This window comes from Zingiber officinale, chromosome 2B (assembly GCF_018446385.1).
Source record: "Zingiber officinale cultivar Zhangliang chromosome 2B, Zo_v1.1, whole genome shotgun sequence".
In the NCBI taxonomy this organism is placed as follows: domain Eukaryota; kingdom Viridiplantae; phylum Streptophyta; class Magnoliopsida; order Zingiberales; family Zingiberaceae; genus Zingiber; species Zingiber officinale.
The window spans coordinates 149,717,271-149,771,972 of record NC_055989.1 but is presented as its reverse complement, the minus strand read 5'-3'; the positions used below and the strand labels follow the sequence as shown (position 1 = coordinate 149,771,972).

At 38.5% G+C, this 54,702-nt stretch overlaps 4 protein-coding genes and 1 long non-coding RNA gene across 7 annotated transcripts; 3 read left to right on the top strand and 2 right to left on the bottom strand.

Annotated features, from left to right (window-relative positions):
• Positions 1–20,721: 20,721 nt before the first annotated feature.
• LOC122049662 lies at positions 20,722–22,692 on the bottom strand. Of its 2 annotated transcripts, none has more exons than XM_042611020.1 (2): positions 22,020–22,692; positions 20,722–21,554 (listed from the first exon to the last, which is right to left on the bottom strand). In XM_042611020.1, the coding sequence occupies exons 1-2, from the start codon at positions 22,682–22,684 to the stop codon at positions 20,882–20,884; spliced, it is 1,338 nt and encodes a 445-aa protein (XP_042466954.1). In that variant the 5' UTR covers positions 22,685–22,692; the 3' UTR covers positions 20,722–20,881. The 2 variants fall into 2 exon arrangements, with proteins under 2 accessions (XP_042466954.1, XP_042466955.1); XM_042611021.1 differs by having other exon boundaries at positions 20,722–21,551.
• A 4,421-nt stretch (positions 22,693–27,113) lies between these two features.
• On the top strand, positions 27,114–33,485 carry LOC122047799 (probable histone acetyltransferase type B catalytic subunit). The gene is made up of 10 exons (XM_042609275.1): positions 27,114–27,339; positions 27,925–27,966; positions 29,989–30,098; positions 30,770–30,838; positions 31,433–31,471; positions 31,559–31,632; positions 31,732–31,804; positions 32,126–32,207; positions 32,302–32,465; positions 32,541–33,485. The coding sequence occupies exons 1-10, from the start codon at positions 27,264–27,266 to the stop codon at positions 33,192–33,194; spliced, it is 1,383 nt and encodes a 460-aa protein (XP_042465209.1). The 5' UTR covers positions 27,114–27,263; the 3' UTR covers positions 33,195–33,485.
• A 611-nt stretch (positions 33,486–34,096) lies between these two features.
• On the bottom strand, positions 34,097–36,232 carry LOC122047798. 2 transcript variants are annotated; one of them, XR_006130662.1, is made up of 3 exons: positions 36,092–36,232; positions 35,834–36,019; positions 34,097–35,748 (listed from the first exon to the last, which is right to left on the bottom strand). It is a non-coding gene; the product is annotated as an uncharacterized LOC122047798 (long non-coding RNA). The 2 variants fall into 2 exon arrangements; XR_006130663.1 differs by having other exon boundaries at positions 35,857–36,019.
• On the top strand, positions 35,579–42,856 carry LOC122047797 (putative leucine-rich repeat receptor-like protein kinase At2g19210). The gene is made up of 13 exons (XM_042609274.1): positions 35,579–35,710; positions 35,790–36,339; positions 36,552–37,036; positions 37,776–37,914; positions 38,023–38,094; positions 38,576–38,647; positions 38,731–38,811; positions 39,198–39,364; positions 40,397–40,668; positions 40,907–41,033; positions 41,784–41,852; positions 41,955–42,141; positions 42,270–42,856. Exons 1-13 carry the CDS (start codon positions 35,626–35,628, stop codon positions 42,646–42,648), a joined length of 2,685 nt encoding a protein of 894 aa, XP_042465208.1. The 5' UTR covers positions 35,579–35,625; the 3' UTR covers positions 42,649–42,856.
• Positions 42,857–44,888: 2,032 nt separating this feature from the next.
• Positions 44,889–50,869, top strand: LOC122047796 (probable LRR receptor-like serine/threonine-protein kinase At1g05700). The gene is made up of 13 exons (XM_042609273.1): positions 44,889–45,407; positions 45,481–45,642; positions 45,743–46,230; positions 46,762–46,900; positions 47,005–47,076; positions 47,263–47,334; positions 47,412–47,492; positions 47,747–47,913; positions 48,019–48,266; positions 48,600–48,726; positions 49,171–49,239; positions 49,338–49,527; positions 50,196–50,869. The coding sequence occupies exons 1-13, from the start codon at positions 44,890–44,892 to the stop codon at positions 50,644–50,646; spliced, it is 2,784 nt and encodes a 927-aa protein (XP_042465207.1). The 5' UTR covers position 44,889; the 3' UTR covers positions 50,647–50,869.
• Positions 50,870–54,702: the final 3,833 nt, after the last annotated feature.

The window sequence follows — 54,702 nt, the reverse complement described above, 5'->3', positions numbered from 1 at the left end:
AATACCAATTACAAAATTTTACAAGTAAAAATAAAATTTGTACAAGTACAAAATAATTTTGTTGTACTATCCTCCCGCTAGACTTAATATCTACTACTCCCCCTTTTGATCACATTGGAAATGGGGTACCTTAAAAATAATTTTGAAAAAAATCTAAATTTAAAGTCTAAGGAAACATTTAAAAATATGAAAGTTTAAAATTCTGAATTTAAAAAAAATTGAAAAATTTTCTTATTGTAAAATACCGAAAAAAATGGCGAATATTGATAAGGGAATTTTTCGAAATTTTTAGAAATTTTTCTGGAATTTTTCGGAGCTCGAATGGACAAGTTTACGAGGATAAAAACGGGGCTCCAGGAAAGCCTATTTTGGATACCCGTTTAAGTGAGGAAATGTTTTATTTATAAATACATTTTTCTTTTCTTTTTCTTTTATTTTCCCCCTCGTCGTTTCTTTCTTCTCCGTGCCCTCACTCGAGCCTCGCCCACGCCCCCTTCTTCCCTCGCCGAACTCGTCTGCCCTAACCGCCTTTTCCCAACCGCGCCGCAAAACCATCTTCTTCCTCCTCCCTCACTTGATCTCTGCCCTAGCCTCTTCACCGCTGCACACCGCCGCCTTCTACTCGAGACAAGTTGCAGCGACGAGATGAGGCTCAGAGCCGGCCACCAGGTCCGGCACCAGTCGCTGACATTAATGGCGGCTAGCATCGTGCCCTAGCGCTGACCCCCTTCCCTGTGCCCTAGCCGCGAGCCACCCGAGCACCGCCGCACCTCTGCCCTAGGTGACGGCCAAAGGAGGAAAGGACCGTGCCCTAGATCTATTCCTCACTGCCGCACCTCTGTGTTGGTGCAACCTTAGGTCAAGGTTGACCTGGTTGACCCGACAAGCTTTTGTGATTCATTGAAGAATTTGCTTAGTTGATGTTGATGCTTGACATCACCAATTTTATATTTCGCAAGTATGGAGATTTGTTCCTATCTCAGATCAAAGCCATGAGCTAGCTAAGTACCTCATGAGTACGGTCATGTCACGAAAGTCCAGCACGGAGACTTGGCACCGGAAAAGTCAGTATGGAGAGTCACACCAGGAAAGTCTCAATCGATGAGTCCAGTGAAAGGAGTCTAATCGATGTTAGGCGGTGAGCTGTGAAAGTCTGGTGAAGTGAAAATCCATGTCCGATCATCCTGATCTATCCGGATTTTTCCCTGCCCGCTTCACTCACTGTGACTTTTCACCGGCTTCACTCACCAGATTTTCACACCGCCTAACATCCCGCTTAGACTTTCTCACCGTCTGCTTCACTCACTGTGACTTTCCAATTGCCAACATCCCGCCAGGACTTTCCCACCGCCGGCTTCACTCACCAGTGACTTTTCCACACCGCCTAACATCCCGCTTAGGACTTTCCTCGTGCCAAACTTCCGCTTGACTTCTCCGCCAAGTCTCCATACTTGAATTTTCCAGCCAAGTCTCCATACTTGGACTTTTCCTGCCAAGTCTCCACACTTGATTCTCGCCAAGCTCCCTCGCTTGACTTTTCCAAAGGCCAAGTCTCCATACTTGATTTTCGCCAAGCTCCCCGCTGACTTTTCCCGAATCAGTCAACCAGTCAACCTTGACCTAAGGTTGCACCTACAATCTCCCAAACACCTATTCTTGTCAAACATCAAGAATAGAACTCTCTCACGAGTGTCAAACATCAACATGCAACTCAACTAGGTCAACCTTGACCTAAGGTTGCACCGACAATCTTCCCAAGTCAAACATCAAAATACAACTCGAGTCAAGTCACCTCGAGTCGGGTCAACCAGGTCAACCTTGACCTAAGGTTGCACCAACAATCTCCCCCTTTTTGATGTTTGACAAAACCCATAATCAAGTTAGGTTAACCCGATAACCTAACTTAGGTTTTCCAACCATCTTCCAATGTCCAATGTTCTTTCCTTGAACATTCTCTGGACATTCTCCCCTTAAGTTAACCCGATAACCTAACTTGGGTTCTCCAATAATTCTCCCCCTTTTTGACACACATCAAAAAGAATTCTAATGTTCTTCCTCAAGCATTCCTTGACATTCTTTCCCTAGCTTGGGTTCTCCAATTATTCTCCAATGAACACTCTCCCCTTTTTGACACACATCAAAAAGAAAAAGGAGGGTATCAAGGTCAAGAGTTTCTTCCTAATGAAAGTCTCATACCTTTCATTGAAACTCTTAATTTCCCCCTTGACACTCAACAATCAACTTAGTGATAGTCCCATATCACTAATCCTCAAAAGTCTTAAGGAGTAAAAACTCCCCCTAAAAGTCAACTCCCCCTTGACTAATAGGTAAAACTCCCCCTAAAGGTTAACTCCCCCTTGACCATTGCACCAACAATGTCTTGGTGAGTTTCAACCCTTTAGAAATCCAAAACACCAACTCCCAGCTGAAATTTCAGACAAAACAGTCGAAAAATCAGCATTTGGCACGCCCTGATCGGTCACAGTGACCGATCCAACATCCCCTGGACCGATCAGGCAACCTCCTGATCGGTCCACAAGTCTGATATCAGATTTCTGATTTCTTCTCCCGAAATTCAGAAACCTCTAGAAAATCACAGAAAATTTCAAAAATTGTAAAATTTTGAGGATACATTCCTCATAACATACACTATCAAGGAAAAAATAGTTTTCTATGAAAATATTTTCCATTTTTCAATCTTGATACAAAGTTCAAAAACTTTGAAATAGTTCAAGTTTAACTCAACTTTGTATCACAATGTTCAATGATGAATGCTATCACTAGGAAAGCTTCATCAAGGTTTTTCAAATCAATTTTAAAATGCTTTTAAAACCATTTGAATTTAGGACCATAATCTTAGGGCTAGATGTACATGACTTGTACACAAGCTTTCCCTATGATCCTTAATTTCTTGAATTAGGGTCATCTAGGTACAAGGACTATGCACCTTGATCCTAACTCATGATCCTAATATCTCACACACATCTAAGGTGTATCAAACCACATTCAAGTCAATTTGATGTGAGATATGGATTAAGGTCAACTTAGGCTAAGTTCTCATGCATTTTCTAAACACCAATTTGATCTCAATATCAAATTATATGTTTGTCCTTAAATCAATTTCATTGATTATAATGCAAGAGATGATGACATGGCATATAATGATATCATAAGTAAAAACATGTGCCAATGTCATGATGCCATGGGCATAAAGTTTGAAAACTTAAATAAAGCATGACATATAAACTAGCCTAAGCATTATCATGACATTTCAAATGATAATAAAACTAAACATGATGTCATGACATGTCAGGGCAAACAATCATGGCAAGTTAGCACAAATAAAATACCTAAATTCCCTATCTAAGTATCCTTAGCCTTAGCTAACTTAAAATCTAACCCTAGATTGCCCATATATCCCTAAGAGAAAACCAAAATCCCAATTATGGTATTTCTCTAGGTTTTCTTAAATTGTGCCAAATAAGATTAAAATCAATATTTTTCAAATATGGCACAATTTACTCTTCAAGGAGTAAATAATAATTCTTTTTCATTTTCGAAGGTTACAAAACCTTGAAAATGCTCCTTGAGTGTCAATTTCCTCAAAGTTGGGTTAACTACCCTTCTAATTGGAGTTGACACTCTCTAACCCATCTATGGGATAGAGAAGATGCTCCTAGGAACCCAATATCTATGTGAGCTCATTGGGTTCACTAAATATTCACTAGGGATGACTTCCCTAGCAACCCTCCTAATGACCCTCCTAGGCTTTGAAGCCTTGGTCATTTGGGACTCATCAAGATCAACTCTAGGGATGACTCCCCTTGTAACCTTGGTAATGGTCTTCCTAGCCCTAGGTTTTGTTCCATAATCGAATGGAACATTGTGGTAAGTGGGCTTGACCACTTGGGACTTAGATTTGTGACCCAAACCTTTCTTGTCCTGGGACTTTTGACCCTTAGGCCCTAGAGTTGACTTCTCTAAATTTTTAAGGGCCTTTTCTAGGGTATCAAGCCTTGATCTCAAGACTTGATTCTCCTTTTCTAATACCTCAAGTTTTGATTTGTCATTCTTTCTTGAGGTGTTCCTAGGCATGTGTCTAGTTGATTTAGGGTTTCTACCTAGGTTTTCCTTAACCTTAGAAGTGTTAATCCTAGGGTTAGCATTCCTAGTAGTATCCCTATCTAGGTTGACATGTTTAGCACCTAAGCACATGTATTGATTTCTAGTGTTAACATGCTTATCATTATTGACTAATGCAATAAAATTACTAGCATGTATCCTACTAGAATTACACGAATGAGCCTTAAAAGATACCTTAGGGTTTGCCTTAGCTCCCCCTATCGATGTGCATCCCTTGTCCTTGTGAGGTTTCCTCCCCTTCGGACATTGGCTCCTATAGTGTCCCCGTTGCTTGCATTGAAAGCACACCACGTGCTTCTTGCCTTTGCGTGTTGGGACGCCGGCTTCCTTGACCTTTGGTGTCGGTGGAGTCTTTCTAACCCTCTTTGGACACTTGCTCTTGTAGTGCCCAAACTCCCTACACTCGAAGCACATTATGTGTAATTTGCTAGAAATTAAAGTGTTTGAGTTACCTAGGTTTGTGGATGGAGATGAGCTTTCTTCTTCATCCCTTCCGGAGGTAGAATCTTCTTCTTGCTCCGATCTTGAACAAGAGGAACTCTCCTCCTCTTCTTCCTTGGATGTTGAGTAGCCCTCAACTCCCAATTCGCTCCTTCCATGATGTGAGCTACTTGGCTCACTAGGCTCCTCTTCATGGCTTGAAGTGGAGCTCTCCTCATGGTACTTGGCCAAGTTATCCCATAATTCCTTGGCATTGTTGTAACCTATCTTACACAAGATGTTAGTAAGCAATGAAAATTCAATTATTCTCGTTACCTCTTCGTTGATTTCGGATTTGTGAATTTGTTCTCTTGTCCACTCCTTCTTCTCAAGTGGTTTTCCTTCCTTATCCACCGGAGGAATAAAACCTTCTTGTACACAAAACCAATTCATTATGTTAGTCATAAGAAAGTACTTCATCCTTACCTTCCAATACGCGAAGTCACCGCATTCGTAGAAGGGTGGAATGGTGACATCTTCTCCGAGTAGATCCATCCTCTAGCTCGTGCTCCCCGGGTGTTAATCCGATGAAGAGCAAACCTGGCTCTGATACCAATTGTAGGATCGAAAAGAATTTTAGATATCTCCACAATGACATGATATTGTCCACTTTGGGCCTAGACCCTCATGGTTTTGCTCTTGGGCTCTCCCCAAAAGGCCTCATGCTAATGGAGATATCTTTCTCTTATAAACCCATGTCTTTTCCATGTGTTTTCAATATGGGACTATGTTTGCAACCTTGCAACCCCAAAAATCCCCCCCTCAAACAAAGGACCATGGGCTTCCCACGTCTGATCCTCGACCCACCAGGTCTTCCTGCCCCTCGGTCTACCAGACCTACTAGGACTTCCTTGCCTAGCCGCAACTAGGACTTCCTGCCCCTCGGTCCACTCGACCTACTAGGACTTCCTTGCCTAGCCGCAACTAGGACTTCCTGCCTGGTGTCTGGTCCTCTTGATCCGAACATAGGAGCCCCCACTTTCTTTGTTCGAGATCAATATTGTACTTACATGGTTCAATCAAACCATAGCTCTTGTGCACAGTCGGCGGTTAAACCTTCTGGCAGTCCGGGCTCTGATACCACTTGTTGGTACCGATGGTCGCGGCTAGAGAGGGGGGGTGTGAATAGCCGACCCCAATTCGTCGTTTCTTTCTACAAAACGTGTTAGCGCAGCGGAAAATACAAAGAAACGAAAGAGAAGAAAACAAACCTCTACGCAAGGATGTAACGAGGTTCGGAGATGAAACTCCTACTCCTCGGCGTGTCCGTAAGGTGGACGAAGCCTATCAATCCGTCGGTGGATGAGTCCCCGGAAAACCGGCTAAATCAAACTCCTTGTGGGTGGAGAAACCTCGCCACAATCACTTGCAACAGCAAGCTAAGAGCACAAGAGAATAGCAAGGACAAAATACAACAGGAATGTAAACACAGTAGCTTGCCTTCTCGTCGACTGGGGTCCCGGATGAAGTAGCAACTTCACGGACAGATGCAACAAGCAACTCAGCAGCAGCTGATCCAGTCGTGGAATGAAGCTCACGCGAAGCTTCGACAAGGAGGAGCTCAACAAAGCTCAAGCACTTCGCAACAGGAAGGAAGAAGAAGAAGATTAATCGCAGCAGCAGCCCTCGACCCCTTTATACCTGCGAAGAAGACACAGCAGAAACTAGCCGTTGCTACGCAACGGCTAGAACCTGGACCGATCAGGCTTCAGCCTGATCGGTCTGGGGCTTGCCTGATCGGTCGCGGGGACCGATCAGGCCCTGTGCTGATCGGTCCCCAGACCGATCAGAAGGCTTCACAGAGAGTTGCCCAACTCTCTGTGTGGAATCTGATCGGTCCCCGGACCGATCCCAGCGTCCCTGATCGGTCCCGGGGACCGATCAGGCTCCATGCTGATCGGTCCCCAGACCGATCAGTAAGCCCACAGCCTTCTGTTTGTTATCTGATAGGTCACCAGACCGATCAGATACACAAACGTATCACTGGATCGGTCTGCAGACCGATCCAGAGCTTGGTTTTTGCCCAAACCAAGTCCCAAACCTTCCAAACCAATATCCGGTCAACCTTGACCTATTGGTACTTCATCCCTAGCATCTGGTCACTCCCTTGACCTGCTAGAATTCCTCGTGGTTGATCATGGTGGGGAATTTCAAAATCATAGGTTTTTAGAGTTTTGTCAAGAAAAGGGATATAGGCATGAGTTCTCTACTCCAAGGACCCCACAGCAAAATGGGGTTGTGGAGAGAAAGAACCGAGTCCTACAAGAGGCTGCACGAAGCATGCTCAATGAGTACTCACTACCGAGCTACTTATGGGCTGAAGCTGTGAATACAGCTTGCTATGTGCAAAATCGAGTTTTAATACATAGGTTTTTAGGAAAGACTCCCCATGAACTTTGGTTTGGGAAACCACCTATAATTAAACATCTTAGGGTGTTTGGTTGTAAGGTGTTTATTTTGAACACCAAGGACCATCTTGGGAAGTTCTCGGCGAAGGCTGATCAAGGGATACTGGTCGGGTACTCTCTTACCAGCAAAGTCTATCGAGTCTACAACAATAGGACTAAATTGATTGAAGAGTCCTCTGATGTAGCCTTTGAAGAAATCCCTAACTTAAATGATCAACCAAGGGATGTAGGAGAAATTCAATTTGAACTTAGAAATCTAAGTTTGAATGATCAAAATGAAGAACGAGTCAAAGTTGACTCTGATGTTGATGAGCAAAGGCAACAAAGAACTCAATCTGATCCTTTGCCTGATATTGAGTCCTTGCCTGTGCCGAGTGAGACCACTCATGAGGCACCGCCAACACCAAGGCAGTCTAGGTTAGCCACTAGTCATCCCCAAGACCAAATTGTGGGAGACATCCAACAAGGGGTTAGGACTAGGTCATTCTTTAGAAATGAGTCTAATGAAGTCGCATTGATTTCAGAGATTGAACCAAAAATAGTTGATGAGGCATTGCACGATCCTGATTGGATCTTAGCTATGCAAGATGAGTTAGGTCAATTTGAAAGGAGCCAAGTGTGGGACTTAGTTCCTAGACCTAAGAAGACCACCATTATTGGAACTAAATGGGTCTTCAAAAATAAGTTAAATCAAAAGGGAGAAGTTGTAAGAAACAAGGCAAGACTTGTAGCCAAGGGCTATAGTCAAGTCGAAGGTCTCGATTATGATGAGACTTATGCTCCCGTGGCCCGATTAGAGTCCATTCGTTTGATGCTAGCTTTTGCTGCACATAGAGGTTTCAAGCTCTATCAAATGGACGTTAAATCGGCTTTCTTAAACGGTCTCATCAAAGAAGAGGTCTATGTTGAGCAACCACCGGGGTTCGTGAGTACCGAAGCTCCAAACCACGTATACAAGCTCAAGAAAACTCTTTATGGGCTTAAACAAGCACCTCGAGCATGGTACGAAAGGTTGTCAACTTACCTATTAGAAAAGGGTTTTGTAAGAGGCCAAATAGACCCAACACTATTTCTATGAAGAGATGGTGAAAACATTTTTGTAGCCCAAGTATATGTCGATGACATAATTTGTGGCTCAAATAACAAGGGCTATTTGAATGAATTCATTTCTCACATGGAAAGTGAGTTTGAGATGAGTCTAGTAGGAGAATTGACATTCTTCCTTGGACTTGAAATCAAACAAACTCGAGATGGAATTTATATCCATCAGACAAAATACACTCAAGAGATGCTTAGAAAATTCAATATGAGTGACTCTAAGGAAGTGTCCACTCCAATGGCGACAAACACTCGCCTTGACAATGATGAGAGTGGAAAACCAATTGATCTAACGCAATATAGAAGCATGATTGGCAGTCTTCTATATCTCACAGCTAGTCGACTGGACATACTCTTTGCTGTGGGCATGTGCGCTAGGTATCAAGTCTGTGCCAAGGAATCTCACTTAATTGCAGTTAAGAGAATTCTAAGATACCTTAAAGGCACAATTAGAGTAGGTCTTTGGTACCCACGTACTGAGTCTTTTGACTTGATAGGTTATACCGACTCCGATTATGCTGGGTGCAAATTGGATCGGAAAAGTACTAGTGGGGGCTGCCAATTTTTAGGTTCATCTTTAGTTAGTTGGTCAAGTCGGAAGCAACATTGTGTTGCTCTCTCCACGACCGAGGCCGAATATATTGCCATGGGAGAGAGTGTATCACAGTTGTTGTGGATGATACACACCCTAGAGGATTATGGACTTTCTTATAAGGGTGTACAAGTGCTATGTGACAACATTAGCACGATCAACCTAACTAAAAATCCAGTCCATCATTCGAGGACCAAACACATTGAAGTGTGTCATCACTTCATAAGAGATCACGTAGCTAGGGGAGACATTGCACTCACATATGTTGAGTCAAAGTCAAACCTAGCTGATATTTTCACCAAACCCCTTCCGGAGAATGAATTTAGTCATTTAAGGAGGGAGTTGGGAATGTGTTTGACTCCTTAGGTCCTTAGGACTTCATCATGATCAATAAGGACAAATTAAAATGACAAGAGAAATTGGGAATGATTTTGGGCAACTTGGGAACATCTCACACAAACTATAAGGTTTAACAAAATATTTTTGTTTGCTAGAAATAGGGTGAGATGCTAGGTACAACCAAATTATTCAAAATGTATCATGCATCCCTTGAATAATTAGGTTGAAGAGACATTAATTGAGTATGGGGAACACCATTACATAATTCATGTGTAATTGGTTCCTTGATCTTACTCATATATTCCAATCAAGGAATCTTGATTGGGCCTTTGTCTAAAAAGTGTCTAACTATGGGTGATTTGTTGATTGATATTTTTGATTGATACTTAACATGCCTTGATTGAAAATTAGGACAAGTTGTTTATATTTTGACAAACTTGAAACTGATCATAGCAATCCTAAGTGTTAATTAATACCTTGTTTCACTATATGGTTTTATAAGGTTTTCTGAGATTGGAATTCTAAGATTCCAAATGTCTGAGTTTTTGGATTTAAAGGCTGAAACTTTCAGACTAAGACCATAAGAGCTCATTTTTTTTATATACTTGTGGGTGTTGATTCTAGGTTATGAATTTGGGAGATTCTGAATTCTTGAATTCTGAACTTTTCAAAATTTCCGATAGATAACGGCTCATATTTTCAGTTACTGAATAATATATCAGACACTGATCGGTCCAGGGACCGATCAGGATGATGCCTGATCGGTCTCCACGACCGATCAGGACATTCCTGATACACTGATTGGTCCAGGGACCGATCAGGATGATGCCTGATCGGTCTCCACGACCGATCAGGACATTCCTGATTCACTGATCGATCCAGGGATCGATCAGGAGTCACCGGCACAGATCGCACCCCACTGATGCACATCTGATCGGTCCAGGGACCGATCAGGAAGATCCCTGATCGGTCCCCACGACCGATCAGGACGATCGCTGACCGATCAGGACGTTCCCTGATCGGTCAGGATTTCTCTGTTCGGACAGCCGTCCGATCAGATCACACTGTGCACTATCCCTCATTAAATCCTCCCGACCTCCTCTCTTCCCGATCTTATTCCTTCTCAAAACCCTAGCCGACCGACTCATAACCTAGCCGACGCCCCTCTTTTCCTCCCGTCTTCTCGACCCATCATCTTCTAAAAGCCGAAGCTCACAATGGCGCCCAGGTAACTCTTCTTCCTCCCGAGATTTGTTCATTCTTAGCATTTTTAGCTTCTTTTCACAGGTTCTCTATGTGTGTTGTCTCGGTTCTCTCTATGTGGCTCCCGTGGACTCCCATTTGCCCCGACCGTGTCCAAATCTTTATCTATTTAGGAAGAAAGCAGCCGGTGAGGGTTCTTCTAAGTCCCCAGCTGAGAAATCCAAATCCAAAGCTCCTGCTCCCTCTCGACCCCAACCAGCTAGTTCCAGTAGATTCCCAAACCGCCAGTTTGAGCTAGCATTTCAACAGAGGACATTCAAGCTGCTTCCATGTCGATCTGTGGATCGAAAGTGGATGGATGAATTTTGTCCCTCTGTCTCCGAAACCCTAGCCTATTATAAACTTGATTCGGTAGTCTACCTAGAAAGGGATATCAATCTTGACCTCATATCTGAATTCTATAACAACCTTCATCAAAACCATGATGGTGTTTATAACACTCGAGTCGCTAAAAGAAGTATCGATTTCTCCATCAGAGAATTCTTTGGGTATCTAGGTTGCCGTATGTGTTCAGGAAATCCTTTTTCCTTGTATCCTGATTTACCAGAGTCACTACCTGCTCCACTTGATGTATCACCTGACGATATTTATGAGTACTTCTTCAGGCAACCTAGACCGGATGGACTAGATGAGCTAGATGTTGACTTCCCTACTTTTGCAGCCTTGAGATTATCTCCTCAAGACTACATTCTTTTTAAGATTGTCACGAACTGCCTTCTACCTATCACATCTAAACCATTATCTGAGATCCGATCATTTCATTGTCTTATGCTTTATGGTTTGCGTCGACATCTCGATTTTGAAATCATGTCGAGCATCTACTCCTCGATCATATCATATTCTAGGCCTAGCGGCTCCACTATTTATATGCCTTATGGGCATATAATTACTGATTGGCTTGAGACCCTTCAGGTTGATGTCTCTAAGGGTAGAATAGTCAAAATGGTCAGGCAGGATTGCCAACTTGGGAAACGGGCATTTTCCAAGTCTGGCATCATAGGGCAAAATGGGGATGTTCGGTGGAAGGATGGGCGAGCACTGGGTGAGTTACCACGGGGACCTCCACGACAGGCTGCTCCTGTTGCTGCTCCTCCTGCTGCTGACGATGGAGAGGCCGATCCTGATCTGCGCTGGCAGATCGCCGAGCTGGAGAGCCGCTTTGATCAGCACGATGAGATGATATCTGCTGAGCTGGATGGCCTGCGTATTCGGATAGACCAGCGCTACGATGACCTGCGCGGGCATATTGACCAGCGTTTCGATCATCAGGTGGTGACACAGCAGTTGCTACTCGGATGGATGGCACGCTACCCGCCTCCGCAGTCCTACCCAGGCTATCCTTCCTCCAGCATGCCGCCTCAGGATTTCACCCCTCCTGCCGATGATGGTGATGTTCCTCAGTGTGAGGATGTTGATTGATACAGTTTGTTTGTTGACTGTCTGTATTTTGGATGTTATTTGTTAGTCTTTATGACTGACCTGGATGTTTGCACTTCTGATGCTAGTCATGTATTTATGGTACTCAGTTTTATATTTGCTTGCTCTTTATTATATTTCATTTTCTATCCGTTATTAATATGCTGTTCACTTGCATGTCTTGTTTGTCCTTTATTTCCTTATTACTGTCTTATATTACACTTAGAGGGAATTCTCAGTGCTTTAAGAACCAGACAGTACGGGTTAAGGGGGAGTTCTTTAAGTTATCTTACCTTATTCGCACCTTTTCGGTGTTTGACAAAGGGGGAGAAGATAACTAAGTTTAGATGAATGCAAATTTGATTTTAGAAATTTGATTTTAGAAGATCCTCACATAGTGTTGTATCCGTCTTAGGGGGAGGATCTTGATTCCCCTAAAATTATGAAAATTTGAACAATTCTGATCTAAACTTAAATCGTGTTGTCAAACAACAAAAAGGGAGAGATTGTTGATACAGTCTGACCTGGCTGTTGTTTTGATGTTGACACTGATTTAAGTTTGTATCAGATATTGATTAAACTAAGAATGACTACTGATCGAGGTTGATCAGTTGGGAGGGAAAGTCCTGGTGAGTAAAGCCAGGCAAGGGAAATCCAGATGGGTCAAGACATCTGGTGAAGAGTCCAAGCAGGGAGCTTGGCACGGGAAAAAGTCCAAGTATGGTGACTTGGCACGGAATGGTCAGAGAGGGCTCGGTAGCTCGTTCTCTGGACCGGACGAAGTCGGAGAGGGCTCGGTAGCTCGTTCTCCGGACTAGGTCAGAGAGGGCTCGGTAGCTCGTTCTCTGGACCGGACGAAGTCGGAGAGGGCTCGGTAGCTCGTTCTCCGGACTAGGTCAGAGAGGGCTCGGTAGCTCGTTCTCTAGACCGGATGAAGTCGGAGAGGGCTCGGTAGCTCGTTCTCCGGATTAAGTCAGAGAGAGACTTAAGTGGACATTCAATGGCACATTGGATCGGTCGGTAGACCGATCCAGTGACACATGAATCAGTGGATCGGTCGGCAGACCGATCCAGTGAAACTGAGTTCCATGGATCGGTCTGATGACCGATCAGATGACACTCAGTAGCACACTGAGTGTAATCTGATCGGTCAGGGAGACCGATCAGGAGAAGAGCCTGCAGAAGAAAGAAAGAGGTGGATCGGTCTGTTGACCGATCCACACTCAATCTGATCGGTCTGCAGACCGATCAGAGAACACTCAGTAGCACACTGAGTGCAATCTGATCGGTCAGGGAGACCGATCAGGAGAAGAGACTGCAGAAGAAAGAAAGAGGTGGATCGGTCTGTAGACCGATCCACACTCAATCTGATCGGTCACTACGACCGATCAGAATGGCCTCAGACCGATCAGACCTTTGCCTGATCGGTCCAAGGCACTGTGATCGGTCTGGTGACCGATCCACACACTCTGATTTGTTCGCTGTATCAGCGATTCCTTCACTACTTTTAATATATCTCATTCATTTATGTGATGTAATCCTCTGTGCTGTTAGCTTTTGAGTTTGCAGGTTAACAGGTATCATTCCAAGCCTAATTTCAAGGGGCTCTTTGATTCGGATTGGGATGCCAGGCAGTGGGAAAGTCCTAACTGGGATGTTAGGCAGTTGGAAAGTCCTGGTGAGTGAAGCCAGGCAGTGAGAAAGTCCTAACTGGGATGTTAGGCAGTGTGGAAATCCTGGTGAGTGAAGCCAAGTGAAAAGTCCTGGTGAGTGAAGCCGGGCAAGGGAAAAATCCAGATAGATCAAGGATGATCGGACATCTGGTGTTGAGGAAAGTCCAAGTAGGTCAAAGGGATTGACCGGACAATTGGCGAGGAATTCTAGCAGGTCAAGGGAGTGACCAGATGCTAGGGATGAAGTACCAATAGGTCAAGGTTGACCGGATATTGGTTTGGAAGGTTTGGGACTTGGTTTGGGCATAAACCAAGCTCTGGATCGGTCTGCAGACCGATCCAGTGATACGTTTGTGTATCTGATCGGTCTGGTGACCTATCAGATAACAAACAGAAGGCTGTGGGCTTACTGATCGGTCTGGGGACCGATCAGCATGGAGCCTGATCGGTCCCCGGGACCGATCAGGGAAGCTGGGATCGGTCCGGGGACCGATCAGATTCCACACAGAGAGTTGGGAAACTCTCCTGATCGGTCCCCGAGACCGATCAGGCTGAAGCCTGATCGGTCCAGGTTCTAGCCGTTGCGTAGCAACGGCTAGTTTCTGCTGTGTCTTCTTCGCAGGTATAAAGGGGTCGAGGGCTGCTGCTGCGATTAATCTTCTTCTTCTTCCTTCCTGTTGCGAAGTGCTTGAGCTTTGTTGAGCTCCTCCTTGTCGAAGCTTCGCGTGAGCTTCATTCCACGACTGGATCAGCTGTTGCTGAGTTGCTTGTTGCATCTGTCCGTGAAGTTGCTACTTCATCCGGGACCCCAGTCGACGAGAAGGCAAGCTACTGTGTTTACATTCCTGTTGTATTTTGTTCTTGCTATTCTCTTGTGCTCTTAGCTTGCTGTTGCAAGTGATTGTGGCGAGGTTTCTCCACTCACAAGGAGTTTGATTTAGCCGGTTTTCCGGGGACTCATCCACCGACGGATTGATAGGCTTCGTCCACCTTACGGACACGCCGAGGAGTAGGAGTTTCATCTCCGAACCTCGTTACATCCTTGCGTAGAGGTTTGTTTTCTTCTCTTTCGTTTCTTTGTATTTTCCGCTGCGCTAACACGTTTTGTAGAAAAAAACGACGAATTGGGGTCGGCTATTCACACCCCCCCTCTCTAGCCGCGACCATCGGTCCCAACACTCTGCACAGCGCTACTGCCGCATAAAACAGCGCCACCAGCCGGTCTCACCGTGCCCTAGCATTGTCGCCGGAATCCAGAAGCTTGCGTTGGTCTTCGATTTGGAGCAGCAACCCAAGCATTGGTGTTCCCTTCCGTGCCCTAATTTCATTGTTGGATCTACTGCAGCCATGTTGTGCTCTAGTTTCTCTCTGCCGGTGCCACTCTCTTCTTTACAGCAGGTTCGTGATCTTAGAGGTAAGGGAGTTGCCCTAATTAGTGAATTAGGTACTTGATCCTTGTGTTGTGACCGCTTGATCCTCTTTTTGTTTCGAGTAGTGAAGTGTCCAGCAAGTATAGTGTGCTGTGGTTTGTTGATTTCTGGCAGCAACCCCCTCCAGCAGCCCTTGCTCCAGCAGCGACGACTGTGAATTGAGGTAAGATGAGTAGATTTTGTTCTTGAATCCGGTTATTGTTGGTTTTGGATATTCTGTTCTTGATCTGAACAGTGTAGTTTATTTCTAGCTATGAGTTGGATTCTGGGTTAAGTTTATGTGATTGTTGATTAGGGTTTTGCCCTAATTTAGGGTTAGAGATTTTTATTTAGCTATTTATAGGAGTGTAGCTAAATAAAATATTTATTTATTGGTGACTGAGGGTTTTGACGCGAGACGAGCATCTCGACGTCCGAGTTGGACTGAATTGATCTTTTCGATTTGGAGGCGGATACTTTGACTTATGTCTTTTGATATGCATAATAATGTGTATTTCTTCCATTTATTTTGGTTGGTCACTACATGATCTATTACATGTTTGTTTGTTTACTTATTATGCACTGCATGTTATTATTTACCTGATCATACATGCTTTAGGTAGTGACCCAACCGTATGATACATTATGTTCAGGACCTAGGGTTTATTTGATACCCTATCTGTTTGTGTACCTTCCATTTGATTCATTGTCTTGTGGTACACATTTTATATTTATGTATGGAGCTTGCTATGTTATTCGTGATATTGTCATGTTTAGTGTCATGCATCATCTTGCATGATTGCATGCTGTGCGATTGTCTGCTCCATTATTGTTGAGCACATCGCCAGTTACATGTATCTGTACACACCACCACTCGTGTGTTAGTGGTATATCAAACAGGTGTGTAGCAGTTCTGCTGTTTGACTCCGTTGGTCTGGTGACTCAGCGTGGTAGCCGACAGACAGTTCCGCTTTGTTTGGCTCCGTTGGTTTAGTGTAGCAGCGTTGTAGCCGGCAGGCAGTTGGACTTTGTTCGGCTCTGTTGGTCCGCTCATAGGTAGTGTGACTCAGCGTGGTAGCCGGCAGAGAGTCCTCCCCATCATCGTGTACCGGGAGATGAGAGCATTGCGCTCCCCCGTTTATTATTTCGGGGTAAGAGTATGTGTGTACTCCGACAGCATCCCGTCCACTCGGTCACTCATCAGAGGCAGTGATGTCAGAGTGCACGGTTGTCACAGCTCTACCCACTCGGACTCACCATTGTGTGTGAGATTGCTGACTGGCGTCAGGGGTGACCATGTCATTGGCATCATATGCATGATGCATTATTATTTGTGTTTGCTGCATTTACTTGCTGCATTTATATGGATGCATATGATTGACATGCATACAAGATTATGACACCCTCGGTTTGACGACCCTGTTACCTTTATACCTTGGTCCTGGTTAGTACAGTTTTCTCCCATTTTTGTTTCAGTTGCATTTATTCTTCTCGTATTCAGGAGACTGTACGCATGATTAGTGTTATCTGTTATTTACTTTATTATGCATATCAGTTGTACCTGCTGAGTGTTGGATTCACCCCGCCTCCATTGTTGTTATTTTTCAGGTTGATGCTGTCAGGAGAGAGTTCCAGTTGCTAGTCCTCTGCTGATCACGAGTTGTTATTTTAGTTTTCTCTATCAGACTATGTCTTGGTCTTGTAATGTTTTATTTATGGATCTTGTATGGATTCTTATCGTTGATGGATTTTGGTATGATTTAGATATGTTTTACTCCATGTCTGCCTGGACGGCCGAAGATGTGAGTTTGTCGGATTTGTGTTTTATGAGTGTAGTGGAGTAGGAAAAATCGGATTTGAGCTTTACGAGTATAGTTGAGTAGGGTTGTTTTCGAGTCATCGTATTACTATTCTATTTATTTACTATTAAACTGCATGGTTGTGTCAGCCAGAGGCTGAAATTGATATTAACTGCGTGGTGATTGTTTTATTATTGTTATTATTCCAGCCGCATGTGGCTGAGATATATGGTGATTGTAGAAAGTTTCAGATTATCCGCCGTACAGGGGAAATGCTGCCGAAATTTCTTCGGACAGGGACTCCTCCGGGGCGTGACACTTATAGAAATTAAAAAAAAAATCTAACTGTTCAAGCAAAATTCGTTAAGATAAATTTTTTTTCCTTTAAAATTAATATCTAATTAGTTTCTAACAGAATTTTTGACAAACATTGGAAGCATTTGTTAATTATAATTAAATGCTTAATAGATAGTCAATTAAACATTTATTTTCGTAATTGACTTTTCGACTGTGGCGAGGTACTATGCTTTCTTGGTTATTGGAATAACAAACACTTTCTAGACAAAGTCTCTTAAATAAAGTAAATATTTAATTTTCTCTCTAAAAATCCCTTAGTTAAACTTTCAAAAACTTAATTTATACATGATTTTAAAACCCAATATAAGTGTCTTCCAATTGAATTAACTAAGAATGTCTTAGGAATATATTTCTTTGATAATTTTCTAATTTGGCTCTTGTGATATCTAAGGTACCAATTTAAACCATTATATATTTTAATATGTGAGCATGCAGGATTTTTCAAATATTTTTTTTTCTATTTTCTAATTTTATTTTATCAAAATCTTCTAATCGACAAGAAACAACTAATATTGATTTTAACTTCTTATTTTCTATTTCTAATTTATAATACGTTTTAGTCAGAAACTTTATAAATTTAAATAGCTTATCAGGCGGTAAGGATCGTACCTGACTTATCTTATCGATTTCATCATCTGAGACTCCCTTGTAGAGTTGCTCTCCTCTGATATTGCTCCCCCTTCATCAATGCTCTCGATGCTTATTGCGGAAGAGCTTGCTTTGTCCTCTTTTTCTTGGTGACATGCCATTAACGTGATTCCAACATAGGCCTCGATTTCTGATTTTAATGAGGTTTCGTCGCATGTCGCTTTTAGATTCTTGTGTCTTTTCTGGATTGGTCTCTTGTCTGTACTAGTAGCCTTATTCTTGTCATTGTTTTTCAATTTTAGGCAGTTGTCTTTTACGTGTCCTTCTTCATTACTGTGGTAGCATTTTACCTTTCTTTTTCATCTCTTACCCTACACTTGATTAGACTTATTGGATTTAAATAATTTTTTAAATCTCCTTACCATTAAAGTCATTTCGTTATTGTCAAGTGATGTCTCAGAATTTAGTTCGTCCACTTTTGCTTTTAAGGCAATATTTTACCTTGATTCCTTTTTTAAACTTGCACATCTTGACTCATAAATTTCAAAAGTTTAAAAAAGTTCTTCTAAAGTGCTTACCTCTAAATCTTTAGAGATGAAGTACGCATCTACTAAGGTTGACCATTCTGGAGTCCTAGGAAATGCGTTGAGCGCGTACCTTAGCGAATCTCGGTTTGTTACCTTTTATTCGAGATTCGTGAGTTCGATGATTAGCTCCTTGATTCTTGAGTGGAGGTGTGCAACGGTTTCACCTTCTTCTACCCCGAAGGTTGTTGATATGGTTTCAGAGCAGGTCCCGTTTCACGAGTTTTGCCTCTGAGACCTCTTCGTGTAGTTCTAGGAATTTCTCCCAGAGCTCCTTGGCTGACTCGTAGGCTCTGATACGGTTGACTTCTTGAGGTGGTAAAACACTAAGTAGATGAAACTCTATTTTGTCGTTTGCCACGAAGTCGGCTTGCTCCTTCTTTGTCCACTGATATTCTTCGTTGTCTTTCGGGGCTACGAAATCATATTTTATAATGATTAATAATTCAAAATATGTTTTTAAAAATAACTCCATCTTTTTCTTCCAGCTCGCGAATTCTCCCTCGAACTTCGATGGATATATGTTTGATCCGGCCATCTTGTGTGCTTCGTTCGACAGTTAGTCATCTTGAAGCGAACCCCACTCTGATACCAATAGTTAGATCGTTGGCGGTCGGTTAGAGGGGGGTGAATAGCCCTGCAAAATTAAAATGAACTTTTCTCGATCTTTATAGCTTAAAAACTATCAACACTTGCATAAACAAAATAAATGACTAAAAAATAAAAGGCACGAAAGGGTTACTTGGTTAGAATCGGGGAAGTTGTTAATCAAAGAAGTTGGAGCTCAGTAAACAATCTCTTTTAAGCGGAGAAGCCTCTTACAGCAGTTGAAACACTCAATTACAGAACAAAATAAAACTAGAATGAATCACAAGTGTTATTTAGAACCTCTGGGATCATAGCTGTATTTATAGCCCTGGTTGGGGCACCTGGAGGGGGATAAAATTATATCCCTGTCGTGACGCAACGTGACACATTGTGAATGACTAAAATTTTCGGTCTGGACACCCGGACCAAGAAAGTCAACATCCTGTTGACTTTCGGTCCCAGTCTTCCGCTCCGGTTCTGCTTGTCCTGGTTCGGGTCTTCCGCTCCAGCTCCGCTCGCTTGGGTGATCTCGGCCATCCGGAATAAGACCCACCCGAACCCAACTTCCGAACTTCGAGCAATCTTCAGCTCCCGCTTCTCGTCCCTTGGAAACATCGCGCGTCTCCTTCTCATCCGCCCGAGTACTCTTCCGCAGCACCTCGTCCCTCCGATGCACCGACCCCGTCGGCTCTCTCCCGTGCTATCCTTCTCGCTAGCTGCGTCTGTCGCTCGACTTCTTGTGTTCATAAATTCTTGCACACTTAGACACAGGAGTTAAAAATAACATGACATAACCTGACTTGGTTGATCACATCAAAACTACTACGGGGTACTTAGACGATCTCATCCAATGGGACAAAAGGCAGCAGAGATAAAATACTAAGAAAGAGTAAACCTAATTGATGAATTGAATCAGGTTGTGCAACAATCAATGGTACTTTTAGAAGAGTATAATAACAATAAGAAAGTGGATCAATTCATCCAAGCACATCAACTCCTCGTAATGGACACACAAGGCATGACAGATATTCAACTTCAAAATCATCTCGCGATATATAAGCAGTTGAAGAAAAAAATTAAATATGTAGTTAATTTCTATGATTTATTATTCGCTCCTTGTTTATTTTATTAATTGTAGTTTGTAATTTCTATGATTTATCGTGATGTGTTTTATTATTTTAATATTGTTTGTACCTATGTATTTTAATTTTAAATTTATAAAATATTTATATTGGTATAAAGTAGTATTTTTCTTAAATTTGTATGTCTTATATTACATTTTTCTTAAAATTAAATGTAAGTTGATAAAATGATCGTAGGACCCATAAATATTTGGTTGGTGAGATATATGTTGTGGAGTTGGGATATTTAAGAGTGGATATTTGATTAGTGTGACCTATAAATATTTAATTGGTGAGATATTTAATGATTATATTTAGGATATTTAAATAGTATGATATTTGAAGAGTGATGTGAAGTGGAATCACAAATACTTGAAAGAAATATCCCTAATTACTGTGAATGCTCTAAAAAGTCCTGCCCTATGAGTCAAGGTATACACTGGATACTTCTTGCTATATACATTCATTTTTCATTATTCTTCAATATTATTTGTCTTCTCCATTTAGGGCATAGCTGAAAATTGACTTAAGAATCGAAGTGAAAATCTAAGATAATCTGATCTACGTTTTAACTCCTTTCCTTGCTCTTTTACTCTTCATAGGCTCTTCCAGCGATGGGACAGCTCTCAATCTTCTTTGGAAGTCTAGCTTATCCCCTTTTTCCTCTTGATTTCCGGTTCAAATCTCATTGACAATCTGTCTCTCACGACTTTCAAACAAGAACATCATCTCAATTAAATTAAGTAAATTGACCATTAGTCCGGTGCTGATTTAACTGTTGGAGGGACGTCGATGTCTGTTAAAGCAGGTTGATTCGTAGAACCTCGAGTCTTAATGGGGTGCTAAAGAGGACGCCATCACGCAAAAACTCTTTCAAGATTTAACAAACATCGATGTACAAATCAAATCAAAGAATTAAAATGTGGACAAAAATGAATCACACTCAAGGAGCCGAGGATTGTTCCTTCTTTAGAGCCTTGCGTCGGTTTGCAGGACAAGTGTTCGATGAAATGTCGGAGGGGATTAAAGGCCGGAGTCTTGTTGGTCCTTGCACAACTCTTTCCGCAGCTTCTGCGAGAAGAGGCGGCACGCGTCCATGCTCAGATCGACCGCGGCGGAGAGCGCGATGAAGAGGGCGACGTCAGCCATGCACGAGACGTGCTGCACGCCGACTTGCACCGTCGGCTTGCTCGGCTTTCGTTCGCCCTCGACGGTGGAACCCATCACGAAGCCGGCGGCAGCGCCAGCCATGTCGGCGGTGACGTCGATGCGGAACTGGCCGCCCTTGCGGGCGCCGATCGAGGACTCAGCGATGGGCACGTCGGCGCCCGCGGCGTCCGGCACCAGCTGGAAGCGGTATCCGAGAGCGCCGCCGTCGGCGGGCCCGCGCTCGCGCCAGGCTTCGAGGCGGCCCCACGGTTTCCAGTTGGTGGCCGCCGAGTCGGCGGTGCCGGAGGTCCCGACGGCGCAGAGGATGAGCCAGGCCCCGGGGTTGGAGCGCGAGACGCGGTCGGAGCCCGGGGAGGGCACGAAGGGCGTCACCATCGACGCTGCAGCTACCGGCGATCCGGAGAGGTCGTGGATCGTCACCGTCCACCCCTTGCGCTGCTCCCGCCGCCGCTGATGCTCCCTCTCGCCGCCGGCGAACCAGCTTCGGATGCTGTCGCTGCGCGAGACAGTCGACGCCAGAGATCTGCTGCGCACGTAATTAAACTCATTATTTTTAATTTTCAAAATTCTAAAAACGGCTCAAACAAAAAATAATTTTAACTAAAATTCATATAAAAAAAAATGTTAAAATCGATATAATTTGAAAAACAAAACAGAGAGGACTGTCCTTTAAAGTTGTTTAACATAGAACAACGCCCTTTTAATTTTAAAAATAATAATAATAAATAATAAATAATAAATAATAAATAAAAAAGTAAGATATGATGGATTTCATAGTCCAATTAGACAGGTATCCAATTGGACCTTTTCCAACCGCGCAAGCAAAGCGAAATCAAGTACAAATTTTGGACGCATCATAATCATTTTTCTCAACATTCCTTAATTTCGAATCTTTCTTTTTGCACTTTATTTTTTTTAAAAGAATAATCTTTTTATTTTTCTAAATTTTTTAATTGGAACAGAAAAAAGTAATAATTAATTAACTACGTACAGAGACAGGGATCTGGTGCTCCGCCGACGCTCGACCGAGAAGCGGCAGCTGAAGACCGGCTGCAGATTGCGGCCGCTGTGGCCTCCGCCGCCGGTTCCCTGAACCTGGTACACTACCGGGCTGCACTCTGGTTCGCCGCCGAACTGGAACACGAACCGCGGGTCCGGCTCGGACCGCACCACGAGATGGAGGCGCGCGGCAGTTCTCCCCGTCCCCACGCTGACCCAGCCGCTCTGCACCACCGTCGGCCGCGCCGGCGCCGCCTCCAGGTCGACCGCCACGCGGACGCGCCCCAGCAGCCGGCCCGACGCGAGCCCGCACGCGCGGCCGCCAGCCCGGCCCACGTAGACCGCGACGATGAGGCTGGCGCCGGAACGCCGGCCCGCGAGCCGCTGCACGGTTTCCGGGTCGAGGCTGATGACGACCGGCTCCGCGACGGCGGGCATCGCCGGGGCCTCGATGAGACTGGTGGAGGAGGTGGGGTCGGCGGAGACAGGGAGGGGAACGGTACTCCTGACCGCGGCGGAGGGGCCGTGCTCGAGGTGGAGCGTGCAGAAACAGGGGGTGGCGGAGGGGTGCACGCCTGGACCCGCCGGTTTGGCCACGGCCGGAAGCTTGAGAACCAGCGACTCGACGATGAGCCGAACAAACCGGCAAGGCTCCATCGATCTCGTCGCTCGACTCGTCGCTCACTCGTTGCTCATATAAAACGAAGAGAAAATTAAAAAAATATATATATATATAATTAAATTAAATACATACCTATTCATTATTTATTTATTTATTTATTTTTAAAATAAAAATAAATAATGGGGAGAGGGGTGGAAAGGGGCCCACTCGAGTACAGCTGGATATTGGCTGTATCCAACCTCTTTCCATGTGAGCGTTTGCCACATCACGACACACACTCATTTAAGTCCGTCACCATCGGATCGAATATGTCGTATCGGCTTGCACGGGGACTGTTTGCGGCGGAGCAGGCAAACCGGTATATCTTATAAATATTTAAGATTTTTATTTAAGGTAATTAAAATGTTCTAATAATTAAAAAATAATAATTGAAATTTAATATTTTTGAGATTGACCGGCTCTGTCTCTTTCTTCTCGCTGTTCACGTGCATGATTTTTACGTTGAGATATCACATCCCAGTAATTAATATACTTTTAGGTAAAATTTGTATGCAGGTCTCATTAACAAATAAAATTTTACATGTATTTCTCATTAGAATTTTTTTTTTTTTTTTACTCCCTAATCTAATATACTTACCTAATTATCCTTAATATTTTAAGTATAAAAAATCTAAAAATGAGTATAAATCCTCTTAAATTCAATACATTAAACTAGAATCTAGTATATTTTCTATCAAATTGAGTATGATTTTTTTTCCACCTCAATTAGATTGAAAATATACTAGATTTTCTTTAAATGGTGCTCAATTTGATAGAAAATATACTAGAGTTTCTTTAAATGATACTCAATTGGATAAAAAATATACTAGATTTTTTTTCAAATGGTACAATTTAGGAGGAATTATATTAAATAGAAAAAAAATCGTACTCAATTAAATAGAAAATGTACTCAATTCTAGTTTAAAATGTTGAATTTAATAACAATTATACTCATTTTTAGACTATTTATACCTAAAAAATATGAAGGGCAATTTTAATAGAAAATATACTCGAATATACTAGATTTTCTTTAAACGATACCCAATTAGATAGAAAATATACTATATTTTCTTTAAATGATACTAGAAAATATACTAGATTTTCTTTTTACATGGTGCTGAATTTAAGAGAATTATATTAAAATAGGAAAAAAAAATATACTTAATTTAATAGAAAATATACTCGATTCTAATGTGAAGTGTTGAATTTAAAATGAATTATACTCATTTTTGAATCTTTTGTACCTAAAAATCTGAGAGACAATTAGGTCACAATATTTGCATGAAGGAGTAGAAACAAATAAAATTTTGCATGAGGGAGTGGAAACAAAGTTTTTTATGAGTGGAGATTGCATGCAAAATTTAAGTTATCATTGGGGATTTTTCTCTGCTTTACCGATACTTTTATCATCCCCCAATAAAATCTCTCTCTCTCTCTATATATATATATATAATTTTTTTTCTAGATAGGAGCCGTAACTAAAAAATACTGGGATGACCGCTGCGTGCATAGGAGCATAGCTACATGGGGGCCGAAAGGCGACCGTCCCCCTGAAATTTTGGGAAAAATAAGACAGTAATTTTTAAAAAAAAAGCATTCAATTATAAATTCTAAAAAATTTAAGAATTTTTCACAAGATATTCAATTAAAACAAACAAGAACCCAAACCTTTTTTTTTATCTCTTTCTTGCCAATTTTTTTTTTCCTCTTAATATTTTTTTCTCTCCCATTGCCTGTACTCCTCTCCCCTCCTGTGTTTTCTTCCTCCTTCTAATCCCCTCTCATTTTTTCTCTCCCGTGGTCTTCTTCCTCTCATAATCCTTTTATTATTCTTTCTCTAACCTTAATTTTACCCTCAAAATCCTTCGCCGCACATTGATGTTGTTGCCATCCACGTTGCTATCACCAGAACCGCTGTCATTTGCTGCCAGTGTTGTCGTCGTCGCTTTGTCGACACTTCACAACAAACGCGTTTTGATTGAGGTAAAATTTTCTTGTTTTATCTCTTTCGATTACGAATTTAAGTGTTGGAAAAACATATAGTGTTAAATTTTCATATATTTATAATTTTATTTGCTAGTTAAGTATGCCAAATATTTATAGATATTGAGATTTTCTATGTATTTAATGTTTGATTTGTTATATGAAGGTGATCAATTTCATTGACGATCGTTTAAAATTTGATCAATTAAATCATATCATTTATTGCGTCTCATCGTATAATTCACTACAAGAATATATGCAATTAACAACAGAATTTAATTTTCGTCACTAATTAGCGATCGAAATAAATTATGGTCAGTAATTTAGCGACAAAAATTAAATTTCATTATCGATTTCATCTCTATACCTATTTAACCTATTTAATTAGCTACGAAAACTTAATTCCCTCGCTATTTTAGCAACAAAATAAGTTTTCGTCGCTATTTTAGCAACTCGATTAAGTTTCCATCACTAATTAACTCTCTAATTAAGGTTTTTATTCTCGATTTTTTTCCCAGCACCCTAAAATCTCTCTCTCTTATCGACATTCTCTCCGATCTCTGGCATGCTCTTCTCCTCTCCTCTTTGATCTCTGACACTAGTATGCGTCTCGTCGGTATGTATGATCTTCTCCCGTTCCCTCTCCTCTCTTAGTGACTACATGGCGATGGCCTTACAGTGAGGTCTCGCTTTGACCATAGCCTCGCAGCGAGGTGGTGAAGTTGGGCGTGACCTCAATAGTGTGTCGTGGTCAGCTTGAATTCGTCCCCCCTCCTCCTGCGAATGCAAATTCTAGCTACGCCACTGCGCGTGCATTTCTCAATTTACTCTAGCGGCTGGTGGAAAACTTCCGTGGGACCGGATCAGTCATCCTATAGATAGTCAATGAAGCAGTTCGATCCCCAGCTATGACGTATTTATATAATTTTTTTCTCCAAATGACTGAATGAGCAAGCATGATAAGAATTATATCTGCCGTATACTCAATACTTTCCGACCCTGGCGATTGATAATAAACTTCCGTGGGACCATACCTATATTACTCCATATATAATCAATAAAATTAATTGAGATTATAAAATTATTTCTATTTTTTATATAGACATTATTTATTTTGTAATATTTATCTCTAATACTTATATTCAACATTTGCAATGATCATAACTACCATATGCTATAGATTTTTTAGCATATGATTTTTTGTTTGAATGGAGGCACGTGCTTGCACATGTGTTTTGACCGGTTTAGTTTCAATAATTAATTTTAAATTAAAAATCCCTCTTCACTTCATTTCATTTCATTTCATTTCGAACGTTAATCCTAAGTGAAGTTCAAGGGGTCTTCTAAAGCTTTCTCTCCTCTAAGTGTCCTTTTCCTATTTTGTATACATATTTATATACATGTGATATGTTTGGAACTCGACAACGAGGATAAACGATTATATGCTTAGGGACATATATCTCCTCCTTGCCAGCCAATGGACGTTGTACTTTAATAATTTTAATTACTCTTATGGATTATATTTAGGATATTTAGGATGGCTGATTTCAGTCTAACGAAAATTTTTTATTGGACATCAGATAAATCAGGAAGTACATTCAACAGTTAGTACAAAAGTTTAACATACTTTGGTTGTGCACTCATTTGGAGAATTTTTTTTTTATAAATATGTCATAATTAGGGATTGAATCGTGGGTACCTAGATGATAATCTAAATGCCCTATCGTAACATCATTGAGAGACGAAAGAGGAGGAGGAGGAGGAGGAGGAGGAGAAAGTGACATTTAGTGATGAGGTTGAAGAAGGGTTGCAAGTGAAGTAAGTGTTTTCGAGTAAATTCGATATTAAATTCGGTAAATACTTATTTGTGTCTGTTTAACATGTATATTTAGGTTAATTAAATAAATAAATATAAATAACTAAATGAACGGAATGAATAAATTGAACACATATTATTTAATTCATTAATAACCAAGTAAATTTTAAAATATATATTTTTAAATAATCAAATAAAGTTAAACTAATTAAACGGAATGAATAGGCTCCACACTCGGTACACTATATAAAAAACTAATTATAAAATTAGAGTGATTGGAAGAGCACAAACAAAAGAAATATATGACACAATTAAAAATTTAGAAAATGATTTAGTAATTATTTATAAAAAATCATATATTTCCCTTTGTTTAAATTGAAAAATTAGAGTGATTGGAAGAGTGAAAAAAAAAATTACCATAATCCTTGGCCCTTGGCCCTCAATTTGTATGCTATTGTTCATCCAGCCAAGTAAACGTCCATCCAAGTAAACTAGCAGGTGCTCAAGAAGCAGGCTTTTTATTTGGGCTGGTGATTAATGGGCCGCTTCGTCCGGCCTATTTACTTGCCTCCGATGGTCCCAGCGCCTATAAAATGCCGCTCCCGTTTCCCGCTTAACTTCTTCATTTCCCCCTCTTTTTTCTTGTCGCTCAAAAACCCTAGGCACGCTGCTCTTCATAAGTTTTCTTCCTCCTCGCTCCCCAAGTTCTTAGGCTTCCACTGCTTCTCCCTACTTGATCCGGGACTCACTTACACTCAGGCTTCCGACGAAGAAGGATGCCGCTGAAACATAAAGGCAGCGACAGTTCGGCTGAACCCAAGAAGCGCAAGCGCGTTGGTTTCGCAGAGATTGGTAATATTTTATAAAAAATATTAGTTTTTGTTTTCTGTTGTCGTTATTTACAACTGCAAGTCTTTAATTCTGTTATTTCGTGCCCGTTTCTAAATGTGTCCATTAACAGCTTGAAGCTTTCACTCCGTACTTTTCTTGTAAGAGTGTGCATTTTCCATCTCATTTTTTTTTGTGATACATGTGCTGGTTGGATGCAGCTATTTTTATTTATGAATGCTAGTTTACCTTTATGATTCAAGAAAATGTTTTTTTTGCCTTTTTATTTTCTTCTGGTGCTTAGTTGACCTTGCTGATTGCACAATAATAATGCGTTACTACAAGATTCACAACAGGAGTACCATGATTTTGCCATGCGAACTTGTACTAATTCCATACTGGAACTGAAGGTTCATAGAGGATCAAACTTAGTAGAATATGAGGGATTCTTATGTCCAATAATATAGCCTGATATTCTAGTTGCAACAATATCCTTGACTGAAAATGTGTGCTGTTCTGCTTTTTTCTAACCATTTGCACTCTCATAATTACTATCTTCCTATGGGGCTATTCCATGATATTTTTTTAAAAAAATTTCTAACACTGCAGATCCTGGAGTTGAGCCAGAAGAGTGTATTAAGATTTTCCTCGGTAAGATTCTGCTATGTTATTGCCTTTTCTATACAGTTTGTTTACATCACATTTCCCTGGAATTATGAACAATTTAAAGTTTAGAGTGGTGTTTACTGTGTTCTATTGTTGCATTTTGTGAAATCTATCTTTTTATTATCATTTAAAACCCTTTACTGATTGATCTTTTAATATTTTTGTATTTTCATTGTGTTTTGTACAATTCATTAACAATGAGCAAAACATGAGAAATTCTTAAGGGATTTTTTTTTTCCTTTTTATAAAAATTGATTTTTAAATCTGAAAAAGAATTGATGATTCTCCATGAAGCAAATTAGTCGTTTATGCATTTTGATTCTTATCTTTTAGTGAGGCATGATGGCTATCATAAAGTGAGTTTACACTATAGAGATTGAAGATTCATTAAATCATATGCAAAGTTAATCGAGCTTATAAGAATAATATGAATTTCACAATAGGTAGTACAATTATGCAAATAGTTTCATGTGGCAACCTGTTAGTCATATATTTTGTTTGAATGAAAGATGCCTCCTGCCTTAGGTAAGCTTGGGTGGTGATGATTGTTATATAATAGATAGATTCAAGCTTTTCAATGATATATTTCTGTTTGATTGTTTATTCTTTTTCTGTCCAGTGAGAATTTGAATTAATCGTTACCTGTATAAGATTCTCATTGTCCATTTGGAAATTCAACTTCAGAGTTTGCCCTAGTCTCCTCAGAATCTGAAATAATAGTTTGAGTGTTGAATTTTGTTTTACCAGTTCATCTTGTGTATATCATTTGTATCATGCTTGAAATCTTTTCTTTGTTTGAGTCAAGGATCTTTTTCATTCTTGAATACAAGTTTTAATGACCAAATATCGAGCACAAATTTCATGGTGGCTTGAAATGGCTGGTAATAGAAAATACATCTAAATATACTTAAATTTAGCTGTTGAATTTTTTTGTGTAATTTTTAAGTCTGCAAATATTTTATTCACTGAATGCATTGTCTGAGAACAAAGAGGTCCACCCTCTCCCAAGAACAACAATCTCCAGGGATTTTTGCTTATATTGTCTTCACCTTGCATTTAATTCTTTAAAATCTTGAAAAAATATTCCAAGAGTCCATGATGAAACCACAGCTTGGTTGGGGAATTACCTAATCAACAGGCTTATTGTTTGGGCTCAACAAACATTTCCTAAAATCGTGTTCAGAAAATCAGAAGTCTGTTAGTCAAGATGCTACCCATGAGGAGACAATATGGAGGTTATGTGGGATTGTGGGTTGCCATCTTACAATATTCGACACCCTAAGAAAGTGACTAGCGACTGATTCTTGATCAGTAAATTTGGAAAGAGTTTACATAAAAGCTGTAGAGATGCTTAATCTCTTATCGTACCTTCCATATCATACTCAGATCTAGCATGCACTGATCTGAGGTATATCCTGTGCCATATTTCCTAGTAAGGTAACTCAATGATTTGTTGAAACATTTGCAGAAATTGTAGCAAAGGTCATCAATAGTTTTTGAGCTTAAAGATTGAGCCGAAGCAACTTTAAAGGCACATAAAGGGAAATATGTTTTTTTTTTTATCTTTCATTTTTTTTACTTATATTGACATGTGTTTCATAAAATCATATATTAGAAAAAATATATAATTTCTCTCTATCTCAATTACAAAAAGCAAATCATGGAAAGAATTTTATGTTCCCGGTCCATGAAGTTTGAGGGAGAGAACATGCATGTGATTTTTAAGAATGATGTCATCTCTTAGGACAAGAAGTGGCTTTTGTCTGGGTAAATATGGCAGTTTTTGAGGCAAGTAAAATCATGCTTGCATCATTTTTGAGAATACTTATGTTCTTTAAACACTTTTCTATCATTTCTTGGAATTTGCATCACCGTCATAGGTTATTGACATATGCTTTCCTTGTCTGCAATGAAAACACCTTATGTTCTTTTGAACACCTATCTATCATTTTCTTTGGAATTTTCACCACCATCAAAGGTTATTTACATATGCTTCATTGACTGCAGTAAAAAATAAAGATGAAGTGGGTGCAACAGACAGCTTGTGCATCAAACCAATTGATCTGAATCAATTTTTCAATGTAGATGAGAAGATATATGGCTATAAGAACTTAAAGGTAGACTGTTAACCCCTCTCCCAAAAATAAAATAAAATCATACAGTTATCCCTATTTCAAAACTGCGTATGAGTTTTCTAAATTATTTTAGTACTTTGCACCATTACTTCTGAAGCTATCTTTTAGCTCTTTTTTTTCCCTGAAGTGAAAGGTATCTTTTTTAACTCTCATCTATGGATGTTGTGTCTTAATGCTATTTGTCACTCAACTGATACCACAATTTAATTTGCTCGCTTTATTATTGACATCTTGTGCTTAAGAATTAGCTAGATTGTTTTTATGTAGTTATGCGGATGGCATTGTCAATTTTCCAGGATATGAAAAAGAAGTGAAAAGTTGATTGCAGTATAAGGTGGTCATAGTCATGGAAGAGGAAATTCTGCAACTTTTTTTTTTTTTTTTTGTTTTTTGAGAAAAACATCAACATGGAGTTACATATCTTCTATCTTTGCGTTGTGGAAAATATGAAAAAGTGATTAATTTTTTTTTTCTAGCTAACAATTGCAACAACCAGAGTTTCATGAATGTGTTTGTTCAAGCACTTTTCAAATACTAATTTAGCTTTCTATTGTTCGAAATGTACCTTCAAATTTCTCTTTGTTATTTATTAATATTATATAATTTTTTGTTAATATGCAAGTTTTACAATAAAGGTTCTCCCCCTTTTGCAGGTTAATGTTTGGTTAAATTTGGTGTCTTTTCATGCTTACGCTGAGGTTACTTTTGAGAATAAAAGTGACGTAAGTGCCATTATATAGTTGCAATGCCATGCAAGATATTGTTATTCATGGTGGCATGCTTCTCTCTTATTCTTACTAAATAAAAAATATTGTTCGCTGTTATGGTTATATATTCTTTATGATTACTAGATTACTAATTGTTTTCGTAAAGGTTCCCTTTTTATGCTGGTAAATGATAATTTGAAAATAACTAGTGAGAGTAGAGAGCATTCCAGAGATTAGTTGATAATGGGCCAATCCTTGTAGTCAATTTTAAAGTCATGGTGGTTTGTTATTCTTGTTTATCACAATTAAGGATATTTTTGTTTGAGCACTTGCATCAGTAGAACAAAAGTTTATGCTCATTGCTACTTCGTTAACAAACGAAGACATGTTCTTTTTCAATTTTTTATGGTGCATCCCTTTGGTCTAGGAATTTTAGCAGCTGTGAAGTTCATTTCCATTTTTTAACACTCACCTAATTTTCTTCATGCAATTAGCTTGTTTCTTGTCTATTTTTCAGAGGCTTGACACTTATATGACCTATAGTTATCAATATGTATTTTCATCTTCTAAACTAATCCCAAACTTGGACATGATAATTTTTTTTTTCAGCGTGGAAAAGGGATCACTGATCTTAATCCAGCTCTTCGGGTATGTCATCTTCACTTGCATGGAACTATTATTCCTTGTAGGATTCTATTTTTTTTTAGCACATTGGATGTTTGTCTTTTCTGATAGGATATATTTGGTGAATCATTGATTGCAAAAGAACAATTCCTTCAATCATTTTCAACAAACAGAGATTACATCAGGTAGACTTTGAACTTCTTGCTCACTACTATTCTTTATTCTAACTTCATTAAATTTGTAATATTTTTTTTTACTCTGATATCATTTATTCTGGATATCAGTAGTGTTATTGCTGATGGTGCTGGTGTTACTTGTAATTCCTTATTGAACGATGCTGATGGTTCAGTCATTGAGGTATGTTAGCGATTTGAATCTCAAGTGATTTAAGTCTATCTAGAAATTAATCAGCTTGCTACTATTTTGTCATAAGCAGTCAGATATTCCAACATGCAATTCAAGTACGCTAGAAAACAAAACCTAAGAAATTTCCCACAAACATGATTTTGCCTAATGTTCTTATTGGAATTTATCATCATCTACATGCATTTTCAATCTCTTTCGCTGGCTTCATCAATGTAAAGTACCTTGTTTACTAGCAAATGTTAATCACTTGCTATATGTTTTCTTGATTTCTAGTTTTGATAGGTAATCTCTGCTTTGTTTTGCTCTGTGCAGGTCGTTCAGATGAAGCTGCACAGCCCAGCTGTTGGTTTGCTTTACAGTCGATTGTTTCCTCTTGTGCTTATGCTTGTCGATGGTATCTTTGATATTTTTGTGTCATATAAAAGGTCTTCATTTAAACTTATTTCCATTTCACATCTCTGGTGGCGGATTTGTTTTCTTTGTTTTAGGTGGCAGTGCTATCAAAGTAACTGATCCAAACTGGGATATCTTTTTAGCTGTGAAGAAGGTTCAAGATCCTTCAGGGATATCTATTGTTACCAATGTGCTTGGTTTTGCCACTGTTTATCGTTTCTTCCATTACCCTGACAGCATCCGATTCCGAATTGGCCAGGTGTGATTCTTTATGGTTCTTGTCAATTTAGCTGTGGATATTTTTGCTGATTCATCTCATTTTCTCCCTAGTCAGATCTTAGTATTGCCCCAATACCAGGGTCAAGGGTATGGACAACTTCTCTTTGACTCTGTGTATTCTGTTGCATTATCTGAAAATGTATATGATGTGACTGTCGAAGATCCTTCGGAGTACCTTCAGTACCTTCGAACCCGCATAGACACCAACCGCTTGCTTGGCTTTGATCCAGTAAAGCCAGCCATTGACTCGGTCCTTTTGCGGCTAAAGGAAGAGAATCTATCAAAGCTAAGTTCCAAGCCCAGCTTTATCCCCCCAGCCAATCTAATAACACTTGCTCGACAAAAGTTAAAGATCAACAAGAAAATGTTCCTTGCATGCTGGGAGGTCCTCATATACTTGAGCCTTGATTCAGGGAGCAAGTGCATGGAAAACTTTAGAGCCTGTTTTTCAGATCATGTGAAAGGCATCATGGTCGATAAAGAGTCTACAGGTGGTAGAAAAGAGCTTATCCAAGTGCCAAATCAGTATGACCCTGCCTTCTCCTTTGTGGTAACCTGGTCACCAAATAGTGGAGAACTCAATAATATGAATGGCGACACTAATGATCAGTCAGCACAAGAGGAGCAGCTAACCCATTTGGTGGCTATGCGGATGGAGGCTATTGTTAAGATTGCGACTAAGATCCTCTCACTCCAAAAGCCCAGATAGTGCTGTTAAAACTTCATTGATATAGTCCCAGTGCATCAAAAGTAGGCCCTGTGAGGAAACTCGATATGTTCAATTTGCAAAAGATGCATTTTATGTAGTGTTTGGATCAATTTGTTCATCAAGATATTAGGAGTTTTTATCAGCTGTAACGTATGCTATCAAAGATGCTAGAATTGAACTCTACGTTCCCTTTGGCAAATCATCTGTAGAAATCTACGTAGCCTTGCCAAGACAATTGTAATACTTGAAATGAATGGTTCAAAGGTGATTTCCTCGCTTGTTTCTCCTGTATTTTTCCATTGCATTGAGTCAATGTTTCTTAATTATATAAATGTGGCAAAAGGCGAAATCGCTCGCCTCCAGCATCTCCGTCGCACCCGACCCAAGGTCATCACAAGGGAGGTAAATCACAGCATCCTGAATGAGCATGTGGCAGGTGGGATGAGTTACACAGGGACTGGAGATTTATGCCCTGACTATCTTGAGTTTCTTAATTATATAAATGCTACATGAGGGGAAGGTCTCACTCACTTGTAAAATCCATATATCTTTGCACTAGCCTTATTTTAATTCAGGAGACTTCCATGATTCAGCCATTCTGACTTCTTCTCAAGAAAATTGCAACTTGCTGATAGTTTTTACGATGCGTGAATAAACCATCCTTTTATTTTAAATTCTTCCTATCAATATTTAACATCACCTTAAAGTTGGCCACCTCTCTCTCTCTCTCTCTTCCTATCAATATTTAAAAAACTTGTGGCCGGACGTCTGTTACGATTCATTTGAACTTCCCCATTTATTCATTTATTTTGGTGGCCTATTGAACTGACAATGCCACATTGTATTGGTCATGCATCCTTTATGATGCTGATTTTAATATGTTCAAATTACAACACAATCTCTTAGTCAAAATGGGAAATCATTGACTTCAGCACTCCAACAGCTCGTCAAGATTTTATTAAAATTTTCAAAAAAACTGATCTAGAAGTCAACTATAGAAAATGCAGTTCAAAGTATGGTCGGCAATAAAGAGTGTTCAGTCAACACAGCAATCAAGAGCTCTTGAAGATCATGAAAATAAATGCCCGTTTGGGGAAGATGGCTTGAATACCCGAGCATTTGAGTTTTTTTTTTCTTCTGAAGGAAATCAGCAAGGCGATTACGCGGCTGAGCTTCGCTTTCTCTATCTCCCACGGAGTGAAAGCTTAGAATTGCAATGGTTCTTTAACATGATCCTGATGCTCGCAGCAATTTACATCCACTCCCATGCAATCAGACAAGTGATCAGAATTAGCAAAACCAACATTAGATTGCAACACTTAGCCTACACATAAACGCTTCTTGTAAAGGATACCAAATTAACTCTGTTTCTGTAGCAAAATTTTCTTTTGATTCACTTTACCAAGCAAATATAAAAAAAATTAAAAAATACCAGTCAATGGATGTGTGAATCCTCCAGCTCGTATTTTCGATTTTTAAATACGCAAGAAGTTGACCCTAAATTTTGCTTTGCCAAGTCCACATGTGCCTTTTTAAGGTCCATAATAATAGAGATTTTGTGATGTTATCAAACTTGATTATTTATGCTACATACAACAACAATCTCATGAAGTACAGAAAAAGATCAATTTGAACTGGCAGATAAACTATATAAAGAGAAAAGCTAAGTGTCCATAAATCAGCAATTCTTGTTTATTCTCCTAATTGATTACAATTAAAGTCAGTACAATCTTTTCCTAAAGAAGTATTAGGTTAATATATCTTATGCATATCAATCTCTAATATTTGGCTACATCAAGGAAACGGAACACAGAAACTTCAATTGATGAATGCATAGCAAATAACCAACGTGAATTATCTTCTCAGCTTCACAATCTTGAACAGAAACTGGCAAATCTTATTAGATCTTATTGCGTATTGCTAATGGCTAACAACCAGGATGGTTCATTATAATTCAACTCAACAGCGACAGCCATGTGCAGGATTCCAAGCCTAATTGTGACCATGCAATTAGTCAATCTATGGCCGAAATAACAAGATACATTTCCTATGTCCGTACCCTTGTCCTATTGGATTTTTCTTGCTGCAACTTGTGATCAATTCAAAGATTTCGGCTACGGCACAAAAGAATTCATTTAGTTCAATCCCAGTGACCAAGCAGCTGCAAAATCCTTTGTGAATGATCACAACTGCTCAAAAGATTCTTGTCCATGGTTGACAAAAATGAAGTTTTGTTTGTTCTACAAGCGCGTTAGCAAGTCAAGGTCAACGACTCCAAATTGTTGCGTGCATGAAGAAATGACTATCTTCTAGTCTACCTCTCAAAGCTAACATTCACAGAATTTCTACTAAAGTAAGCAAGTTGAGCATCATCACCTTGAAAAAGGAGAGGGCGACAATTTCCGCGGCGAAGCGGCCGATCTTGGAGAAGATGACTGTCGCTTGGTGCTGTCTCCTCGTCGGTTTCGCTGCCATTGCCGTCGTTCAAGTTCACTGCCAGTTACCAGACACTCAAGGTGTGTATCCCAACCGCATCCACTCTAAAAAATGCAAACTTCGAAGAAGAAAAGAAAATCCCCCCATTTTTAATTTTAGGGTTTATAAGCATCGACTGCGGGATCGAAGAGGGATCTACTTACAGCGATCCAATCACCAATCTCACCTACGTCTCCGACGGCTCCTACATCGACACCGGCGTAAACGCGAACATCTCGAGGGAACACGTCACCGAGCAGCAAGCTAGAAGTTTCCTCAACGTGCGAAGCTTCCCGAACAGCAGCCGCAACTGCTACGACATCACCGGGATCACGATAGGGTCGAAGTACCTGCTGAGGGCGATGTTCATGTACGGGAACTACGACGGGCGGAACAGTCGGTCGATCTCGTTCGATCTCTACCTGGGGGTGAATCTGTGGAAGACGATCAACTTGACGGACCCAGCGACGACCTTCTGGACGGAGGCGCTGGCGGTGGCGCTGGACGATGCGTTCTCGGTGTGCCTGGTGAACACGGGGAAGGGGACGCCGTTCGTGTCGGCGATGGACGTGAGGCCGTTGAGCGACGGCATTTACCCGGAGGTGAACGCCACCCGCACCATGGTGGTCTTCGAGAGGCTTAACATGGGACCCACCAGTGGGATCATCAGGTAAATTAACCGAAAATTGAAATTTAAAATATTCTTTTAAAAATATATTTTAAATTTTTATTAAAATCAAAATGCTTTAAACAATTTTAATTTATTTTTTAAAAATAAGATTTTATTTATTTATCCTTTTTTTAACCGACGCCGAAATTACCGGATTGAAAGTTTTTTTGCTCCGATGGATTTCGCCTCGTCGCCGTCGCCGTCGCCGTCAGGTATCCCGACGATAAATACGACCGCTTATGGGATTCCTACATCAACATCCCCCTCTGGACCGAGATATCCACCAACAGCACCGTTAACAACCTCGCTATTGACTTTTTCGAGGCGCCGTCTGTGGTGATGCAGACGGCGGTGACCCCCGCGAACTCCAGCAATCTCTATTACTCGTGGAAGTTGGATCCGGGCGATCTCAGCGAGGTCTTGGCCGTCTTGTATTTCTCCGAGTTCCTGACCCTCACCGGCAACATGTCGAGGCAATTCTACATTTACCTCAACGATTTTCTCTGGTACAACCAACCTTTCGACACGCCTCTTCTCTTAAAGAACTACGTCTACGGCCTCAATCCCATCGTCGGATATCAGCAGTACAACATGACTCTTCAGGCGCTGAGCAATTCCACCCTGCCGCCTATCCTCAATGCAATGGAGATCTTGACCAGGATGGGCGACTCAAATGTGGCAACGAATAGTGAAGATGGTAAGCTTTTCACTTTATTTTCTTTCCCCTTAGGGGATAAAGTTATGTTCTTCGACTGTGATATATTCATGACAGGAGTTGTCGTGCCCTCAGGATGTTTGAAATAACGCTTATGAAACACATGAGGTTGTTTAATTGCTAACATTGCTTCACATTCGGGATATTATGCTAGTTTAACTTACTCTTTAGCTTAAAGTAGTTGTGATGCTTCTACTATCATTTTAATCTAATGACATAGCTAATTGGTAGTCTTTGTTCCTTCTAAAGTAATCTTGTGGTACATTTATGCCCAAGCTATATTTTGTTTTGAAGGAATTATGAATGTAAGATTAATTGAGTTAAGAAGCCAACTTAGTGTTGTGAGAATGAGATAAACCACACTGTTAATATCCGTTTATGTTTTGAGTTTATAATGCAAGGGTATTTCGTAAGCTAAGTTGCGTACTCTGGTTTCACATTTGAGATGTTATATTTTTAGTCATTATGTTGTAATTGTTTACAGTTACTTGTGCATGGACATTGCTGATACACCATTTGCGACTCACTGTTCGTTGTTTATGTTGTATGCTAGATAAGTTTCTTTTGTACCCTTTATTTGACAGCACGGCTAATACAGCCCAAATATTTGGGACTCGCTGTTATTTTTTTGTTGCATCCATCTTAAGTTTCTTTTATTCCCTTTTTTTGCTGTTTCTAAGACACTGACAAAATAATTCTGCTTTATATTTGTTTTCTCCAGTTGATGCCATACTTACAATAAAAGAGTTGTATCAGATCAAAAGAAATTGGAGAGGAGATCCTTGTTCTCCAAGAGGGTTTGCTTGGGATGGAATAAATTGTACTTTTAGCTTATCTGATCCTCCAAGGATCACAAGCATGTATATTTTCTTTAACTGAATTAAATTAAAATAAACTAGCATATTAGTGTTTTCATCAATTTCAATAGGCAAGGATATAACATTCTAGCTTCATTACATATTCTGCAGAAATGTGTCCTCAAGTGGATTAACTGGTACAATAAATACTGCATTTGCTAGGTTTGGAGAAATCCAGTACTTGTAAGTGCTTCTGATTCCGTTCTCTTCTCTCAATTTTTTGTCAAACATCTAGTAAAGCCATCAATCTCTTTTTTCTTATCCAGATACCATTTTTATCACTAAAACATCACATGTTTGCTGCACTTTCAAGTGACAAACATGTATGAGACCACAGTTTGTTACACATGAATAAAAGTGTGGTGAAAATTTGCTATCATGAATTGCAAACTTATGTAGTGTTCATGGTTACAAAACAAAAGGCAGGATATGATTATGTCATTAGAAGTATCAGGCACATCAGGGCAGCTAGAACAAAAACTCATATTCTTGTAGAAATTAACTTATTTCCTGTTCACAGATACTTTCTACCTATAATATTAGTCATTTGGATATTATTTCATTTGCATTTCATCCCTACAGGCTAAGGGATATAAGCTATATCCCGCTCAGGCAATCATTTTCCTGTACATAGTGATGATGAATTTTTAGTAACATTTTTCAGGGACTTGTCAAACAACAACATAACAGGGACAATACCTGGTTTTCTAGGGCGTTTATCTTCGCTCAAACTCCTGTAAGCATTCTCCTTATAATTTTGTTTTAATCATTAAATGTGCTCATACTAATCTTTGTTGTCATCTTATGGCTTTTTTGCAGAGATTTGACTAATAACAATTTAACTGGATCCATTCCTTCTGAACTTCTTGCAGAAGCACAAAATGAATTGCTCACATTGAGGTTTGTTGATTTACAGATCATCATATCTTTCATTTTTTATTATCAGAATAATAAAGGTTAGAACTTTAATTTTCCCTTCCTGCAGCGAACAGAGGAAGGATGAACAATAAGAAGAATGCAATTTAGGTCTTTTGGAAATTTGAGCTACACCTATCTTAAGCATTTCTACTTTTTGACGAATAATAGACAAATTCGCAATGATATGCTTATTCTATGAAATCTACAAAGCCATAACGGCATAAATCTTCTAGGAAAGTGAATTCAGCATTGATTTGATTGTTACCAACTCCTTTTTTTTTTTTTTTTTCAAATTTAGCTTAAATTTTACCATTATTTTACTTAAATGAATTGGCTTAGTTCACTGATTTGGATGTTAATCAATGTAGATTTGAAGGAAATCCTTATCTTTGTTCTGATGGAAGTTCATGTCAGCTAATAGCATCATCAACAAAGAGGAAGATATCAACACCTGTAATTGTAACTCTTTGTGTGCTTCCTCTCCTGATGTTAGTTTTGGTGGTATTCCTTGTCTGGAGATACAGAAAGAAAAAGGGTAAGCATTTCTGAAGTGAAACTGTTGCAATTTTTAAAAGTTGTTTGATAAACTAATGTGAAAAGTGATATTACTTAAACACCACCTTCCCAAAGTCAATTTTTGCAACCCAAGTGGGGAGTGCTTTATAAAGCTAATTTTCTCGAGTAGTTTTTATATACTTCCAAAACTAATATAATTAGATAAATAATACAATATTTAACAAATATTAATATTATGAAAATAATAAAAATTTTAATTTTACGGTATGTTGTAACATAATATATATTATTTAAAAAATCAATGTTTAAATTAACTTTTTGTTAAGAAACTAAAAGGTTATTATTTTTACTTACATGATAAACATAAAATATTTAAAATATTATTAGTTAATTATATTGTTTGTTGGGTAATAATGTATAAAAATAAATAATTGAAGTAATATTGCATTAATTAAATAAATATTATTTTAGTAAATTAAAAATATTCAATATGGATTATGAAGTATTAAAATATTGCATTAATAATTATGTGCTAATAAGTAATTGTACTAAAAACATTATGATTTATAAGTCCAAGAAATAGTATTTTTAATGTTTTATTATAAATATAAAATCATACTATAATATTTTTATAAAAAAATAATAATTTAATCACCAAGATATTTATATTTTAAGATAATAGCTATACATAAAAGTTAATTTTATATTCCATATGAGTAAAAAGCTGAGAAGTTGAGATGTAAAGATATTATTATTATTATTATTTTGAAAAAAAACAATAGTACATATTATTCTTATTATTTATTATATTATCATTATTTTACTTATAAGGAAAAAAAAAGAAGCTTTTTGAGTATAGCTTTACCAAATGTAGATTTAGATCATCAAACATTAAACTACTTTTAGACAATGCATTTTACCACAGTGCATTTTCTAATTCATTTTTGAAATGCAAATGCTATGCCATTTCCAGCCTTAGTCTCAGATGCACTTATAAATCAAATAGCTCTCTAATTCATCTTCTTTGATTTGATGATACTGTACTTGAAAGGATATGGGATTGGTAATCCTGTAAACCAACAAAAACGACCTATCTTCAACGAAATACAGAAGCACCAAGAGGTCCAAAGCAGCCCACTGCAATTTGAGAATCGCCAATTCACGTACTTGGAGTTGAAGGATATAACAAATAATTTCAACAGAGTCCTTGGTGAAGGAGGATTTGGGACTGTCTACTATGGGTGCTTAAAAGATGGTCTTGAAGTGGCAGTGAAGATGAGATCTGAAGCAGCACCTCAAGGACCTATGGAATTTCTTTCTGAGGTAATAGAATTTAATCCTTTTTTCATATTAGCTAGATATCATATATTTTAAAACTCGACATCAGTAAATCTACCCAAACCTTGAAATGCTCTTGTATTCTCAACTTCTGAACTTTCGGATGGTAGAGACTATATCATTTTATATTCCGTCCCTCCCTCATTTGCGTTTGTTCTGTGTAAACATTTTTATTTGAGGGATGTCGTGACCTGTTTTCTTCTTTTTCCTATTGTTTTAATAGGCCCAGTTTCTGTTGAGGGTTCATCACAGAAATTTAGTTTCTATGGTTGGCTACTGCAAGGATGGAAACTATATGGGACTCGTATATGAGTATATGGCCCAAGGAACTGTACGAGATCATTTGAAAGGTTTGAAACTTTAACTAACTTGTATTCTATGAATATGTTCATGCTAGCACATCTCAATCAGACTCTAGGGCACTTACCAGTCAGTCACTACTACTAAAATTCATGAATCGTCATCTACATGGAACTGTTGTGATAATGTGATTAATTATGCTGGATTAGTATTTAATGAATTTTACTTCCTGTAGATCACATTCAAAGTCGGTCACTACTACTAAAATTCATGAATCTTCATCTACATAGAACTGTTGTGATAATGTGATTAATTATGCTGGATTAATATTTAATGAATTTTACTTCCTGTAGTTCACATTCAAAGTTCAGGTGCTTTTTTTACTTAAGAAGGATTTAGGTGTGTCCATAATATGAAGTTAATTTACAACAAATATAACAACTGAGTTAGTTAGTTAGTTATTGATGAAGGTTAAACTTTAATCATCATCTAAATTTATTCTCTAGTATTTCAATTCCCTCCCAAAACATTCATAATCATCTTAATATTGTCTCTCCGAGTTTCCAATTCTCATGGCCATTTTCACCATATTTCAATCAGATTACCATCCCCAGTAGTAATTGTTTTCAAATATTTTTGATCTATTTTTTTTTGGATACGGGCCAGATCATACTGGAATTATCTGTTATATGAAGAATGACAATGATAGTCAATTATCTAAAAGGCTCTTTATGCACTGGTCTGATATTTCTCAAATATAGAACAAGTATCGATAAGTTGCTCTCATACTCAAACCGCAGGAAGAACACAGAACATGACATCTTTAAGTTGGCAGCAGCGTCTCCAGATTGCAGTTGAATCTGCACAAGGTTTGGTTCTAGCACAACGTATCTGTGTGCTTTCCAAGTTCGTTGCTCCGGTCAATCTATGGCCATCATTTTTCATAGGTTCTAACTTCTGGTGATGTTTAGGACTGGAGTATCTGCACACGGCCTGCAAACCACCTATCATTCACAGAGATGTCAAGACAGCAAATATACTCCTGAGCGAAAGGTTCGAGGCAAAGATATCAGATTTTGGAATATCAAAGACTTTAAGCGAGGCAGACACTCATATATTGACCATAGTGATGGGAACAGCAGGATACTTGGATCCAGAGTACTTGCCTTCTCGCTTCTCTTGTTCTCCTGAGAAACAGATGCTTTTCCTAACACAATTTTTTAATTTGCTCAGTACCTCTCGTTTCATTTCGCGTATGAAGTCGTAATTCTTATTAACTCACTCAGGTACCACGTTACCAGCCAGCTCAGTAGCAAAAGTGATGTTTATAGCTTTGGGGTGGTCATTTTGGAGCTGGTGACCGGGCAAGCTCCAATCGTAACCAGCGCAGATAAGGCACACATCTCAGTATGGGTCCGCCAAAGGCTCACCCGAGGAAACGTAGAGGACGTTGTTGATCCAAGACTGCACAATGAGTACGATGTGAATTCTGTCTGGAAGTGCATCGATACCGCACTAGGATGCCTGGCAAGAGCACCCCAAGCAAGGCCGACCATGGGGAATGTGGTTGCACAGCTGAAGAGCAGCTTGGAACTAGAGAACCTTCGTATTAAGAACGGTAACTCTGTCGCTAGCAGTCAGTCGATGTTCACGTCGAGCTACTAGATGTAAACCAGATTATTGCCCCTTGAAGTACAGAACTGTCGCTGTCTTTGTCAGTTACCTCGATCCTTGATTATACTCATAGCTTGTATGATTCCTCCGAGATTGTTAAACTTAAAATCTAGAGTTGATCTTCTTCTTTTCTCTAAGAAAGATACGATGTAAGGAATACTGTCTTCTAAATAAATAAATCAAGGAATTGTTTAGATTATTCTTTACATTGCAAAAAAATATATTTCAGTTTGATGCAAAATTATGTTATCAAACTAATATTTAATTAAAATAATATTTATTAGCTGTTCACGACGTGATACCAATCCGTGATTGATCAAATGTAATGGCATAAAAGTCAATTTGATGTTTTCCAGGGACGGTCTAGTGGTTAGCGTATAAAATATTATCATCATGAGGTCTGGGGTTCAAATCTCGACAAAGTTGAGGTAAATACCTCCCCTTATGTGTTAGTCATCATTTCAAAGATTAGTAGTCGTCTGTGATTTACTTCTTCTGTGTTGATTCTGAGATGAATTGACGGTAACATTAGGAGCCAGCGTATTCATTTTTTTATCACCATAAAATCAACCTGGAGTTTTAAATATGACCGTTAAAATGAGAGCTTTATTATTATTATTTTTTATTTTTTACTGTAATTAAAAAAAATGTATAGAAGATGTTAGACATCTGATAAAGTTTTTTTTTACGAATTGATCTTAAAAATTATTACAAATAAATACTTTAAATATTAACGTCGAAGTTTTAAATAAAAAAATTGATGATCTAAGTAATATTGAATCTGGGATGATTTGATCATTAAAATAAATCAAAAAAATACTCATAATGGATAGCTCAGAGTCCAATATCTTATAGCTACATGTTTTATTTAGAGGAAAAATTTCTATAAATATGTTATAGGTAAGAATCGAACTGTGAATATCTAGGTGACAACTTGACGCACCTTTCGCTCATCGTAGCCTCGACACCCTTCAATTGCAAAATTTTAAACGATGGCAAAAAGCGATTCATTCACTCACAAGGCTTCCCTCAGTTAATTCCTAGATTAATACAGAAAAAATAAATTATAAGTGACTATTAGACTTAGATAGTTGAATAGTATAGAAAAAGATTAGAAATACATACGACTACCAGTTAAGCTTTGATCTCTAAATTTTATGATAATAGTATTATTATGTCCTAATTGACTGTCCGTTCGGAAGAAATCCGCAAAGTTTAAATGATTCTTGATGAAGACATTTTGGACAGTGTGATCAATTCAAGCTTCCGACGGTGCCAAGCACAAATTTTGGTCAAACTGGAAGGGAGGAGAAGCACTGCACTTATTAGCTTATACGGCGACGAGTTGACTTTTGTGGTTTATGAAGTCAAAGCGTGGGCGTCGTGCAAATCGGCATGTGCGCGTACGTCCGCTGGGATCTCCCGCGCTCTAGTTGAGTCCACCCCAAGTCGGCCAGTGCCCGGTCGTTGAGGAGATTTACAATCTGCGGTTGACAGCGTGCACAGCTGGAAAGTCATTCGACTGGCCGATCACGCGCCTGGCGTGCGCCGGTACGTGGTAAATGCTGTATCTTGTTCGGAGTAGGAAATGAGATCAAAGCGAAAATTTCAATTCGCTCTCTGTAAATTTTTCACGGACTCGTGGTTGGGTGAGTGGAAATAAAAATTTGATTTTTGTCACATTTATTTTTATTTTCAAAGGCCTCGATTATTTTCAAAGTAAAATTCAACTTCATTTGTAAGACTAAAACTAGATAAGCCGAACCAAGTTTTATTTTCTTCAAAATTGAAGTCAACCGTGTCTGTGTCATGGACTCGTGGTTGGGTGAGTGGAAATAAAAAAAATTTGATTTTGCCACCTTTATTTTTTATTTTTCACAGCCCTCTCAATATTTTCATTATTTTTCAAAGTAAAATTTAACTTCACCATTGTTAAGGGGCATTCATGTATATTATTTATGAATAGTTTATAATCTTAATTTATATTGAATGAGTTAAATATATATAAATTGATTTATTTAATCGATGTTATATATATTAAATAAAAATAAATATTTTTATTAAATTAAACATCAAACTTAGGGGAGGGTGCAGTTCGAGGAATTTAGAAGTTGGGGACTCATTTGTAACAAGAGAAACAACGGGGAGTGAATTAAAAACCTACGAGACACTCAACGGTGTATAAAACGCCAGACCGGAATCGCATTGATGTGTAGAAGGCTCTGCCCTGCCATGGCGATCGCATACCTAAAGGAGCAGAAGAAGAAGAAGATGGATCCCAGATTTTGGTGGCCGATTCTCCTCTCCTTCGCCATGGCCTCCGCCGGAGCTCGATCTCAGTCCACCGACGCCCTCGGCTTCCTCTCCATCGACTGTGGCATCGAGCCCGGTTCGTCCTACGTCGACCCCCTCTCCAACATCTCCTACGTCTCCGACGCCGGCTTCATCGACACCGGCGTCAACCGCAACATCTCCGTCGCCTACGTGGGCGACGTCAAGCCCCGGCGGTACCTCACCCTCCGAGCCTTCCCCAATGGAACCCGCAACTGCTACACCATCGGGTCGCCGGCGGTGGTGCGAGGGTCCAAGTACCTCCTCCGGGCGTGGTTCTTCTACGGCAACTACGACGGGCTAAGCGGACAGCCGCAGTCCTTCGACCTCCACCTCGGCGTCAACTACTGGGACAGGGTGAACGTGACCACCGCGGAGTCAGCCTACAAGCCAGAGACCATTGTGGTGGCCACCTCCGGGTATAGTTCAGTAGGTAAAACCAAGAATAAACTATCGAGTGAATAATCATCAAATGCGATCGCTTTCTTTTAGGTATTTGTCGGTGTGCCTGGTGAACACCGGCATGGGGACGCCGTTCATCTCGGGGATCGACTTGCGGCCGCTGATGGACAGACTGTACCCGATGGCGAACGAGCTGCAGAGTTTGGTTCTGTCCTCCCGGTACAACATGGGAGAGGAGTCTGACGTAATCAGGTTTTTATTTTTTTTTTAAAAAAATATTTTTTAATTATATACTTATATAATAAAGAATATTCTTTTAATTTGTTTACTCATTTCGCTCTTCCTTGTCAAGGTATCCGAAAGACCCGATCGATCGGGTGTGGACGCCATTTAGCTCCTCGGGGTGGAACTGGAACGACGTCTCCACCAACTCCACCGTCCGAAACCTTCCCCAGGGCTCCTTCCAAGTTCCCTCCGTCGTCATGCAGACCGCCGTCACCCCCATCAACTCCTCCAGCATCGTCCTTCCATGGGATCCCTTCCCGGGCGACGTCAACCAGTTCTTCCCCATCCTCCACATATCCGAGATCTTTGACCTCTCCGGTACCAATCTATCGCGGCAGTTCAACATCTACGTGAATGGATTCCAGTTGCTGGGGGATATAATGGCCCCCGATTACCTCAAATCGGACTCCGTCTACAGCCACCTGCCCATTTCGTTCCCAACCTATAACATCTCCCTCGTGGCTCTTAGCACCTCAACTCTCCCGCCCATCCTCAATGCCTTCGAGCTATACGTGACCATGAGCAACACCTCCGTACCCTCGGATGCTGGAGATGGTATGTAGCCGCTTTCGTTCTTTTTTTTCTCCACTTGTCTCTGTTGCAGTGTAACAGGGAGGAATATCTTGCCCATCAATTGTTCAATAGAATGTTCCTGAAAGGGCGAAGGCAGATTAATTTGCACTAAGAATGTAGCTTTAGATGCTCACGAGAAGCTCAAACCTTTATTTTAAGTTGTTCAAATTTTCCTAAATTTGATATGTCTATCAGAAAAAAAAAACTTAATTATGATAATTGGTATTGGAAAAGAATCAAAAGAAATCAGAATAAAGAGAAAAAAAACATTAGCTTGAAAACCATAGATTGAAACGAGTGTTGGGATTGGAAGGTACATAATTAGATTGATCTTTATTTCAATGGACTCTACTGATATTATTATTGTTGGGTATTTTAGTGCGGATTATTCAATGGACTCTTCTGCTGAGATACTTAGTCCGGTCACATGCCAGTAGTTTTGTTTTCTATTGTTTTTTTCTTCTGAGCAATGTCATTAGCTTATATTGTTGATTATTTTTCTCTTTTTTACAGTTGATGCCATGACAGCGATCAAGGAAGGGTATCGGATCCAGAGGAATTGGATGGGAGATCCATGTTCCCCTAATGCTTTTGTTTGGGATGGACTAAATTGTACTTATAGCTTCTCAAATTCTCCAAGAGTCACTTCTTTGTGAGTTCTACAGTCTCATCTAACTCAAACTATTGATCAAGAAATACCAGGACCAACCGTTTGGAAATTCTGTAATATTCTTATTGGTCACTATTGTTCTACAGGAACCTGTCATCATGTGGGTTGACTGGGGAAATATCCAAATCTATTGCCAGTCTTAGTGCACTGCAATACTTGTAAGGCTACTCATTGGTTGCTATTTGTTTTCTTTTTTTTTTTTCCTTTCGGTTTTCATTGAATATGGCAAACAGTCAAGCAGTCTTGGATTGTTGGGGTCAATGCCAAGCCATGCAAGCATTGGTTGTGAAACCACGGAAGGAATTATCAGCTAACAATTGTTTTTTAATCACTTTTATTTTCAGGGACTTGTCTTACAACAATTTAACGGGGCCAATACCTGGTGCTCTAGTAAACTTAAGTTCTCTTAAACTACTGTAAGCATAGTTCTTGATCCTTTTTTCACTTTATTGAAAAGGTAGACAATGGTTTAACATTTCATGATTGCTTGCAGTGATTTGAGAGGCAACCAGTTAAATGGATCAGTTCCTTCGAACCTCCTTGAAATGGCACAAAACGGGTTACTTACCTTAAGGTTTGTGTTAATTTTAAGTTTAGGTCCTTCCCTTTTTCTTTAAGGATTCATAATATGAAAGTGCTTGCTTAATCATTAAAGAGATCTAGGCAAGGAGTTGTGAAATATTATGAGTTTAGCTTAGCTGTTAATTTGGCATTAAAGTTTGTTCAATTTGTCCTCGACTTGGCCTGCTTCTTTCCTTTTTTGGTTGGAGAGTTCTTCATAACTTCATACATATCTTTAACCATTAAGCAAGTTATAATCTCATGCAGACTGGATGGGAATCCACATCTTTGTAACAATGATACATCGTGCAATGTGATGCCTGCACCAAAAAAGAAGAAAATATCAACACCGGTGGTCGTGATTCTTTGTATATTTCCGGTGTTAATACTTCTTGCGCTGATAGCCATAGTTTGGAGAGTGAGGAAAACACAAGGTGATATTTCCGTGACAAACTCTTGCAATTGTTTTGTAATAGTAGACCGTCATCCATTTTCTAACATGCATTTAACAATCTTATTCTTTTTTTGAAACTTGAAAGGTTTGAAAAGAGGCGGCTCAGTGGATCCACAGAATGGTTTCCAAAAGCAAACAGATAATGCATTGCAGCTTGAAAATCGCCAATTCACATACATGGAATTACAGAACATCACTAATAACTTTCAAAAGATCCTAGGCAAAGGAGGATTTGGGTCTGTTTTCCATGGACATTTGGAAGACGGTACTCAAGTTGCGGTCAAATTGCTATCACAATCATCATCACAAGGAACTAAAGAGTTTCTTGCTGAGGTAAATAAATCTTATACATATGTGGATGGCTCAATTTAATTAGTTGGAAATGGTTGTTGAATGTGATTCCATTGGGAGATTTTGTATAACCAAAGACGGGGAGAGGGAATGAATGTATAAACTCGTATATTTTACACAAAAAAAAAATCAGGAGCCGATAAAATTTTATTATTCTTTCAAACATGTATTAATAGTATCTTGAATAATTATGTCCTGTCCGTGACTAGTCAGATCCTACAGAATATTAACCGCCCCATTCATTTCTGTTTCTTTAATTTAGTTTGGATCTTGATGTTTCTAGTTCATAAACATCACTGATTATGGTTTTTTCAGGCCCAACACTTGACTAGGGTTCATCATCGGAATTTAGTTTCTTTGGTTGGCTATTGCAATGAAGTAAATCATTTGGCCCTTGTCTATGAGTTTATGTCTCAAGGAACACTACAAGATCATCTGCGAGGTTTGGAACTACATTGAATATCATTATCTAATAATTGGTTCCTTTCATAATATCATTTGCTTTATAGCATGCATGACAGTCAGGTGACTTGAATTAGATTCAGATTATGATCTAACTATTTAAAGATATATTCTCCTGTCAACACATGGTTAATGAATCTTTTCAAGGACTTACAAGTGTATTCTTATTTGATTGTTGCTCTGAACAAGTAAATTTTTAATTATAAAATTAATTTATTGTTTTCTTTCAAGTTGAATGCAACTGAGAGTACCAAAGGGATAATGATGATGTCTAAAAATTCATTATTTATCTTACAATGTTTTGCCAGACACTATTGACCAACATAGTAACAACGCTATTACTTATACAAAGCAATCTTTACTTCATGGAACTTATTGTTTTCCCTACCGAATGCTGATGGTTTGTTAATTTGCCATGATGCAGGCAGGGCAAACAGTGCTAGGGCTTTAAGTTGGAGGCAACGTCTTCAGATGGCAATTGACTCTGCACGAGGTTTGGAATAATGTGAATTGTCAAGTATTAATATCGCTTGCCTGATTTCCAGGCCATTCATTGGAGTCAAGTATTACATTTATTAAGTTGTATTGCAGGGCTAGAGTATTTGCACAAAGGATGCAAACCACCATTAGTTCATAGAGATGTGAAGTCAGGAAATATCCTTTTGAGTGAAACTCTAGAAGCTAAGTTAGCAGATTTTGGGCTTTCGAAAGCTTTTCTAAGTGAGACGAACAGTCACATATCCACTGTGGTGATGGGAACTCCTGGATACCTTGATCCTGAGTATGTTATTATTTTTCATTCATTTAGTTGTTTCAAGCAAGCATCTAGCTATACCTAGTAGAAAGATAGTAACCAAGGTATCAAAACAATCTAACTTACAAACAAAAAAGTTTCATTATCATGGAACATCTCATTTCGAGATCCATGTTTAATATAACTATCCATCTCCTTGCGTGCTTGGACTATTTACCTTTTTTTTTTAAATGAAGGAAAGAAGATTTGGTTCATGATATATATGTTTTTCACATCCAGGAATGAAATGCAACCATTGAAAACATCTGTAGTTGTAGCAATAAGTAGGAAAACCAATTTGAATAAATAGATTAATAGAAAATACATAAAGTTAGACTAAGAGGAATCATGAGTTCTAAGATTTATAGGGTAGTAGTAGTGGTATTTGGATTATCACTCAAAGTTTAAATCATTTGTCTTGCATATTTTAGACTATAGATACATTTTGTTGAATAACAGCAAGCGTATGCACATTGTGAAAATCACAGGCCATATCCAACCATGTCTCCACAGCTAATCTACTTAACTAGTGATTATTTCTCTGTATAATGACTACAATGAAGCAATCAACTTCAACTAAAGCGTAGTTAAATTTTCATTCTACGTTTATTTTTGTGCAAAATTTATGATTGGAAATTCGTTGTATCGCTTGTCAGGTATTACAATACCTCCCAGCTTAGCGAGCAAAGTGATGTATATAGTTTCGGAGTGGTTCTTTTGGAACTGATCACTGGGCTACCTCCAATAGTTACAGGTACAGAAAATGTACTCCTAACTCAATGGGTGCTCCAAAGGCTTGCCAGAGGAAACATTGAGGATGTTGTAGATCCTAGATTGGAAGGAGAGTATGACACAAATTGTGTCTGGAAGTGTGCTGATATCGCGTTGAAATGCACTGCACAAAGGTCCCAACAACGGCCAAACATGATAGAAGTTGTGATGCAGCTAAAAGAGAGTTTAGAACTAGAGAACTCTCAAGATAATACTGTGAACACATTCACACGCAGTGAGAATTCATACTCAGAAGTAAACAATGTGAGCCTGAACAGTGCTCCTGAGATAGGTGTGTCTAGAATGATTGAGATTTCTGGACCAACGGCGAGATAAAAAAGAGTATGCTCGACTCTTCCTTCGTAAAACTATGTCATAATGGTTGTTAAGTTTCAAAATGTCTTTTGCTTCAAATTCATTATTGTGTAGCTTTTTACATGTTATTACTTGTGTGAATGGAAAATAATAGTTGGACTGTAGATGATACTTTTATTTTCTATGGTAAAAATTATTGTAATTATATTTCATCTTGAAACAAGCATCTTGTATTTTTTGACAACGTCATCTCTTTGTTACAGAAAAAAAATCCCTAGTTTTTCTTGCTCCTTATATTAAGATACAAGTTCCTCAATCCTTGGCAATAATGTTTAGTGGAGCTGATCCTCATCAATACTTTGTTTTAGCATTTTTGATACCTAAGATCATTCAAATTCAGAAATTGAGACTTGTGGGAGCTAGTGTTTTCAAACACAAATCTCGGGTTTGAATTGGTCTACCTCTGTCTCTGTGTCCTGGTTTCTATGGTCGACTTGATCAAAAAGAATTATTGGTCCAATTGATCTATGACGAAGGAGATCATGTTTGAGTTGACTCGAGCTGAGTTTTGATGTTTTATCAATATGTTAGTTGGATCGAGTGATCAGATGTTTGACAGTGGAGAAGTTCAGGTGAGTCAATGGTTGATTGGATATTTGGCGATCAGAAGTTTAACAGGGAGTTGACAAGCGAAAAATTTTGGCAAGTCAAGATTGATTGGATGTTGGAAGTTCTTACAAGTTAAGGTGATCAGATGTAATAGGTCTTGACTGATCAGATGCCTAGATGTAATAGGTCTTGACTGATCGGATGTTAGGCATGATACTAGAGTCCAAATAGGTCAAAGGAGATTGGATGTTTGGCAATGGCAAAATCCCGACATATCAAGGTTGACTTGATGTTGGGTAATGAAAAGTTTCGATAAGTTAAGGTTGGCCGGATGTTTAACAAAGAAAGTCATGGTAGGTTAAGGTAAACCAGTTAAGCAAGACAAGAATTCAACATTGGAAAAGCTGAATAGAATTATCAATCAATTGATAGGGTGTATCAATCGACTGATCAATCTTAAATTTCAAATTTGGAGTTTGAGGAGTTTTCAGCACCATGAACAATGAATCAATCGACTGTGATCGGTGTCAATCGATTGTGAAAAGAAACTGTGTTACAAGGATTGTGAACAATTTCAGTGCTACAATAACAATTGATTGATGAATTTAAGCAATTGACTAATGATCCTATAGTAGCAAATAAAAAGTTTGGAGTGGATTGATGAGTTAAAACAATTGACGAAGGCACTGTAGTAGCAAACATGATGTTCTGAACCCTACTACAAACTTGACTCATTGATCAATAGTCGATTGATGACATTAGGATGCTTATCACAAGCACCCCAAGCAAGGCCGAGTATGGAGAATGTGGTTGCACAACTAAAGGGCAGTTTGGAACGAGAAAACCTTCACATTAAGAATGGTAACTTCGTCGTTAGCATTCAACCAATATTCATGTCGAGCTACTGATGCAAATTGGATTATTGCCCTTTGCGGAATAGAACTGGACTAGCTTTGTCAGTCAGTGTTAAGGGATATACTTCCCATGATTTTAAGGATTCCGGATTAGGTTTACAATTATCTCCAAATGTTTAGTGCTGTATTTAATCCCGCAAATTAAGGATGTATATTTATTTATATTTATCATGATCCTATAAATTAAGAATTTTTATTTATCATTATTTCTCTTTAAATAGTATATCAATAATAATGGTTATAGATAAAAATGAATACAATATATCTTTCTATCTATTTATTTTGAAAAAATTATATTTTTAATCCAGTAACTTATAGTCCTGTAACTTGTAATATTTTTCAATTTCAATCCTTTTTCCTCTAAAATTGAAATTTTTCAACGGAAAATGATGAGTTGTAAATTGAATTTAGGGGTTTTAATTTTTTATGACTTTTTATATTCCAACCATAAACTAGACATTTTCTATTGACAAATTTTAATTTTAGAGGAAAAAGGATTGAAATTGAAAAATATTACAAGTTATAGGACTAAGAACGTAAATTAACTCATAACAAGATTAAAATTGAAAAAAAATGTAAATTACAGGACTAAAAATATAATTTTCTCATTTATTTTTCTTATTATTCTCAGTTATCTCTCTCTTTGATTATACTCATAGATGGTATGATTCCCCAAGATTGATAAACTTAAAATCTAAGCTTTTCTTTTCTCTAAGAAAGATACGATTGCCTTCTAAATAAATAAATCAAGGAATTGTTTAGATTATTCTTTACATTGCAATATTCTAGGTGTCAACTGAATTAGCAGAGACAAAAATATTTCAATTTGATGCAAAATTATGTCATCGAAATATTGTCAAACTAATATTAATTTAAACATATTCATTAGAAATCATATATGATTTAGTTGAGATCAAGGGATGGCCTACCTCTTTGGTTTATTGGAGCATAGCACCTCCAGCAGGTCGACTCCTATTCGATCGGTTTAGGTTGACTCCTCTTGGGTCGGTTTTTTTTGGATCAGCTACTGTTGGATTGACTCTCATAGTTGTTAATTAGGACTTGTATAAATTAGAGAGAGGGAGTGAATAATTCACGTCGCTTCTTTACATTTGATGACAGTGAGAATAATTCAAATAGTGTATTTGGTTGGAAATTATTTTTGATAAATTTGATTATTCATTTAAGATTATCAACAAAATCTCTGTTTAGTTTAGGTAATCGATGATTCTCAAGTAATGTTTCATGTCCGATATGTCAGTAAAAGGGGCATGTAACCAGGAATAAAAAAATCTCGGAAAACTGAGGTTTTTCTTGATTTCGAGGTTAACAAATTTTTTTTACCCAAAATATCCTCGGATAAGAGAAAAATATGACAAAAAAGAAAAACGTAAAGAAAAAAATAAAAAAAAAACTAAAAACAAGGTAATTTTTTTTATAAAAAATAAAAAATTGTAAAAAACTTTTAAAAAATAAAAAAATATAAAAAGCATAAAAAATTTTTTAAAAAAGAGAAAAATAGAAAAAACTTTAAAATAAAAAATTTTAAAAAATAAAAAATAATAAAAAAAGGTTAAAAACATTAAAAAAATATAAAAATGTAAAAAAAACATTAAAAAAAGTTTTAAAAAACGTAAAAAAATAAATAAAATAATTAAAATAAAAAACAAAAAATTTAAAAAAATAAAAAAGTTTAAAAAGTAAAAAAAATACTAAAAAATAAAAAAATATATATATATATAAAAATAAAGAAAAACATGAAAAAAGTAAAAAAAAAATGTAGAATTTAAATAATAATAATAATAATAATAATATTATTATTATTATTATTATTATTATTATTATTATGTATAGTTGGTATTATAACTAAGGGTAATATAGTAAAATATTAAATTAGGTTATTTATTAAAATCTTCAAACAAATAAATTTTTGTTATATTACTTAAATTAAATCAAATAATATTTGGTTATATTTTATTCCTTATAATTTTGATTATGTGATTATTAGATAATCATATAATCAAGATTATACATGATTATCCAAAAATTGATTCTAGTGAGTTTATTTTCCATGAAAAAAAAATACTCATCCATTTAGGATGCCGTTGCATAATATGATTTAATTATCTATTTGCATTTTGCTCTATGTTTAGGAGGAGCCAAATCACTTTTTGCCACGTGGATGGATCAGTGGAAATAAAAAATTTGACTTTTGCCGCCTTTATTTCTTTATTTTTATTTTCAAAACCCTTTCAATACTTTAGATTATTTTTTGAAGTAAAATTTAGCTTCGCCATTTTGTAAGGGTGTAAACTAGGCCAGCCTAATCAAATTTTATTTTATTCAAATTTATTTAATAAAATAATTATCTAAAATTAGCCTCTAAATAGTTATTCAAATTTAATTTGATTTTTTCTTCTTCTTTGATTATTTAGTTTTTTACATTTTACAATTTTATTGAGTTAGTTATTGAACTTCATTGTTTAATTACAAGTTTAATAAAGGTTTATTAATAAATATAGGTAAGAAATTACCACAAGACCTAAGCTCTAAA

Coding starts and splice junctions, on each gene's coding strand:
- LOC122049662 (XM_042611020.1), bottom strand. CDS start 22,684: ATGGAGCCTTGCCGGTTTGTTCGGCTCATCGTCGAGTCGCTGGTTCTC. Junction 21,555..22,019: donor AGCACCAGATCCCTGTCTCT/GTACGTAGTTAA, acceptor TTACGTGCGCAG/CAGATCTCTGGCGTCGACTG.
- LOC122047799 (XM_042609275.1), top strand. CDS start 27,264: ATGCCGCTGAAACATAAAGGCAGCGACAGTTCGGCTGAACCCAAGAAG. Junction 30,099..30,769: donor ATGGCTATAAGAACTTAAAG/GTAGACTGTTAA, acceptor CCCCTTTTGCAG/GTTAATGTTTGGTTAAATTT. Junction 31,633..31,731: donor ACAAACAGAGATTACATCAG/GTAGACTTTGAA, acceptor TCTGGATATCAG/TAGTGTTATTGCTGATGGTG.
- LOC122047797 (XM_042609274.1), top strand. CDS start 35,626: ATGACTGTCGCTTGGTGCTGTCTCCTCGTCGGTTTCGCTGCCATTGCC. Junction 38,095..38,575: donor TTTGGAGAAATCCAGTACTT/GTAAGTGCTTCT, acceptor AACATTTTTCAG/GGACTTGTCAAACAACAACA. Junction 41,853..41,954: donor TGCAGTTGAATCTGCACAAG/GTTTGGTTCTAG, acceptor GGTGATGTTTAG/GACTGGAGTATCTGCACACG.
- LOC122047796 (XM_042609273.1), top strand. CDS start 44,890: ATGGCGATCGCATACCTAAAGGAGCAGAAGAAGAAGAAGATGGATCCC. Junction 45,408..45,480: donor ATTGTGGTGGCCACCTCCGG/GTATAGTTCAGT, acceptor GCTTTCTTTTAG/GTATTTGTCGGTGTGCCTGG. Junction 45,643..45,742: donor GAGGAGTCTGACGTAATCAG/GTTTTTATTTTT, acceptor TTCCTTGTCAAG/GTATCCGAAAGACCCGATCG.